A 71342-nucleotide genomic window follows, 5' to 3' on the forward strand; every position below is an offset into this window, starting at 1 on the left:
CAAACACGAGTTGTACTGAGAAGTATTGATGGTTATCAACAGGTCTCAACCAAATCAATAATGCATCATGTAAAATGACATGTCCTTATGTAGAAAATTGGCAATTTCATTTTCATCAGCAGAACGCGGGTAATTAATTTCATCCGCTTAATAAATGCTTCTGCTAAACCATTTTGAGTATGGACATGAGGAACTTCTGGTCCTTATTTAATAGTTTGTAGACTAAGTCTCTTATGGCTTTTATTGCAATTAAGTTGAGGCACTTTGGCTCTTCAAACTTAAGGTACTCATTAAGGAACTTCATGTCCTGATCTTGAGGATCAAGTGACTTTATGCCCGATCTTTTTGTTTGATGGAACTTCAGGTTCAATCATTTTTATTTGATGATGATCAAGAAACTGTAGGTTCTGATCTGATTAAGAAACTTCGGGTCCAGTATGTACTAATCGTAACAAAAAAAATACAATAAATTAAAGCAATAGGCGGTAATTCCAGCCATAATGAATAAATTGCATTTAAGTAAATAAAGCTTGTGACAAGGGCTTTAATTCAGCACAATTCATATAAATCAAAACTTAAAGCAGTCGGCGGTAAAACTGTCCATGATAAATAAATTGCTTTAAAGGAAATAAAACTTGTGAAAGGGTTTTAAACCAACACCAATTCACATAAATAACAAGAAGTATCATACCTCTTTTTATTTATTATTTTTCTTTCTTTTGTCAGCACTTATTCAAACCTTATTATTGTTACTTTTCTTATTTCTGCAATATGGTGCCATGCACCAACAGAAACCTATTTATATTATTTTGACTAAATGGTGTCATGCACCATTCAAATCCTTTATATATATATATATATATATATTTTTTTTTTTTTTCTTAGGTTGCAGTCAACATCTCTTTTTTCTTTTCTTCTTCACATGTGCCTTGCCATTCCATCAATCCCCCTTTTCTATTATTATTATTTTTTCTCTATCTCTGCCAGTCTCGAAACACAAGGCCAGCTGGGTAGTTATGGAGGTTGCCCAAATTCAATTCAAAGACTGGGGTTGTTCTTGCATGATCCAGGGAACATGACATCGTTAAGCAAGAACCTCCCTACAGAGACATAAATGATAGTGGGGTTGACGAAGACACAAGAGAGGAAGGCCTGTGTGGATTCATTCTTGCCATCACCATCTCAAACAACCAAGTATTCATGGGACTCAAGATCCGTCGAAAACAACGTGATCTGGGTTTCCAAGTCTGATGAGATTCTTTTGGATCTCTGGAAACCAGTTGTCAAGTACGAGTTTTCTCATCTCGTGACGACTTCAGGTCGTAAATTTCAATTCTCATCGGAATTCGGTGGGGCGCTTCTGGCGCAGTAGGAGAGACGAAAAATGGACATACCTTTTATTCTGTGAGATTTTAGATGACAGCGGTGAGAAGTGGATAGTGCTTCATCGGATTTATGGCGTTGTGCTTTCCACTGACATGAGAGCTTTTCGTGCTGATAACGTGTTGTAAAATCGACGGTGTGTGTGCAGTGGAATAAAATAAGACACAAAATTTACGATGTTCCTCTACAGTCAGTGTGACTGCAGTACGTCCTCGGGCAGCAGTGATGCTTTCATTATAATTTGGAATAATAGGAGTACAAAGATAACTCTATGTATTCTCTCCTCTCCTCTTCCTCTCTTTCTTTTTCTTTGTAACTTAAAAACATGCGGAGTGCTCTATTTATAGAGCAACTCCAAACTGATGCAGTTAATGCATCTTGAAATTTATGAAACTTCGTCTGACTATACAATCTCTTTCACTTTGCATGGGCATTGAAAACTTTGACCATGTAGAAGACTTTCACAAATGAAACTGTGGGCATTCATTGCCCATGAGACTCATCTTGAAATTTATGAAACTTCGTCTGACTATACAATCTCTTTCGCATGGGCATTGAAAACTTTGCCCATGTAGAAGACTTTCACAAATGAAACTGTGGGCATTCATTGCCCATGAGACTTTTCAACACCTTCATTATTGGTAATCAAAGGGTTTGTGAAATCTGGCGTAACTGGAGGGGCAACCGAAACATGGTCCGGGTGGTTACTCGGTCAACTGACTCAACTCCCTCCGGGCCTCCACCAATCATCTCCATCCTAACAAGTCATTGCCCAACCCAACCGGCAAGCAGAGCTCACGCTCCAAGCCCAGTCGACCAATGAATTTTTCAAGTAATGATATTACATAAAGTTACGAATTATTTAGATTATAAACATATATCTTATTATTAATATTATATTTACAGTGGTATTATTGTTCTTTCAAAAGTTTTATCCTGCACTGTTCGTTCATAAGTACAAACTTTGTAGAAATATTAAAAAAATTTAAAGTGCACGACAATATTTTTGAAACGCAAATAATAACACCTTTTTTTTATTATTATTATAAACACCATTAATATTTTAAGTTAGGAAAAATTAGGTTCTCATCCTTATTTTTTCTACTCAATTGATTAAAACCTTATTTTTTTTCAAATTTTGATCAAAGTTCTTCGATTTTAATAAACGCCATTAATTATTCCAAAACAAAATATTTACATGTCAAGATAATTATGTTTTATTTTTAAATATATTCATTTAGTGTTAGGAACGTTACATTTAATATATTATATTTATGGCTAAACTTTTTATCATATATTTCTATTTCTAGTTTGTATCCATTTTTAATTTGCAATCATTTTTTAAATTGTACTATTTTTCTTTGAAATTTTAATTTGTACACATATATTAATTTCTTTTTGTCCCTTATTTTTAAACTTTTATTTGCACACATAATTTTTTTAACCTTTTATTCGTACCCATAATTTATTTATAATGTACCCATTTTTTTTTTACAAATGTACCACTTTGTTATATGTATAATGTATCCCTATTTTTTTTTTTTGTAAGTACCATTTTTTATGTAAAATGTACCCATTTTTTAATGTAAAATCTATTTATTTTTTAATCTAAAATGTACCATTGTTTTTTTAATATAAAATGTACCCATCCTAGTCTTGACTCCGCCGTAGCACAATATTGTTCGCTTTGGGCTTACCATTCCCTCACGATTTCGTTTCTGGGAACTCACATGAGAATTTTCTAGTGGATTACCCATCTTGTGATTGCTCTCACCCGAACTCACTTAACTTCGGAGTTCTGATGAAACTCGAACCTAGTGAGTTCCCAAAATACCTCATGCTATATGGAGATGGGCATGTACATATAAGGCACATCATCCCCTCTCCGTTGATCGATGTGGGATGTTACATAACAATTAGAGACTAGATACCACAAATAAACTATCTGTTTAAGCTATACTAAAGGGGGAAAAATGCCAAGCTTTGATACACAGCATGTTGAAGAAAAACCTCAAAACTCATTATATTAAAGTAAAAAAATGGCATTTTCACCAACCCCCGACTTGCATTGACGTTAAGTTTCAAATTCATATATATTTTGCCACTTAATATTTTTATCTAGTGGTATTTCTCTTTATTGATATTCCTTTTCATTTGCAAGTATAACTTAGCCAAAGTCTTCATCCCCTTCACTTAAAATATATCATTATACTAAAAAAATGAAATTCATATATATTTTTTTTCCGGCAATATCTTTTAAATACATAAATTAATATTCAATATCAACTAGTGGTATTTAGTATTTACCGTCGTATTAAGGTAAAAAGGAATCTCCATTGACCGGACAACGTCAGCACGTAAGACACGACTGGCCCCCACAACCCCAGCCGTATCTAGTCCAATCAGGGTCAAATTTGTCATAGAAAAATAAATTTAGACCCAAATGGAAAATAGAAGCGGGAGGCGAGTATCAGCAGTGGCAGCAGGAGTGCGCGTCCATTCTGTCACCGAGACTGACGTGGCGCGCCGGGCCCCACGCGGTAACGACAAGGGCGCGAAGGGTGGAAATTTTCTTTTAAGCCCCCAACAGACCGTTGATCACGGACGAACAGAAGTCCTCAGATTCTCTACCATCGGATCAAACGAGACGAGTCAAACCAACGGCCTCAACCGTCCCCGTCCCACTGGTAACAGTCTAAATAAATATTAAAATAACCATCCACCAGGGTAAAAGCCCACCACGACGTCGTTTGTCAGTTGATATATATTTAATTTAATAAAAAAATTGAAGGGGTATATAAAAAACAGACATGCTCTGCAGAGCTCTGTGTGTGTTTTGCTCCTCTTCTCTTCTTCTTGCTCTGCAATTCGTTGGCTTTTTCTCGGGTTCTGGTTTTTCATGCTGCTTTGTTGGCGTGCTCTGTAAAAGCTCCCGAACTTACCCCCAGAACGACCTCGTTTCGTCTCTTCTTTCCCTCTTTTATTTTCCTTCTCGGAGACTTCGATAAAATTGGAAGGCAATTTATTCCTTCTGCCTGAAGATTTTAATCATCCCAGATTTTTGGTTGCCCGAATTTTAATCATCCGAGATTTTTTGGGGGAGGACGGCGGCGATTATGAATTCAACTCGGACCGAAATGCAGGAGCCGAGCATCGACACCGATAAGCTGAGCTACGAGATATTTTCGATACTGGAGAGCAAGTTCCTGTTTGGCTACGACGATCAGAAGCTCTGGGTTCCCAAACAGGTATCTCCGTCCCCCACGCCGGTCTCCGACTCCAAACCCGACCCGGTCCAGCTGGTGGGCGTTCAGCCCCAATCTGAAAACGGCGTCGGGGCGATCAAAAACCAGAGGGGCAAAATCTGCATTCTCAGCATCGACGGCGGCGGAGGAATGAGAGGGATTCTTTCCGGAAAGGCCCTGGCGTATCTCGAGCAAGCGTTGAAGCAGAAATCGGGGAATCCGGACGCCAGAATCGCCGATTACTTCGACGTCGCCACCGGAGCCGGCGTCGGAGGTATATTCGCGGCCATGCTCTTCGCCACCAGAGACCACGCCCGCCCGATTTTCAAGGCCGAAGACACGTGGCGCTTCCTCTCCGATCACGGCAAGAGCTTGTTCAACAACAACCGGTCCTCCTCCTCCGCCTCCTCCCCCGGTTTTCTGCGTCGCCTCTTTCGAAGTTCAGGTTCGGGCTCGGGTTCAACTGGGTCCGCCACGGCCGGTTTGGAAAAAGTAATGAAAGAGGCGTTCGCCGACGTTGATAGGATGCTGACGTTGAAAGACACGCTCAAGCCGGTTTTAATTCCGTGCTACGACCTTTCCAGTAGGGCGCCGTTTCTGTTTTCCAGGGCCGACGCGCTCGAGACCGACAGTTACGACTTCCGCCTCTGGGAGGTCTGCCGCGCCACGTCAGCCGAGCCGGTAATCTTCCAACCCGTCCAAATGCAGTCCGTCAACAACCAGACAAAGTGCCTGGCCGTGGACGGCGGGTTGGCCATGAGCAACCCGACGGCGGCGGCGATCACGCACGTGCTGCACAACAAGCAGGAGTTCCCGTTCGTGCGAGGGGTCGAGGACATAATGGTCCTTTCAATAGGGAGCGGTCAGTTTCTGGAAGAAGTGAGGTACGAGTACGAGCAAGTGAAGAAGTGGCGAGCCAAGGAATGGGCTCGGCCCATGTCCCGAATCGCCGGCGACGGGTCAGCCGATCTGGTGGATCAGTCCGTCGCCATGGCGTTTGGTCAGTCCGGGAGCAGTAACTACGTGCGCATTCAGGTACGAAACCGCCACACCTTTGCTAACGTGCGCACTGCGCGCATTTGATTCCAATTTTAATTCTTTTTTTTTTTTTTTGTCTCGGAATTAAATTTTCGGGGGGTGGGTGGGTTGTTTCTTTTGCCGTTTCTGTTGCCACTGACTACGAGACGACACTGTTAGCCAGGCTGGGTAATGTTAACTTGCGTGTAGAGAGTGCTAACTTGCGCCCGGGGTATGTGTTTCGCTTTCATGCAAATAAATGCGGGGTGTTTTGTAACGTAAAACCTTTGGCCTCGCGTGGGGGCGCTGCAATTCCAATGTTTTGCTATGCTGCAAGTGCACAGTTTGGAGAAAAATTAGAGGACCTTATGTTTTTGTTTCCTTGGTTGAATGTTTTGCACGTGATTTTTCTTTGGGTTGGGTTGGGTAAGGGCGGATTCTAACATGTAACCCGGTGTTTACCACCGAAAAATGATTCCTGCACACTTATTTTTTGCGCTTTATTAACCTTTGGTAGTGTGTGGAAATCAAGTATTTTTCTCACTTATTAGTTTCTGATGTCACGTGATAGGCGGTATACTAATGGGGATATGTCCTTGCGAGCTTGAGAGAGGTATGGTTTTGTTTTTTCAATCAAATTTTAGGACCGGGAGGGAAGGGATTTTGGTTGTTCCGGCGTCGGTTAGCTGACTAGGATTTTCTGTCTTGGTAGACCAACTACAACTAGGCTTGAAGCCTAGAGTTGACGGGTTGTCCTAGAAATCGTTGTCTCAGTAAATGAAATTGGCTTGGTTCTTAAAACGTTTTGCTTTTTTCAACTTTGGTCCCACTGCAATCGCATCCTATTGAATTTCCTGTGAAAATTAAAGATATAAATTTTATTACCTTTGAAGCTTGCCTCTTAGGGCAGTCTCCATAATGTTTTTACTTTATTTTTCCTTTTCTTTTACCTTAATTATCAGCCTTTGTTTTGCCCTGCTGTGGACGGTTGGAAAATCTTGACCTGGGTTACTGTGTGGAAAGTTGTAATTATCTCTAAACCATATATACTCAGACTATTTAAGTTGCACTACATATTAATCTTATTACTGTAGAAAGAGATATGTGGGGCTTCCCTTCCGGTAACTTCCCTCCATTTAGAAAATGAAATGGACTTAATCGTAATATATTTTTTTTTTTAAAGTCAATATAAGTGGTCAGTAAATTGTCTGTCGTCAATCATTTTAGTTATCCCTTGAATAATCTCCGTTTAATTGAGGACATTTTTTTGTCAATTCAACCCCTCTACTTGAACAAGTGATTTCTTCAATTTAACGAAGATTTTTAACAAAAAAAAAAACCAAAATGATTGATAGTGGACAATCTAAGAGACTATTTCTATCCATTTTAAATTTACAGGACCAAATTGAGAAGTTATGACAATTTTTTCCCATATTCTGTTTTTCCATCATGGCATATTTTATCTATGAGGTGGTCCTATATTAGAATTTGGAGCTGCCACCCAAATCCAAATTGTTTTCAACTGTTCGGTACATTTTGTATTAGCAATACATCCCATCAATTTGGATCTTTCCAAAGTTGTGCATTGCTTGGTTTTTAATATTACATGCGACAATGCATGTTTTTACAAATTCTTGTTTATTTCGTTTGGAATTAGTTTCTTAAATTTCTAAGTCTGGATCAATCTAGAAATTAGTTTCTTAAAACATGGCTAATAATTGGATGTTTAAATTGTAATATGTTAGGCAAATGGGGCAAGCTTGGGACGTTGCGGGCCAAATGTAGATACAGACGCAAGTCCTAACAACGTTAAGAAGCTGGTAGGAGTGGCAGAGGAAATGCTGAAACAGAAGAATGTTGAATCGGTGCTCTTTGGCGGTAAGAGGATCGGCGAGCAGAGCAATTTCGAGAAGCTCGATTGGTTTGCCGGAGAACTGGTGCTCGAGCATCAGAGGAGGAGTTGCAGAATAGCTCCCACTGTTGCCTTCAAGCAAGCTGCTGCCAAAACAACTTAGAACTCAAAAGGTATGTGCTTTTTGTTCTGTTTACGAATTTTCATTAATCTTTATGTTGTGCTCAGACCTCATTAATCTGAAGAAAACAATTAGGAACTTATCTCATGATAAACGAAAACTCTATGGTGCTCAAGAGTATTTTATTCTCGGGTCAATGATCTAACGGTTAAAATGTATACTAATTTTACGTTTTGGATTGAGTAGGACTCATGTTCTGCATTTGCGTTTGACGCATGCTGACTAAACAACTAGTGCATTTTATGTCATTTTTGAAGCTTGTAAAATCATCAAATTAGGTAGATCTGCTATATATATGATTAGTTGTCAGAATATTATTAGAACAAGTACCTTCTGTAGTTGTGACACTGTTGGAGTGGGAGAAAGTCTTAGGCACTAATTGCTTGTGTTATCTTATCATGCTAGGCGTGCATAGTATGAACAAATTTAAAAAAAAAAAATGTTGGTGGGATTCATATTATAATTATTATTAGTAAACTTAATTAATAAAAAGATTATGGGTTCCACTAATAATGTTTACATACATGCGATCTTATCATTTGTTTGGTACATGTTAGGTTCCATGAAACTTTGTCACGAGTATGCATTGAAAATTCTCAAACTTCTAGATTTTTTACCATGTTCGGTATACAGGGTGGTACATCACGTGTCACTATATAAGTGGTGAGATACTTGTGTTAAAAAATTAACAACTGAAAAAATAAAAATTCCCACATCTTATATAATAACACGTGTTGTACCACCTATGTTTCGGACACAATGAAAAATTTCTCCTGTTTTTCGGTGGCCTGGACTTGTCATGGTCTTCCTCCTTTACGACCATCGGTTTGTTGTTGTGATATATGTTTATGTATAGACAAAGGTAAAAAAAAAAATGAATGCTTAGAGCCCCATTTGCTGTCGGCCTACCGACACTTGAGTTGTTGACTAAAATTTTAAGGGACATTTTGGATAATTTCATCCACAAATTGGGAAAGGCATGGGAGGGGAGGGTGCTGTGGTCATTTGATAGGGAATCAAATCTTTGTGGTCCTAATTTCTAAAGGCAATTTCCGTAGTCCGGAAAAAAGGGTTGGTTCTTTTCCCTCCCCCTTGTGAGTCATGCTGCCATGCAAATGTTTAGTGTGAATGTTTTGGTTGCTGTGTTGCAAATGTCGTTGCCCTACCCAATCACACCATGCCTATTTGGGTGAAGACCTCATCCTACTAGCCAATTTAGAACTCAAACATTCAACTTCTTGAAATTACTTAAATGCCGCACACTAAATTAGCAAATATTTTCCATGAAATAGTTACCGAGTCTGGTTTTTTGTTTCACTGATGCATCAATGTCTGTAGATTGTGTACACGTAGTGCTTTGCGGTCCATGACCTTTTATAATGCTCGATGAGAAGCGTATTCTAACATTGACAGATGGAAATGTTTATTTCGTGTGCAAATCACTGGGGCCGTATGCTTGAGGCATTGTTTAATCAATCATGAGAAATGCCAAGAAAACTCTCTCAAAGTGAGATCCTGTATGGACGCTTTGTTATTTCACATTGTAACGTTAGTTTCTGTGTCAATATTATATAACATTGTACTAAAAACATGAGCTTACAGAAAGAGAGTCTGAATTTTGAGAGTCTTGGAATTTTTCATCAATCATTTTTAAGACCAATATGTTAGGTAGAGCCTAGAGGATTAGGACCGGCAATTGTCTAGAATGCTTTAACGGTCGTAACTTGTTGTGTCCCAGTAGTCTTATATAATTAGTTGTATGGAAAATCACATGGACTAATTACATTTAGTAAACCTGTGGGGTATCAAGTGTTAGGGTTGGTACACTTCCCAACTAACTTTTAACAGACTTGTGGAAAAAAAAAAAGAAAAGAAGCCAAATCGGTCAAATTTCTAAAGTTTTACACTGTTGCTTTCATCAATCATCTTTTTTGTTCAAACTGTTGTATCTGTTTCCTTTACTTTTCCAAGTCGTACTTGGAAGTTTGTATGAGTACGTAGAAGAAATGTCATACATAAGAAAGTTAAGAAATCTTGTAATGGCTTATAAGGTGTTGAGTCATTCCTACTATTACCAATTGGTTTGAGCACGGAACCTCAACTTCATTTAGTTTGAACAGTATACTTTCGATATTAACCCGACTTTGAAAAATTGAAGCCCCTTGGCAAATGCAAATCATATATCTTTATGCAATTCAAATGTATGTTTTTACCTGTAGAAGTGAATCATGACAATAAATATTTTGTCCCATATATTGCAGGAGAATAGAGAGACTTCATCAAAGGAAGGAAGAAAAAACAAGAGGAGAAAAGTAAATTGCCAGAAACAGCTTTTACTTTTTTGTAAGGTGAATAGGACAAGTAGCCAGTTTGAAAAAAGGGGTGGGGGGAGGGGAGAGATCTGAGTGGGATTTCTTTGCCTGCCAGAGGACATGCATTTGTGGCTTCCCACTCTCAACCTTTCTCAATGTCTAGGGACCAAAGTGAGAGAGCTTCAAAAGCTTTTGAGAGAGGTTACACAGACAAAAAAGAATCAGGTATCATATATTCAGTTTCAAAAATTGAGTACTCATCATGGGTGGGAAAATCTGCTTCCATGTTTGTTATTTCGTCCCATACCCTTTTCTTTCTTATATTTTTCACTTTTCCCCCCAGATGTTTTTCCATTTCCTGTCTTTTCATCCTTATCTCAAGAAACTTGAGGGGTGGTGGTTGGTGGTGGCCGGTGGTGGTACCCAGAATTGAAAAAATAGTCAAAGCTATTTGTCTGCCTTTGGCTTTTTGTTTTTATTTTCTCATTGAATATATATATATATATATATATAGTAGTGGGGTGGGAAAAGTAGTTTTTCAGGTGTGGTGTGGGTTATAATTTTGAAGCAACTGACCATATCTTTCTCTCCTGGGTGGGGTGGGGGGCTTTCTAGTTGTTGGAGCTTTCTGGGGTTGGGGGAGAAAAGTAGTATTCTTTGGTTTTTCCTGCATGTTCAAGTGTATAATATTTGAAGTCGCAGAATTGTTTAAAGAAAGCAATTTCCACTTTTGTTCTTCTTCTCTTAGCTGTGTACATTTTTGTAATTTAAAGAAGTGTTTGGTTTGGTTGTTTTGTTCTGGTGGCTGTGGAGTTCTTCACTTTTTCTTGAGTTAGCTTTCATGCTTTTGACTTTCTGTTTTTTTTGAGAAAGACGTATATGGAATGAATACGCTATTTGATTGACATGGGATGCTATATTGACGGTATACCCGCACCATATAAGGTTTTGTGGCATTATTGACTTTAAAGAATAGATGGAGAGGGTTGGCGGGTTTGAAACGTTTTTAGTCATGATGTATCTGCGCATGAGTTACTTTTGTGTATGCTTCATGGAGAAGGGTCAGCGCGGCTGCTATGAACACATTCTTTCACTACTTTTAATAGAATGAAAGTGAAGATTCTATTCAGACCCAAATATTCACTCACAATTACCATCCACATCAGAATCCACTACCTTTAACATATATATATGTGTTTCATATTTTTGGTTCATACATCGAGTTCTCTTTTTCTAAGTTTGGAGACTTTAAAGTTCTAAAAAATATATAAGAAGTAGGACTAGGAAGTTGTAATTTAGTTTGTTGTAACTGTTTATAGGATCAAATGCAATACATACAAATATACATGGGTTGTTTAAGTTGCTGAGGTCATAGACAACCAATGACCCCATGTTGACTCTGCTACGACTTACAAGTGGAACCTTTCAAGGTATCATTTGAAAGTTCCCTCAAGCGTATTTCATCCTTTCATTCCTAAGTATATATATTTGTCTAATAATTTGTGAATGATGGAAACTATAAAGCTTATAAATAGTTTTCAAAACTGTTTATATTATATGCAATATTCATCTTATCTTAACGAAGAAGTTTTTTGTTGTCTCACCGAGTACATATGCCACATATTTTCGATCCCTATCCTTAGTGTTCAGACCAACTATTAAGTTTGAGGAGGAACCAGTTTGATCGATCAAAAGGCCAAAAGCAAACATTGAGAAAAAGTGTATATGTAGCAAAATGTAACTTGTTTTTCATCCATGCCACTTTATCTCATGACCAAGGAATCCAAAAAGTGTTACTCTAAATCTTTCAAGATCAAAGAAAGATGTCCAATAAAATTCCCCAAAAAAAAAAAAAAAAAGAAAAAAAAAGAAAAGAAGGAAAAAGTGCAAACTTTTGGGACCTCATGCAAACCATGACTACTTGTTTGTAATTAGTTACTTGTGGTAATCAATCTTTTGTAGGTAGCTTCTGCCCTCTTTGAAATTGCCTCTTTAGTGTGGGCATCTTATCACTGTGGCCATAATTATTTTGCAACTTTTGCTTCCCAAACTTCCCCACTTGATTACTACTACATACATGGCAAGCAATTTGCCAAGGACTTATGATCAAGCAAGCATCCAGTTTACCCAACTTTAAACACAATTAGTACAAGAAGTTGAAGCCAAAAGGGTTGATTAGACCGATATTACTCCGCATAAATTGGCTTTAGTGAAATTTTAACCAATCATTGACCCACCCAATCGAATCGGTGCCTCGTTGGGGTATACCTCCTTGTCTACCTATTTGCGATTGACACATTCTTGTTGTCTTCATGTCATAACCAGAATCGTTCAATAATTACCTTTTAAGATTATCTTTAAAAAAAAATTGAACTGACATTTGAATAGCAATCCATATGCATTAAATAAAAAAACGATTCACCATGAGTATCTTAATTGTTATCCAAAGCATTGATTTGCTTGATTATATAAGTCACTGAACGATCTCTAATTCAATTGATTTCTTTAAAAAGATGATTGTTAAATGATGATCAAATATATGAACAGTTTCAATTATGATACGCGTATGACTAGAGTTTGTTAGTCATACACAAGAAATTGCACTCAAGGATGCACCTAAATCTTGTTCAACCAAATTGAGTTTCACCTGAACCAAATTACTGTTCAACCAAAAGTATATTGCGAGGTTGGCAGTGCCTGCCCTTTTGCATTTTAAGTAAATATTCAAAGTCCAATCCCTAGCTATTACCCTATGCTTAACAACTTTTCCGGCCTATTTATGAAAAGAAAAGAAAAGTGAATCCGCCCTTTTAACCCTTCCCCATAACCTTTTATTTTTTATTTTTTTATTTTTTGAGATTCATTACTTGGGCAAAGATGTCAAACATAATACGGAGAGCCTACAACAAGGTAAGCAGACAACAAAGCGAAAGAAATACATCGAGCAGTGGAGGGAATTACAATGAAGACGCATTAACCAAGCTAACGCGTCGCCCTCTCCACTGCTTTCACAACATTAAGGAGGACAAGGTAAACCATCATTGTGAACCACATGAACTAACGAAGATGGGGGTTTGTTGACTCAGGTAACATCACACATCTCCGGACTTCTCTGCAACGCCAACGAGTCTGCCATCATGTTAGCTGATCTTGGAGTCCAAGACCAGTGACAACCCTAGAAAGACTCCCTAGCCTTTTAACTTTCACTAAGGTAGGGTAGGCCTCCCATTAGCCATTTTCCAGCGAATCCGAAAGAGAGGAAATGAATTCGTAGGAATCAAATTCAACAATAACCATTCAAAGCCCCAAAGCCATACCAAATTCACATCCTTTGAGAAGGGCTAAGGCTTCAGCTGCATCAACGCATGCGACAAAGTAATGATCAATCATCAAACCCTAATCTCCATTGTAATTTGGCTTTGTCACTCTTTTCACGCGTAGCTTGATGTATATAATATGTAAACCACTTTGTTAAAGTTATATAATTTTTCGAGTGAGCGTATGATCTTAGCGTCATTCATTCAGTAATTATATTTATATAGATCATGAAGTAAAAGAGGAGCCTAAACTACAAACTCGAAGAAATTCCCCTATTTGGTGATGACGTAGCAGCATGGAGCATGCATTATTTGTTACGATAGAGTGGGAAAATGGCACGTCATTGTATGAAAGTCGTTTCATAATTTGGTGCTAAGTCCTTATTCAAGACAAAAGAAAGGGTACAGAATATGTTTCCATTTTGTCACCTTCTTCTCATCTTTTTATATTTGTATTGTTTTGGCTTTTATTTTTGGGGTTGGATGGTAACCCATCTCTAGCTCCATCTAGAGCATTGCATGGTGCTCGGCTCTTCCCTTTTTTGCCAAATAGTGTTTATAAACGTTATGTCGTCTCTATCCTACATGACATGACACAGACCTCTCTCTCTCTCTCTCTCTCTCTCTCTGGTATAATATAAACGTTAGTGGACGAAGAAGATCATATATAAGCTTTCTAATTGACATCAATTATTTTTGACAAAAAAGAAAAAAAATTGACATCAATTATTAGACTATGATCTTATCATCTCCAATCCACACATTACCATATATAATTAGTTTAAACAAGAGGGTTTGTTAGCTACACAAATCATATATAATTCAACATGACATCGTGATGTGATGTGGTCTAGGATTATCGATGATTAAGAACTCCTGCTTTATGTTGAGATGAATCACACATTGATGAGATAAGAGATTTTACATGAGTTTGTAATTAAGTAAGTTGTGTTACTTCTCATATTGCCATTTGGATTTACATTGGAATCTCAACTTCCTTCATGGTATTAGAGCAAGTTGTCTCATGTGTGAAGCTCAATGGTCAGACGTGCTCCCCATCACCTCGGTTGTGTTGTCCGTGTGTCTGGCTTGAAAATTTACCGCACGTGAGGGTGCATGTTGAGACAAATCCCACATTGATAAGAGAAAAGACCTTGCATAAACTTATAAGTAAGTTGAGTTACTCTGTATATTACCAATTAATTTTATGATAAAACCTCAACTTCCTTCACTTTATATATAATTATCATCCTTAATTAATACCTTAGCAGACCTAAATCCTTATTTTACTTCTGTTTAGTGAAAAACAACAAATCAATTAATTAAAAATAAAAAAGCATAATATCGTGGGACATTTACACGCACACATAATACACATTATAATATATGTATATGTGTGTGTGTAAGGGAAAATATTCTCATTTTTTTATAAAAATAGAGATTAGTTGTGGGGTCCACAGCATATCGAACTTTAATGATCCGAACCGTTTATTTTTTAAGTTGTACCTCATAGATCATTCTTACAAAATATTAGCCAAATCAGAAATATTTAGGACATCTAATTGGATTCAAAGAAATGAACGAATACTTTGTTATGTAAGAAACAATGAAATTTGATTTTAATAATTAAATAGGCAAATGACTTTGAATTGGATTGAATTGAAGAGGTGCGTGCGTGTGTGTGTATCTGTATGTATATGTTCCTCCTAATTAGGTATCGTAGTTGCTAAATAATGGTTATTAAGTCATCGAGAGTATTACAAGTTTAAGTAATCGATCGAGTTGGTTACTGCATGCGTCTACGTTTCGATCGAGTTGGTTATACGTTCCTCCTAATTAGGTATACGTCTCATGCAACGATCAATAAGGGTCAGGATAGATCAATCAAGAAGGATGTAGAACCCCCAATACATCCAAATTAATATAAGTATATTTATGTACAGTGTAGCTATCGGTGCATGCATATGTCAGGGTCGCTAATTAAAAATAATTATCTGTTAAGCGTATACGTCAGTTCACTGATAATTAAGGGACTAATATCGATCGGATTAATTATGAAAAGGAAGCTTATAATAGACTTGACCTTGTGCATTATAGGTGATAAGATAATTAAGTAAATGAAGATAACACGATAGATACCACAATTATTTCTAAAAATATACATGCATGCTTTCACATATATAAAGCATTTTTCTCATTCCAAGTATATACACACGAAGGATGGTGCTATTCACACATTATTTTGTATCTTCTATGTACACTCTTTTAATTTTACTCATCGAAACGAACGAATTGAAGATAATCAAACAACAGAAATTAACAAATGTTGTATCAAAGGTAAAAAAAGTGTGTGATAGCACCATCCTACACGAAATTCTACAATCTTTTCACAATTAATTTATTTCATACTATTCTTTGGGTGTTCTAACTAACAATGAAATACTAAAATTAAATTAAGTTTGCAGTTTAAATAGTTAATATGAGTTTTCATCTTTGCATATAAGAAAAATCGAGTACCTTTGTTAGGAGACTTTTAGGTCGAGGTAGACTTGGGCTTTGAGAACGTCATCTTGTCTCCCTTGGTGCGGGTTCGCAACAAGTCCCGGGATATCTCGAAAGAGATAGCTTGTCTTAAGAAATACCATGGTCACATCAATGGCTCAAAGATGGCGTGAAAGATCAATATTTTGACTTGCTCAAGTGAAGCGTGGTGTGGAAGCTAGAAGATTATCAATTTACATGAGAGAGAAGGTTTGCATGGTTGCATGGCATTCTTAGCTACATGATTAACTTTCCTATGGTGATAGTAAGGCTTTTAATGGTTGCGATGTTTGATGGAAGGCTGTAGGAATTACTAAGGTTACATGGAAGGTGATGCTTGAGGCTTGGAGTATACTTCTGGACTAAATGGAACTCTATGGGCTTCTTCCAGGGTGGTTCCCTCTCACCACGTTTTCTCTATCTCTCCCTCTGTGTTTTTCTGAATCCCCCTCTCTTATAGCTTATCCCCCTCCTTATGTAGGTGAAGGGTTATTCTATAGATTTCAAGGGAATATCCCTTTGTGGCTTGGTTTTCCCTTCCTTTTCCCAAGCTATCATGTTATTCCCCTTTTGGTGTAAACTAGATACACTATTGAGACCTGTATATTGCTTCTTCTCGAGACACGACTTTCCCGGGCGACCTTCAGCAGTCGCTAAATCTGGTAGCATGCTTCACTGCTTTTGCACGTTGGCCATCTGTGCAAGCTGGGAAGGGAAAGTCAACATTAAATGCCTGACTTGCTGGGCTTATCATGCATTTAATGCAAGAATCTAATTTAATCTTAGCTAAGGGAGTTGGCCTGCTAGGGAAATGGATAAACTAAGCTAATTCTTTCTCAATGATGCCTCTATGAAATACAAAGGGTATGGGCTTGGATCTTTGGGCTTCCAAGTAGCCTAAAAGTCATATATGACCCCGATTTCACATAGGCCCAATAACCTTCCGTAACCATCCACACCACAATCCACTTGGTAAGCCCTAAATATGTGACTTGGGCTTAGCATGAATTGTGGCTAAGGAAGGATGGCGTGGTGAATAGGCTCGAGCATGGCGTGAATATTCAGCTTAATTACCGTGGCATGGCATGTTTGTAAATATATTCCTCGTCGATCTTGTGTCTTGGCATATGTTTGGGCTTGAATGTAGACTTTGCATGTCAATTGGGCCTTGAGACTTGGTTGGATTAGTGTGTGACATTTTTGGGCCCCAACATTAGCCCCTTGATTATTTGGGCTATGAGATACTTTGAGTGGGCTAAATAATTAACCCCACCCATGCCCAAGGGATTCCCTTTTTGAACGTGGGCTTCCTGATGAGACTTTTCCTCTTCCCGCGTGGTAGGTGATCACTCCCTGTCGTTGTGCTCCCTTGCTTCCCGTGCACTTCCAATCATACAAAAAAACTCTAGGTATTCCCCTACCTCCACTTGGTAACCGTTACATATTGCTCTTCTCCCTAGGAAAAGTAGTTAATTTGTCCTTGCACTCTTTCTCTTCCTTTAATTCTCCTTCTGTCTTCAAATTTTCATAACTACTCTTTTTTTTTTCTCCAAATTCTTCTCTGCTTTCTGCGCTGGGTTGTGTCCTCTCATTCATATTCCCTTGAGTTTTGCGACAAGGCTTTATCCAGTTAAGGAAATTCTTCCCTTGACCCCCTTTTAGATTTTTCTTCTCCTTTTTGTTTTATGCATTTGCCATGTGATGAAATTAGGCATGCATCTTTCCTTATTTGATTGTGTGTTTCAAAGATTTTGGGGTTTCACCATGGACGCCCAAGGGGTGTGGATCTTTCCTCCAGGAAATCAAACTCCACTTCTTGGGTAGCCTTGCTGCTTCAAAATTATATGTGTTTGCCCTCTGCGATTTCTCTCTTGCTTTCCATGTATGTTGTGAAATTGTCATTTAGCCTTGCCTTTTTGCATGTTGGTAGGCGCTTGAGTGGGATTGACTGATCAATTGCATTGATACGTTTAGCATGATTAGCTTGACTGCATGTATAACCTGTATTTTGCTTGGGTGCACGTATGGCACACTTTCCCTTACTACATCTTTTAGGACTTTGATAGCATGACATGTGTAGGGAAAGATGCATTTGCTTTGTGTGATAGCATGTAGGGAAAATAGTCTCATATTAAAGTCCTAGACTTTTGCATGAAGGGATTTGAATTTATGCACGTACCCTTTTGTTTTCCCGGGGTGCATTTGTTTGCTTTCCCGGGGTAGATTCTTTATTGTGTTTCACCTTGTATACTTGCACATTTCTTCTTGCATGTTGCACTGGCTTGTGATATCTATTGTTTGACGCTTTCTTTCCATAGGTGCATTATGGATGCGGAGTCACCAAAGTGCCTAACTGCAGTTGATGAGTCATTCACTACTGATGGCTAACTTCAACGAGGCAAGCCGCCACCTCCTCTTGGTTCTCAAAGCAAGGCTTTCAAGGGGGAAGAGGCTTGCTTAAATTTAGTCATTCCTATTTATCCCATACATATTTCTCGGTGCTGCATCGAGAGTGGGTTGTTTCCCATTGTGCTAATCCACTTCGAGTTCTCCTGTGGTGAGGCCACTGGTTGGGCAAATTGGGTGGATACCAAGGTTAACTTTGCGAACCAGTGTGACCTTGACAAGGACTAAAGAGTGCAAACACCCATACTTTTGTTTGTGCCTAGGGAGAACTTACCCCCACTCTAGAAAATGTTGCCAATATTATGCATCTTCCAATTGCGGGTAACGTGGATCCCTTCCGCTACGTCATTCCTTTTGTAGACACCGACATTTTTTATGTGTTGAAGAAGGGTGTTCTTACCTCTCCGAGCAAGGCTTTTTCGCTTCAACGAATAAATCAAACACTTTTGAAAAAACAAACAAGAGCCAAAACCAAGTTGTAGGTTCGAGGCCATTTTATGTTTATGGCTAGGCCGCTTCAGTTGTCAAGTGACTCCTTGAGCCATGGCAATCGCATGCGGCCAAGTGGTTCCGCTAGCTTCATTATTTCTCGAGCTCTTCTACCATGAATTGGACTAGCTTCACATTCTGGAGGAGCAAGTCACCGGTAATGGCTCGTTGAAAAGTTTTCTTTGTGCTAACTTTCTACAAATTTTCTTGTGGGAGCGCATCAAAGATTTGAAGATAACTCCTTACCCCTCTGGTGTGGTGAAGAGCTATTATGTTATTGATCTTCATCTTATCTGCCTGAGAAACTCCCTCTGGCTTGTTGCTGGTTTGGGAAGATTCCAACAAAGAAGCAGGACTTCCTGGAGATTCTAGATAACGTGAATATCTTTGTTTTTCCGGGATATTCTTTACCGATGTTTCTTGTGATGATGATCTAAGTGTGATGTGAATTCCTCTCTTCGAGAATCTAGATTTCCCTTCGCTTACTGAAAAATCATTGACTATATGGGCTATTTCTATCCCTTTCCAGGGGGAAGACAATGAGGAAAGAAGTGCAGCTTACTCTCCTTTTTGGATGCGATGGCAATTGGGCTTTGACCAAGGTGTACCAATGTTTTTCCCTGCTGAAGTTGATACCTCTTTCAACAATTCAATTTGGACTTTTGTGTACGCGTCTCTAGAATGTTTTCGCATTTTCCAGCGTTGTCAGCCATCTCCAACTAGTGTTAGAGCTTATTACTGCTGTTTCCGGTTTGAAGTGCCAATGCCCTACTACAACAGAGGAAAGAAATGCTTCGAGTGACTCTTCTCGGAGCACTAAAAAGAGTAGGTCGTTAGGTATTGGCGAAGGAAAGTATAAGGTAAAAGGAAGAAAGCAGCTTCAGGTATATTTCTTGGCTTGGCTTTTCTTGCTAATCTTGCTATTGCATGTTTTTCCTAAATGTTTTATATGTTGTGCCTCAGATGATGCGGTGAAACACTTCAAGCTTCGCGTGGTAAATGACAACCCTTTCAGCAGTAAGCCTGATGCTTCTCCTACTTCAAAGAAATTGAAGAGTGAAAGTTCCTTAGGGAAGCCAAAGCTTGGTAATGAGTCATATTCCTTTGTTTCTTGCTTCCATTGCTTTGTGATTGTGTGCTGATTATAAATTTTGTTATAGTTAAAGCTCCTACCAAAGGAATAGCCCTCGCTGGACCTGCACCTAGGACTAGGAGTAATCGAGCGTCTGCCTCTTCCGGCACTCTCAAGCCTTCTGAGTTCCTTGATATTATTGAGGCAAATGAGGAAGAGTGGAGCGCTGGGGAAACTGAAGGCAATGAGGCAACTAAAGAGGGTTTAGCCACCAAAGAAAATAGCAATACAAGTACCGAGTCCGACCTTGGGAATGGGGAACATCCATAGGCTTCCTTAGGGAAGGATGAAAACAGCAGCATAGAACCAAGTAGCAAGGATGACAGCAAGGCAGCAGAGGATGTTGATCTCGATGAAGTGGATGGGTTTTTAAATGATGATGTTTTGGTGGAAGTGGAAGATACAAATGTATGATTCCCTATTCTTCGTTGATGCTTGCCCTTGCATGAATTTTCTATTGTCATATTTCCTTTTAAGCCTTTGAAAATTTTGCTTAAGCTTACATGTGCGTGTAGGAAGTAACTAAACTTCTTCTAGCATGTTTGCTTCATATTTTTGCATGTGCTTGTATAAGTATATTGATATGTTGGAATTCTGCCTTGGATACTTCTTATGAGCTATGTTATTTTGCGTCTCTACTTGTTGATATGTTTCTTTACTTGTGCATGTTTTCTTTGCTTTCCCTGTAAGTGAAAAATGGTGTTGCATAGGCTACATAAGATGTTCAAGCCCCCAGTTGTTTTCTTCCTGAGCCTATAGTTTTTCCTGAATAGGTTCTTTCCCCTGAGGAACGGGCTTCAATTGAAGAATGGGCATCGTGGCATTAAGCCCTTGAGGAGTTCAAGCATAGTATTGCTAATAAAGCCAGGGTGTTAAGTTTAATTGAGGAACTAATTTCTTCCAGCGAGGCCTTCTTTTCCCAAGTTGACTTTAGAGGAGTGACGGTTCGTTCCAGACTAGCTAAGGTGTTAGGTAAGTTCTTTGAGTGTGTTGGCGACATAAATGTGAGCTTGGTAGGCTTATCTCTCTTCATGTGTGGGTTGATTTTCAAAGAACTTAAGCTCCTGCTTAATGGTATGGAGCACATTTCCCCATTAGAATTCACCAAGCACAGATTGCTATGTTGGAGAGATATAATCAGCAATGTAGCTGCTTTGGGTGTGTCGGTAGGTTCTCTAGTTAAGAGGCTGGGAGTGTTGCGTGATATCATGTTTGGACTTCAACTTGAAAAGGAGAAGGGTGTCTTAGATCAATTCATCAAAGTCAACAAGTTGATGTGTGCTCTCGAATTCCAGCATAAGAAACTAAAGGTTGAGAAGCTCAAGTTGAAAAAGTTGGTTCGCGGAAGCTCCAAGGAAATAACGGCATGCCTTCAACTTGTAGCGGATCAATTGCATGCTAGCACCTCTAGCAGTTCTTCCGAGAAGTGGTGTTTTGAGCTTAACTCTTTGCCTTTCCTCAGCTGTGCACTTTGCATGATTGTTTGCACTTTTCTAACCATCTACTTCTTTTTCTTGGCAGAGCGTGAACCTTAAGATTGAAATAGCGAACCATGAAGAAGATTGCTTTCCTCACTCCACCTTTACTTTTATTTGTAATTTCCATTTGGACAGCTAGTTTATTGTTTTTCTAACAATGGCCATGGGGCCGCTTTGCTTTGTATTTTGCTTATTTGCCTTTGGCTTTGGATGCTGATATTGAACTTAGCATAATGTTTGTGATGTCTTTAATCTTGCAATGATATTGGCTTTTTCTTAGTTCGAGTGCATGAGAATTTGCTGGATGAAATTCTATTTAGGTTTTGAGACATAGGCTTGAGTTTCTGCATGCTTTCCTGGGGGAAATAGCTGATCTTATCGCATGGCACTTTGCCAGTGAGTTTTCTTGAGGAAAGATGGAAAAGATGTCGCAGCTTCCGTAGGGAAGCAGAGCATGTCAGGAAAGCTTGACTTGCTAAGCATTGATTTGCATTGGTAGGCTTAGGCTTAGCACTGATTTGCATTGATAGGTTTAACACTAATTTGCATCGATAGGCTTGGAATCGATTTACATTAATGGCCGAGTATAGCTTTTAGAAAAGCTTTAGTTGCTTAACTCAATGGTTTTGCATAGCGTGTTGGCTTGGCATATTGTATAAGCATTGAACCATTGAGCATCTTGCTTTGCAGTAATAGGCTTTGGCATATTTCATAAGTATAACTTTTGAAAAAGCTTTAGTTGCTTGACTCAATGGTTTTGCATGACGTGTTGCTTGAGCATTAAACCATTGAGTAGCTTGCATGGCATTGATAAGGTTGGCATGTTGCATAAGTATAGCTTTAGGAAAAGCTTAAGTTGTTTGACTCAATGGTTTTACATGGCATGTTGGCTTGGCATGTTGCATAAGCATTGAGCCATTAAGCAGCTTGCATGGCATTGATAGGCTTCGCGTGGGCTTTTATTATAGCCTTGGCATGGTTACTGTTATAGCTTGTTTAGAAGAATCTTTCTAGTTACCCTTGCCAATGTAAAGAAATGAATGTACCAAAGATTTTGACAAAATGCTCATTAATTTCATTAAAATTTGGGGTACATCAATCATTGCATGGCTTTACAAAGGCCTTATAGAGTAAGCAAAATGATCATTGCATAGAAGGAGCTTATTCTTCTAAACTAAGCATAAACGTTTTAGCAATAATACAACTTTAGCCATTTTACATTGACAGGCTCCGTTAACGTACCTTTCTTAACTAAGGTCAAGTAGTAGTAGCCACTCTGATAGGCTTCCTTGATCACAAAAGGTTTTTCCGAGTGTGGGGCAAACTTTGAAGGTCCAGAAATCTGCCTTTTTATGTGCTCGGCTGTCTTAAGGATGAAACCTCCTTCCTTGAAGTTGCGTGGCTTGATTGTGCAGTTGTAGGCTTTGGTAAGTTGTTGGTGATATAGGGTTGTTTTCCCAGCTGCTTCTGCCTTCTTTTCCTTGAGTAGCTTAAGGTCTTTCCACTTCCAGCTTTCCTATGTTGCAGCATTCCATTCCACATCGTTGAATGCTGAAACTCTTGTTGTGGGCATCATCATTTCCACAGGGGAAATAGCTTCAGACCTATATACTAATGAGTAGGGAGAGAAACCCGTAGCGTTCCTTGGAGATATGCAATAGGCCCATGAGACGTCTGGAAAATAAGTGTTCCAGCCCCCAGCATAATTGTTTACCATCTTGCTTAGGATTTGTAGTAGTGTCTTGTTTATGGCTTCAGCTTGACCGTTTCCCTGAGGATAGTACGGTGTGGAATGGCAGTGCTTGATCCTATAAGCATCAAATGTGGCACTTACTTGTTTGTTCACAAAATGTGTGCCATTGTCACTCACTATCTTGTAAGGTATCCCAAATCGGCAAGCGATGCATTCCTTGATGAAATTGGATACTGCTACTCCCGTTGCTTTCCTGAGAGGGATTGCTTTTACCCACTTCGTGAAGTACTCAATGGCTACTGGGATCCATATGTGGCATTCGAAAGCTAGATTGATTGTTCCTATCAAATCAAGCCCCCAAGTATGGAATGAACATGGAGTGCGCATGTCTTGCAATAGCATTGGAGGCTTGTGGATTAAGTTTCCATGAACTTGGCATGCATGGCATCGCTTGACTATGTTGTGCATGTATTCCCTCATGGTTGGCCAATAGTATCATAGGCTCAGTAACTATTTGTGTAGTTTTTTTCTTTCTTGGTGCTTGTCGCATTCTCTAGCATGTATTTCTTGTATGACTTATGAGGACTCAGATGGCCTAAGGCATCTCAATGGTTCGCCATTGAATCATTTCCAGTATAGAGTTGCCATATCCACGAAGTACCTTTTGGATGTCCCTTTCGACTTGTGTGGGTTCCTGACATTGATTGGCTATGTTCAATCGATAAAGAAGGTTAGGTATGGAAACCTCCAATCATCAGTGATGAAAACTGCAAATGCCTCTTCTGAGGAAAGTGTTTTGCTGCATTTAAGATAATCAACTTGGATGCATATGGCTTGTTGCTTTATCTCTGGCCAGAAGTACCCATTTCTTTGTAGTCAGCGGTAAAGGCTCACAACTTGGTTGAATCCGCATGTAATCACATGGATCTCGTGCAGCCGTTCTTGTGCTTCTTTTGGTCTGAGGCATTGAGTTAGCACTCATCCGGATAGGCACTTGTAGAATGTCCCAGTAACATTGATGTACTCTTTAAGGCATTTGACATTGAGTTCTTTGTTTGGCTTGGAAAACTCTATTCTGACAGTTTCCCTCCAGTCGTCACCTTCTGGAGCTTCTTCTAAGAATGGTGCGTCAATGGTTGGGGGCTTTCTTCTAATTACAGCAATGTTGAGTTTTTCTTTGACGAAGGTTAGCTTGGAGCCAAATGTGGCTAGGGCATCTGCATACATATTGGTTATGCTAGGAATATGTTCCAACACCACCTACTTGAAGCTTGTCATGAGTTTCTTGACCATAGTGCGGTATGGTGCCAAGGTTATCACCGCGAAGCTTCCCTAGACCTAGCTCAAAACCAAATTTGAGTCCCCTACAACTCGTATCTTCCTTGTGCCCATTTCCTTGGTTATGGAATGGCCTATAATTAAAGCCTCATACTCAACTACATTGTTTGTGCATGGAAAACTTAGCTTGAAGGCTAGGGTGATAGCTTGGTCTTCTGGATTGACGAGTACAATGCCAGCTCCACCTCATGTGGTTGTAAAAGAACCACTGAAATGCACGACCCATGGCTTATCTTCCACAACGGCGACAGTTATCTCTGGCAGTGCACCAAGGACTTCCTTGGAGATAGTGGCCTCTTTTTCTTTGGGGAATAATACTAGCATATCTATCACAGCTTGGCCTTTGATAGCCTTATGCGTTACACATATAATATCAAATTCGGAAAGTTTGAGCAACCAATGAGCCAAACGGCCAGATAATATAGGTCTAGTGAGCAAATACCTTACCGAATTAGACTTTACCATAAGGTGCAGCTTGTGGGCTAGGAAATAGTGGTGCAGCCGCTGTGATGCGTAGACAAGAGCTAGGCAAAGGCGTTTCGTCTTCTCATAGCGGGTTTCGACGCCTTTTAGCTATCGGCTGACATAGTAAATTAGTGATTTTCCCCAGCTGGATTGTCCTGGCTAAGCAGGGCTTCTGCAACAGTGCTTGGTGACTAACTGATGGACCTATTGATAGGCTTCACCGCATTCCTTACTCCGTATAAATTCTTTCATTTTCTTAAGCAGTGGGGCGAAGCTCCTATTATTGCTACTAATCCTGGGATGAAGCGTCAAATGTATGACAGCTTCCTCATCAAGCTTTTCAGCTCCTTTGCATTTGTTGGGGGCATGAGATTTCAAATGGTGCTCACCCTTTCTGGATCTACATTGAAGTCACGCTGATGCACCAGAAAGCCCATGAACTTGCCTGAGGAAAAATCGAATGCGCATTTCTTGGGGTTCATCTTCAACCCATATGTTCAGTATCTTCCCAATACTTTCCTTAGCACTTCCTAATGCTTTTCCGTGTTCTTAGATTTAACGACGAGATCGTCTACATAGTTTTCCACTTCCTCCCCCATCATGTCATGAAAGACCGTCATTGCTCGTTGATAGGTGGCACTAGCGTTTTTTAGTCCAAATGGCATAATGGTGTATTAAAAGTTTCCAAATGACGTGTAGAAATCTATCTTCTCAGCATCTTTGGTAAACATCTTGATTTAATTGTACCCGCTGAAGCCATCCATGAACGACCTCAGGCATTGCCCTGAGGTTAAATCCATTATAATGTCCATGTTAGGCAATAGGAACTCGTCTGTTGGGCATGCTGCATTGAGATCTCGGTAGTCGATGTATATCCAAATTTGGACAGTGTTCTTCTTCTTTACTGGAACGATGTTGGCTAGCCAAATGTGGTGCTTGATAGGCTTGATAAATCTAGCAAGGTTTTCTACTTCAACTTTGATTTTAGCTTCTATTTTCAGGAAGAAATTCCTCATTTGTTGCACGATGGGCTTGATCCTAGGCTGTGTATTTAACATGTGGCACACTAACTTCAGGTCAAGGCCTGACATCTCTTCATAGCTCCAGGTAAAGACATCTTTGAACTCCTTTAACAGGCTGACTAGTTCTTTCTTTTCCTTAACTGTTAAGTAAACACTAATAGAAATCAATTTTTGCACAGAGGGATCATCACTTAAGTTTACCTCTTCAAGTTTTTCCACCACTGTAGTGGATCTATCCTACATGTTTTTTGGCATAGGCATGATTTTATGTAGGGATTCATCCTCAACAACAGGTACATGTGTGTCTTCAGTTTCCTGGGGAATTTTGCTTGCTTGGTGTGCAACGCCTCCGTACTCAGGGTTTTTCCACACAATGTGGTTAGATCCCCCCAACCTGTCATAAGCGGTAGACGAAGCAGCTGTCGGAAAGCATGACTTTGAGCATTGAGGTGGAGTGTAGGCAAGAATATTGGCCTTTGGTTGCATGCGTTTCCCTTTTACTAAGAATTCTTGGTCACTGAGATTTCAGACTTTTTCCCAAGAGGGTAAAGATATCCCTCAGGCCTGTGATATCCCACTTCCGGTACTTGAGAAATCATTGTAGAACTCAGTAGCGGAATAGTGAACTTCGTCTAGGTTGAATAACATCTGGTTTCCTGGGACACGAATAAGCCTCAAACCAGTCATTCCCTTAACGCACTGGTGGTAGGTGGAGACTACGAGTCTGTGCTTGTTTATCGATGACTATTTGAGTAGAGTGTGGTAAGCTGCGTTGATGTCTATCATATAAAACTTAATAAAGAACCTGATAGGGCTAATTTTCAAGTCGATCTTGATATATCCAATAGTTTCCTCGCTGCTATTCCCAAACTCATTAATAGAGATTTGAGACCTTGCCATCTTTGACGTTGGGATGCCTGCTGTAGTGAGCACTGCTAAAGGCAGAATGTTGACGGAGGAACCAGTGTCAACCAAAGTTCGCCCGATGAAGACATCATTGATCTGTCCTCCCAAGTACAGTGGCATTCGGTGGTCAGGGAAAGCCATTTCTATGTCTTCATCAGTGAAGATGATGTCGTTGTTGTTCTCAAGGAAGGCCCTCTGCGGTTGGACAACATAGCATTGAGGGCCATAGTCCTCGAAAACATGCATGAGAGCTTCATCAGTATTAGTCCTTACTTCCGAGCTGTATTCAAGCTGGTCGAAGTGGGATTTGAACTTCATGTTTTCCTGTATGACCTACGCTACAGTAGGCCCTTACCTTTGGGAAAGGTAACGCTCAATCGCGTTAGCTTCCATGTCGGGATGGTTGTACAAAGTTACAACCGTCATTTCCTGGCTGAACGGTTGCCCTTCCAAGGCTTCCTCGTTGTGTTCTTCTAGCATATTAATGGTGAAAACTTCATCACTTAGGGTTGGGGAAAATCCATGAGATTTGCATCCTCATCTCCACATCTTCCAGCTTGAGGCCACGAAGTATTATAGCTCTGTGGCTTGGAGTATTTGCACCAGTAAGCCTTCTCCATGTTCCCCTAAAGGTTCCTAAATGGCTTCCGGTGGCTTGGGGTCGTTAATCTACAGATGGTAGTCATCATCATCTCCGGAGCATGTGATGATAGCTGTCATCTATTTTCCTCAGCGCTTCGGCAAAGGATCAATGTCTATAGCTTGTGTCCTGTATGGCATCTCTAGTGTTCCTTCACAGATTTTTGCATGGAGAATTTTTCACAGAGTGTGACACACAATAAAGGGATGTCCCACATATTGATGGTAGGGATAGTACCGAGGCAGCTTGATGGCCTCATTTGCGAGCATGGTATCGATGATGGCTTGGAATTCCTCATAGTTGCATGCTAGTGGAGGATAGGCTTCCTTATCGCTCCCTATTTCTTTCCTTTTTCATGGGTTGTAGTCAGATCTGTCATCCACGGCTAGGGCATGGTAAGCTTCATTTTTGTCAGTTTTCCAGGATCCCCGCTTGAAAGGCTTGATTAGCAAGCTGGTATTCCTTACTACTTCCAGGAGCCTCGAGAACTAGCTGATATCGATGTTCTCCAAATACACCCTATAGTCAACTACAATGTTGCTGATGCAGATCTTCATAAGACCTGCAGATTGCTTCTTCCCAAGATGCAGCTTTCCCAAGGCAGCCTTCCTTAGACGCTAAATCTGGTAGCACGCTTCACGACTTTTGCGCGTTGGCTGTCTGTCTAGGCTGGGAAGGGAAAGTCAGCATTAAATGCCTGACTTGCTGGGCTTATCATGCATTTAGTGCAAGAATCTAGTTTAATCCTAACTAAGAGAGTTGGCCTACCAGGGAAAGGGATAAACTAAACTAATTCTTTCTCAATGATGCCTATATAAAATACAAAGGGTATGGGCTTGGATCTTTGGGCTCCCAAGCAGTCCAAAGTCTTCCATGACCCCGATTTCACATAGGCCTGATAACCTTCTGTAACCATCGACACCATAATCCACTTGGCAAGCCCCGAATATGTGACTTGGGCTTAGCACAAATTGTGGCTAAGGAAGCATGGCGTGATGAATAGGCTCAAGCATGGCGTGAATATCTAGCTTAATTACCATGGCATGGCATGTTTGTAAATATATTCCTCATCAATCACGTGCCTTGGCATGTGTTTGGGCTTGAATGTAGACTTTGCATGACAATTAGACCTTGAGACCTGGTTGGATTGGTATGCGACATTGTTGGACTCCAACAACCTTTTAAAACCATTTGTGTAGAATTTGAAATGCAACGCATGATGCCTTTGTAGTATTTGAAGGAATTAGAGGGGTAATCGTCCAAACCAAACGCCACCAAACACATTTAACTTTATTAGTTATTTGATATATATGAATAGATACGTGCATGTGCAGCAAAATGAAATAAATAACATCGTGGTTGGATTTCATATCTTTTTCCTATAATATTAAGGATACTGCTTGTATCTCTTCATGGGAGACCTACTTGTCCATCACTTACGATTAATAGAGCATTTATCATCCAAATATCATAATCATAATAGTTTATTCTCTTTATCATCATTTAAAAATCATATACACAAAAAATCATTTAATTTGGAGTTCGTTTAGTCATCTATATGTGTTAAAACAATCAATGATTTTGATAACAAGTAGTATTCTCATGACAAACTGCCCATTTATTTGATGCATATGACTAACTAATAGATCTCCAAGTTGAATAATTGTTTGCATATATTATTTTTAGATGATAATAAAGAGTATCAACAATTCCAATTATGATGTTCATACAATAAAAGTTCGTTAATCGTAAGTAAAGGTGGTCACAAGCATTATCCTAATATTAATCTCAAACATATGTGGTTGTGTTTGGTATGTGGAAATGAGACTTGGGGATGAGAAATTATTTCCTTTCCCATGCTTGGTAAATCCAGATTTTGAGTATGTGTTGTGGGAAAAAAATGTAATGAATCTTGAGAAAAAATAAAGGGAAAACCAAACTTATGGAGGATGGAGGGTTTGCTTTTTCCCCTCTTTTCCCAACATTTAGTGCACAGTCACAAACAAGCAACATTTTTGTTGCGTCAAATCTTGCCCTTTAAAAAAAAAAAGGAAAAAATTATTGCTTATGAATTCGTTTCCGTATACCAAACACATCATGTAAGTGAATAAACTGCAAAAGTGCCAACAAGATAATGGCAAACTAAATGAATCTTTTGTTATTTAATTCCAAACGATCTCATACTCAATGGAAACCAAACTGCACTAAACTGAAAAGAGTATTGTGCCCTTCAATCCCCTTCCCATAATTAACCTAATATTTATGTGAAATTACCAATTTACGCTTTGCACTTAGAGTTTTCTTTGAACAAACGATATTATCTACACTAAAATGAGAGGTGGGTTTAGCTTCACAATAGACTAGTAATAATATAGTTCAAATTCACCTTTAACGAAATTCGAACCTAAGACATTTTCCGTACAAATAAAGAAAAATACCATATTAGACCATCTCCAATGGTTGGGCTAAAAACTAAATTTTTTAGCCCCGAAAATTTAGCTTTTAGCCCAGAAACAGTTTTTTTGCTCCAATCGTTCTAGCCTAAAATTTTAGCCCGGGATTATTAAAAAATGAACTTAGGCTATTTTTTTTTTAAATTAAATTTAAAAAAAAAATAGATATGTAGACTATCGTAAATTAATTTTATGAACATTTTAATCTAAAAAAATTTAAATTCCGATAAATATTGGTTGGAGTCCACTCTGATTTATGGGCTAAATTTTGGGGAGAATTTGGCATTGGTTTAGCATTTAGCATTTAGCCCAAAATTTCCCCTTGGATTGGAGTGGGTTTGAGAGGAAATTTTAGGGGGTAATTTGACTTTTAGCCCACCATTGGAGTTGATCTTATAGTATTAAGTGGCACTTAAAATTAAAAATCCTGTAATTTAAGTGATATATTTTATCCTGCACTCGAAATCCTATTTTCGAATGAGACTATTAAAAAATGGAGCACTAGTCACTCCATAAAACCCTAACCACACATTATGCTTGGTTGAAAGGGATACTACCACATGTAGAGGTCAAGAGAGCTAAAGCAGCTCAATCTCTTTTTACCAAAATGATCTACATATTTGATATCACCTGAAGTATCTGTCGGTGGTCATGTCAAATAAAATACAGGTTACTATTTTTTCATAGGAATAAGGAATCTCCTTTTCCAAAATGATCTGCATATCTGATATCACCTGAAGTATTTGTCGGTGGTCATCAATTATACATACGTGTGTGTGTGTGTGTGTGTGTGTAATAAGAGAAGGAAAATGCTCTCTGTATGTATAGATGCAAGTTAGAATGGGTTTCCGAATTTTCGACAGTAATATTTTTGAATCTGAACTCAATATTCTAATATTTTTTGAAAATTTGGAAAGAAAATCAGAATGTATTTAGCAATTCCGATAATTATGAATTTCCAATCCGAATTTTCCAAAGTGTTCCAAACTTGTTTCAAAAAAAAAAAATTCCAAAAAATTCTGATTTCTTATAGTTATTTACTCATATTATATATATATTTTTATTAACTTTTATATTTAATATCGTTTGTTAAAAAAAAAAATGATAACCATACTACTAAAACATATGAAATTTCAAATTATGTTCTACAATTTCAAAGATTCCTCTGATTCCAAAATTTTCAAAAATTCCAAAGATAAAAATTGTGTTATGATCTGATTCTGAAATTTTGGATCGAAAATTGAAAATGTGGTTTCCGATCCGATCCTTCCGAAAACACCCCTATATGTATTGTTTTGTCAAATGTGAAATATTACCTTGCCTAATGTCATTGTTTAGTCACTTCTCCTGTCATATACAATGTTTGGTCGCCTGTTTTATGTGTGACAAAACTAAAGTCTCTGTTCTTCAACAATTTTTGGATAGCCGAACTTTGTAAACGAATTTATTCTTGGCTTTCAGGCTTAGCTTTTGCATATCTCCTCACAAAATTTTTTAGCATGCTCCGATGTATGGCATGCATCGGAGGATGAAGAGTTCAGATTTTTCTTTTCTTTATTTGGTCAGAAGAGTCTAAAGAATCCAAAAGTCTAAATTTCTCGTGTATAGTATGAAAACTCTTTTTGGATTTAGACACCCAATAATTTTCTGTTTGTATGTGTTAGAAAAGTTTGAAAATAATAAGGTGATTTCCCTATTTTTAAGATGAACTTCTTGTTGTGCCAATCAAACAACGTCATGTATATGTCAATTATATATTATAATAAAATTGTATAATTTTTATGAAAATCCACAATAACGGTGTACACATGCCATAAAGTTGTCCTCTCGCGACCTACTCCCAGAAGAGTCAAACCTACGAGGATCCCTTCCTCTCCACCTTGGCCTTCACATTTTAGGTCTTTGGATGACTTGGGCTTCAGTACTTGGACTCACTGAACACTAATTTTCGATTAGGTCAAACCATTTCTCTTCGGCCCAAGTACGGAAAAATTATGGTCCAAAAAAGTTGATACAGTATTTCTTTAAAGAGTGAAGTGCTGATTTAGTCCCTGGATTATTACATTAGTAAGATTAAATTCCTAAATTATTTTTTCAATAAAATAAGTTTCTAAATTCATTAAAAATTTCTAATTTCATCCCTACTATTATATGCAAAGCTATTTTATCCAATATTTCGTCAAATTAAGTCACTTGACACATTTTAGAGTGTATACCGTCATTTTCTCGCCTATAAGAGCAAGTCCACCCCTAAAGGATGAGCTGGCCAAAAGTCCATTTTATTCACCCAAATGAATAGTGATTGACTCCAATGAACAGTAATTAGCTAAATGCGTCTTCACTCCTAAAAAATGAATTGGCCCAAAGTCTAGTCAATTCATATTAAAATATTATTAATTAATTTATAAAATAATAAAAAATAATTTTATTTTTAATTTCGGATAGGATTTTTAATCAATCTTTAATCATTTTTTTATTTTATTTTTTCTGTATTTTTAAACAATTTTTAATAATTTTTATTAAGTTAATTAATCTGTACTGTTGGATTTCAAAAAGATTAAAATCCAACAACCCAAAATTAGACACGTGGCCAACGGTAATAATTATGACATTTTCCTCTTTTTTTTTTTTTAAAGTTTTTTAGCCGAAAAATCTGGACCGTTGATCTAGGAATTGGACGGGCCAAATTTTGCCACATCACTAGCTGTTGGGTTTAAAATTCAATTTTTTTTTACAATTGGAAATCCAACAATTTAGAAAATTAGCCGTTGGAAATCCAACGGCCATAACCAAGCCACGTGGCCCATATCCCGCGCCCCTTTAGTGCGCTTGTAGCACGGGTCCGTGACCTATTGCCTTGTCGAGGATGCGAGCCCACACGGGCTTGTTTCCCACTCGCCTAATGCAAAAAAATATTTGTTGTTCGCTGACATCATGCTAGCGTCAACATGACACCAAATAGGCCGATTCTTACCTCAACCCATTTTGGGTTGGCCTATTTTTAGGGGTGGAGTGGATTTTTTTGGGTGCCAGCCTATTTTTTTAAAGTTTTGGGCCAGCCTAAAAGATAGGGCTGGAGTTGTTAGAAGCTCTTAACATTTCATATGGATTGCAAATTTAACGTCTAATTTACCTTCTAAAGTTAACTTCATACACTATTTCTTTGTGTAAAATTACCAATCTACCCTCCAATATGTATCACATGCAAGTAACGTGACTTAAACTAACGAAAAATTGAACATAGTAGCTTTGAATCTAATATTAGGGATGTAATGTCACGTAGTACTACGGTCTAGTGATATTCCTCTTTACTTGGAAGTGAGAGGTCTTAGGTTTGAATCTCATGGATGGCGAAATTGATACCAAATTAAGCTGCCTATTGTGTGATTTAGCAGAACTCCTGTGACATCCCACATCGCCCAGGGGAGTGATCCTTAAATGTATATTCTCATCCTTACCTAGCACGAGGCCTTTTGGGAGCTCATTGGCTTCGGGTTCCGTAGGAACTTCGCTCTTAAGCGAGAAGAGGGCTAGAGCAATCCCATGATGGGTGACCCACTGGGAAGTTGCTCGTGAGTTCCCAAAAACAAAATCGTGAGGGAATGGTAAGCCCAAAGCGGACAATATCGTGCTACGGTGGTGGAGCGGGCCCGGGAAGTGATCCGCCCCGGGCCGAGATGTGACAAATTGGTATCAGAGCCTAACCCTGGCCGCGTGTGTGCCGACGAGGACGTCGGGCCCCTAAGGGGGGTGGATTGTGACATCCCACATCGCCCAGGGGAGTGATCCTTAAATGTATATTCTCATCCTTACCTAGCACGAGGCCTTTTGGGAGCTCACTGGCTTCGGGTTTCGTAGGAACTTCGAAGTTAAGCGAGAAGAGGGCTAGAGCAATCCCATGATGGGTGACCCACTGGGAAGTTGCTCATGAGTTCTCAAAAACAAAACCGTGAGGGAATGGTAAGCCCAAAGCGGACAATATCGTGCTACGGTGGTGGAGCGGGCTCGGGAAGTGATCCGCCCCGGGCCGAGATGTGACAACTCCCCCTTCTCTTAGCGTAAAAATATTGATGTACTCCAAAAAAAAAATATTAGAGATGCAATTGGCAAATTTTTATAATTAAAGTCTAATTTTTCTGAAAAAAATAGTTTAGAGACCTAATTTTCACTCAAGTAATAATTCAAGGACTAAATTGACAATTTACCCTTCTTTATATACTCTTACAAATTTTCAATTGATATAGTTATATTTTCTGATCAATGAGAACGGAAGATTCGAGCTTGAATGCAAAAGAGAAGATTCGAGCTTGGATTCAATTGAATGAGATTTATTCAGTTTCAAAGTCTAAAACACATAATTCTGGGATTAACGGTACCTTAACCGGATAAAAAAAGACCTTGTTTCACATATTTAAGATAAATAACTGCAGTAATGAGTAAAGAATAATTTTATTGGCTCTGAATTACTTCTACAGATTGAATGATTGAGAAAGCTTATTTTTGAAAAAAATGGTCGACACACCTCACATATATTCCAGTCTGACAGCGTCTCACTAGTTCTAGCTTTGCCGTCCCACACCAAACATGCGTTTCATGACGGTGAATTTTCACTGTCCGATACAAGACATATATAATGCTACAGAAACTTTGTCAACCTTCAAATGTGCACACCAGCTGCCTCCGCTGCTTCAACCATTGGCGGCGGCACAGGGTCTTGTAGGTCAACCATTGGCTGTGGCACAGGGTCTTGTAGGTCGGGATTGATAGGAAACATGTGACACTGTGCAAAATCTGCCATTAGTTGGTCCACCAGCACAAGGGCTATTGCAGCTTCCACCATCGGCACAGCTGCACCAATCCACCAAGCAAAACATATGTAAGCAACCGCAAGGATCGTTTTACAGAAAACAAATGTACATAGAGAATGATGCATGAGAGTACATATCATTCACAGACGCACCTCGCGGAACAACACAGGGATCATGGCGACCACGGGCTATTAGTTCCATCTCTTTTTTATCTCTAGTCACTGTATTCTGCTTCTTCTGCACAAATGCCACAAAACCACCATGGCAGATTGGTCACTTGATTACAATTTTCTGTTTTGACAATCAATTACATATATATCAAAGAAATACCTAAGTTCGGTTCAAGATTCTCCTATTGATCACAAGTTTGAAATTCAAAAATATCCCTAAGACCAATATCCCATGTTTAGTCATAACTTCTCACTTTCTCTCAGAAAAAGTCTAAGCAATATAAGAGCCAGAGGCGTGAGTGTGCGTGCGTGCATGTGTGTGTGTGTGTGTGTGTGTGAGAGAGAGAGAGAGAGAGAGAGGTAGAGGTAGAGGTTCGACTTACTCCAATAGTAGCTGTTGGCTTGAAGGCTATTCTCATGTTTATAATTTCCCCATTGGATAGTCCTCCCTGATTGCCAGCATATACAATCTCAGTGTAAAACAGACGCTCCACAAACATTTTACCAACATACTCTACATGCAAAAGCAAGTAACTGAAATATAGAAAAAATACCTGTGTCCCACCAGAGCGGTTTGTTCTTGTCCTGATTTTTCCTTGATCATCTAAATAGAATTCATCATTATGTTCACTCCCAGTTAAGAAGGTACCTGCTATGCATACATGAACGGTAAGAACTTACGCAAAATACAGTTGGAAAAAAAAAAAAAAAAAAAAATCCTTCATAATAGAATTCTCACAACTGTTCTTCAATCATCAAGTCCAATTTAAGAACTTTGTAGAGAAACGCCACACAAAAGTACCACAAAAAGTTTGTAAATCTTAACCTGCAAATCCACTTCCAATTTCAAATCCCTTTGTTGCAGGTAATGACATTACAGCTTTAGCAAATTCAGCTTCAAGTTTATCAAAGACTGGTGAACCAAGCCCCTGAGATGCAATAAAATGATTGTCAATTCCATATATGACTTCATGAAGATTAAACAAATTACTGAAAGAGCAATATAACTAGGGGAGTGCTAGCAACCATCTCACTTCTACTCATGACACGTGTATTCCAATAACACTCTAAACTAAAAGTTTAATTACTTTTTGGTTTACAAACTAAAATTTTAACTATACTAACAAAGGAATAAAAAAAGTGGGATTTTAATATAGTTAAAATTTGAGTTTCGAGTGCCAGTGAAGTACACGTGGCATGAGGAGAAGTGAAAAGGTTGAAATGAAAAGGTTAAGTGAGAAGGTTGCTAGCATTTTTCATATAACTAACTTTGCAGTGGTTAAGGTAAAGAGTCTGCCCCCTTAATAAACAGTTGAAGACATGTAGAGAGAGTAGTAAACAGTTGAAGACATGTGGAGAGAGTGAGTTTACAGGTGGGCAATTTTTAACAATGCATGTGACAACACCACCAATAGATTGCCCTTTCACCCTAACAGCATCAATGGCAGCAATCATCTTCTCTGCATATTCAGGATCTGGGCACCTAACGATATTACTCTCTATCTGGCAGTATGTCACACAAGAATAAAAAAATAAAAGTTCAGTGATTAATAAAAGTTAAATGTGAGTCAATAAGTACCTCAAAAATGCACTAATTGAGAGAAAATGAATTAAATACAAAAAGAGCAAGCAACAGACTGATACTTGTTTTTCTTACTTTGAAATGTCACTAATTCATTTGGATATGAGATTTCTATGACTTGAAACCTAGAATAACACTGGATTCACTATTCAATTATTAAGTGAAAGGTATTCATAAAGAGAGTATCTCTTTCAATTTGTCGGCTACCGGTCAGAAACCAATTGGGAGACACTTCGTGAAGAGGGATATTTTCTTCCCAGATTTGGGAGTTGACACTTTTGTAGTTAATAACTTGGGATATAGAGCTAGATGTGACAACCACATAAAAAAAAAAAATCGTAAACGCTAGTAAGCATAAAAGCCTAAAACATCATGCTACAAATTGAGATACTCAAGTTTATAGAGGTGAGATATTGTTAAATAGAGTGCATGGACAAGCCTCCCGGTAATTACTTTGTAGACTACAATAACATTCATAGTTTGTCTGCACTTCACTTATAAAGGAATGAAACAGATTGGAATGTAATGTCTTTTCCTGGACATGCATTCTCAAATATGTATGGAAATCCAAGGAAGTTAGCTACTCCTGTCATATGACTCCCATTTTTTGTTGCTACTCTTGAATGGCTTTGCTACAAGAGATTTTAAATTAATATCCATTATCGCACCTGATCAAGTGTCAAATTGTGATGATCAACCAACTCCTCGGGAAGCACAACCTTCTGAACTTGTGAAACATAAGCAAAGACCTGAAATATGACAAACATTAAGGAAAAGTCTTAAAAACTATAACAAGAATTTCAATCAGTAAAAGAATGTGCAGATGATAATCTATGGACACATGATTAAAAAGAGAAGTTCAGAATTTTTTTTTTTTTTTTTTAAATCAACTCGCAGGACAATAATTATCAGAAGCTCCAAACTTCAGTTACTCGTTCTCAATCATTTGAGGACAGGGGCATGAGTGTCATCTATTGACATGGACATGGGTTGCCCGACAAGTCCACTTCCAAAAAAGTAGGCACTCAGACATGCCAATTCATGTGCATTTTGTAAATGATAAAAAAACATCATTTATTGTGCAAGTTTATCATAGAAAATATACAATAGTAACAACCATTTTGCCATTGTCAGATTTTCTAGAAAAAAAAAAAATCTCAAGGTTTTGATAAGTTTGCAATTTATCCATGCAAATGAAGATATCCAAAGTTTGAAAATTAAAAATAATTATAGCAGGACACATTTGCAACTCACAAGGTAATACCACAATAAAGAGAAAAAAAATGATTAAATGAACTGGAGTCTTGGGCATAACGATGCAACACATAGTTTACTACATGCACCTCAGTTCCTGAGAAAGCCTTGAGGATTTTCTTGGCAAGGGCTCCAGCAGCAACTCTTCCAATTGTTTCTCTAGCAGAAGATCTACCACCGCCCTTCAATTACAAATTAGCTCAAGATTTATGCATCTGCAATTCCAAAATACGCTTGTAAACCTTTAATGGTTAAGCTTAAAACCATTACCTGCACTGATCTGATTCCATACTTCTGGTCATAAGTTCGATCTGCATGTGAAGGCCTATATGCTACTGACATTTCATCATAATCCTGAAATTCCAGCGACATAGTTATTTCCATGCACAGTTATTTCCATGCACCATAAAGAATGTCAATTGATACAAGTGACTGAATTATATAGAGTATAAATGTGATTGTTAATCCATAGTATCCTATATATCACGATTCAGAGGAAATACTAGAAAAATAACAGTAAACTCTTTAACGAGTTCTATTACTCAAAATACAAACTATCTAATCAGTTCCATAGCCCTCATATTGTGTTCCACAGCCCTCATATCAGTTCCACAGCATGATTAAATAGATTGAAAACTACAAATTCCATACCCAGAATAAAGGAAAACTAATGAAAAGGGCTTGAAAATTTGAGTTTTAATCAAAAGGACAAAAAGGTGTTGTAAGTGAATAGTACCAAGAATGACTTTTTAGAGTAAAAATGTCTTTTTCGTTAAAAGTGAACAGTACCGGGAGTGTTTCGTTAAAACTCCCAAAAAATAAAGGTAAAACCACGAGCAAAGAAATATTAGTCTATAAAAGCTCCACCCATTTTCATTCAACTTCATATATATGTCCTCTAGCAATAAATACTTACACGTCCTCTCTGATCAGTATTGGGTACAAGCACAAGAATTGGTGTCCCAGTTGTCACTCCTGTAGTCAATTATAACATCAATTAGAGTATATGCCACTGAAGAGAACTACAAAGGAACCCCTTTAAATAAACATATATACACACACATACAAATTCCACAAAGATCAAACCTTCATGAACTCCCGAAAGTATTCGGCATGTGTCAGTTTCCTTCCTAGGAGTAGTAATTCGACTCTGACCTGGCCTCCTGACAACCCATAACAAGTTTGCATTCAAAACAAACAAGAATTCAACAATTTTAGAGGAAGCTTACCATGATTATTGCATGGAATGATCTACACTAATGTCACAATATAAACACCTATTATATCCAAGGATACTAATTGTGCCAGCATGCAATGATCCCAGACCAAATACCTCACAAACTCTACGATGAAATTGAACATGTAAAAGACATACTAGTAAAATATCCTTAAATTGAACATGAAATAGGCATCAACTCGTTTCAAATGCCATAACACGAGTTAGGTGCATCGTTTAGCTACCCAAGAACTTTACAATGAACGTGACAAGGGTGAGCCCCGTATCAAATACCTTCTGTCAAGGTCCCCTTGCAAATCTTCTGCAGAGAGGGGCATACGAGGAGGGCATCCATCAATTACACAACCAACACCACCACCATGAGATTCTCCAAAAGTTGTAACACGAAAATGATTTCCGGTAGTGTTCCCAGCTGCCTGCACCTCTGAAATCCAACACCAAACTTTTCAGAATTGATCCGAAAGTTGTAACTTACTACAATCTCTAACATATCAAAATTCCATTTACTTCAAAGTTTATGTTACAACAAACCAAAGACCGAATGTTAACATGGGTACTTAGACTTTAGAACTTGGGTAATGATGGGAGAGGCTAATTAAAGTAAAGATGTAGTCTTTAAATTGTAAGATTCATGATTTGTGCACAAAACAAATTCAGTAGCTGCATTCAGTAACTGCATTTCAGATAACAAAATTCTCGCACATTGCCAATCAGAAAGTGGAAATTAACTCGAAAAATCTTAAAGCTTTCTATGTAAAACAACGGTAAGCAATCAAATGAACATCCAACAATCAGAGGGAGAGAGAAAGAGAGAGAAACTAACGGAGTTTGTTGGGGGTTCTCGGGCGGATCACAAATTGAACGGAGGAGGACGAGAGGGTTCGGAGATCAGAGGAGGAGGAGCAAAACCCAGAAAAGCCATCGGTCCTTGAAGCTCCTCCGAGGAATGGCTTGGATGCAAGAGAGGAAGCCATTGCAGTTGAACCCACCGAAACTCTCAGTCCACCAACCACCAAAAACAACGACGAGAAGAAAAAGGAGGGAGGAGAAGAAGGCTGAGAAACTAACGGGGGTGATTGTTTTTTATCAAAAATAGGCGTGCTGCTACTCGCACACGCAAATCAATCCACCAACTGGCTTCCACCTACCACCAAATCCTACAACCCGTCATTCTTAAATCGGAACGTTGGTCCGGTGAATCACGGTTGTAATAAAAATGAAGAAAAATTTCGATAAAAATAAAATTTAATTATAATTATATTATGATATTTGATGTACTGAAAATATTAAAAAAAAAAAAAAAAAAAATCTCTCATTCTTTCGTTTTAATAAAAACATTAAATTATTTTAAATTGAGAAGTATTATTGGCACTTCAAAAATCTTATTCTACACTTCTCATAAGTGTATTTTTCTTTCCTAATATAAAAAGTTTAGAGTGTATAAATAAATTTTTGAAGTGCTAATAACAATTTCCTTTAAATTTACTATTTTCTTTGTATTTTGGTCAGTTCATTTGCCTTGTTTGGTGGGTTGGTACTTTGTAGCGTACCCTACGAGTTGGGTGGGAGTAGGAGACTGAAGCTGTCATGGTATGCTTGATTTTCTGTATAGTACATAAAATGAATTCTCTGTCAACCGTGATGTTTCTATTTAATAGCACGATGTTATACGGTAAAACTTATACGTGTTATTATTTTATTAGATGGGGACGTTATGTTGATGTTAAATCTATTTTCGTGTAAATTCTTTTCTTACACGGAGATTTTACCATGTAACTTGTTGTATGTTTTTTTCCTACCTATTAATCACCTATAATCAGATCATTTACAACTGGTTATACACAAAATTTTGTTGTACAAAAGACATAAAATGTATGTTACAGTTACTTGCTCCATTTTTTCTTCAATAGATTAAACTACTTAGTAATACAAAAAAAAAACTGACAGAAATAAAAAAAAAAAAAAAAAAAAACTTTACTTACTTTCTAATTAATTAATACAATTTCGGACTCTTAAACATGACCTTATTTTCTTGTGTTTACTTGTTTGGTATATTGATACCTTTGGGGTCGGATTGGGTAGGTGGAGTCAACTGTAAAGGCTAAATTGGCTAAGCAGACATTCCTCCTTCTTCCAGATGTCTGACTTTGCCACATTTAATCCTCTCTCAACTAAAATTCATAGAAACAAAATGAAATTAATCATTTGGAATAAGAAGGATGATTAATTCATAAAATCGGAATAAGATTTGTAACAAACAATAGAATATTCTAAACTAAATTCTTCTAAACTATGAGAAGAGGCAAGAGAGTCTTAACCACCAGAACAATCTACCGCTTACAAATCGAATAAAATTTTAATTAAGGAACATCCTTTTTATTGTTTTGGCAAAATGAACAATGAAATCAATAGTGACACGAAGCTATATTGCCTGTATCTTCTTTGACACTACGGAAACATTCACCACAAGGAAAAATGTGGAAAATAAAATACAATCCCTACAAGAATTCCGTTACAGCTTTTGCCGGGGCGCGCGTTTTCAGCATCATTTCGTCATACTCGTCTTCAGGATTTGATAACGCAACAATGGCTCCTCCCGCGCCTATTGAAGCTTCACCCTCGTGTACAACAACAGTTCTGATAACTATGTTGAGATCGAATGTCTGGTTATATGAGAAAAAACCAATGGACCCTGAGTAGATTCCTCGCGGACTAGTTTCGATCGAGTCAAGAAGTTCCATTGATCTTAATTTTGGTGCACCTGTCATTGAACCGCCTGGAAATGCTGCTCTCACACAGTCAACTGCACTTACATCTGACCGCTTTTTCCCGCGAATTGTGCTCACCATAGTATGGACAGTAGCATATGATTCTACATCCATAAGATGGGGCACATGAACAGAACCAGGCTCACACACACGGCCAAGGTCATTTCTTAGAAGGTCAACAATCATCAGATTTTCAGCTTGATCCTTTTCACTATAGAGAGAGAGAGAGAGAGAGAGAGATTAGTTCATAGAAAGGGAGAGAAAACCACCTCATTTCTTTCTTGCTGAGTAACTACATACACAGTAGCTGTATATCGAACCCTGGATCTTATATCGCCCACCCTCATTCTTTAAAAGGGCGGATGTATCATGAGAAATTGCATTAGTCCGAGCATGGAAAGTGAGAATAAATCTAGCTAATACTAGAAAACTAAGATCCTGATAACAGCTCTTTCCACCGAACCAAATTGTCATCTATTGTACAATAATTATACGCAACAACAATTTTAATCCTGTTGGAAAAAAAGAGAAATATCTTACCTGTATTGCAGTTGTAGTTTGCGTTGTTCATCTTCCTCTAGTGTTGCACCACGAGCTATAGTACCCTTAATGGGCTTTGCTTCTAGTACACCATTTCTATCCAACCGTAGAAACCGCTCTGGGGAAGAACAGCAGACACAAAGCTTTTCCTTTGAAAAATTAAGCCAGGCAGCATATGGTGCCGGATTTTTTTCCCTAAGGTGAAGGTAAAGTCCTAATGAGTCCATTTCCCCAATTCTTTTTCTCATCTGAGTTGTGAGACATAACTCATAGCTTTCACCATCTTTAATGTATTCCAGACACCTGTCGACATCTTTTATATACTGCTCTCTTGATTTATCAACAACAAAACTTCCTTGATACTGAGAAGATCGAAAAGCCTGTAAGGTTGGCTCCTCTCCCTCATTTGTAGCAGAAGCTTTTAACCTGAGAAGCTTTTGTTCTGTATTGTCCAACCATGGTGTCGTGCTTGTGCATTCTTTGTTAATAGACAGTATATAAACATCGTCGGAGCAGTGATCGATAACTACAAGATTATCAGCAAAGAAAAAGCAAGCATCTGGAGTCCTGGATTTGTGGCAGTTAGATGATGCACCACATTCAACTTTAAGGCTATACCTGCATTACACAAAATCAATGAATAACAACCAGCTAATTAAGAGCCACATAAGAGCCATGACAATTAATATTTTCGGCTAGTCAGAAATTCAATCCAAACATAAATATCCAAAAACCAGAAACCAAAAGGGAGAGACGATGACTGCTTATAACTGAACAGCAACCACAATTTGGGATAGCGAAAAGTTAAAGAGATGTCTTCTTTTCAATCAATTTCCCTTTTTGGACTTAACCATAAAAGCAGTTAAAGCATAGGAAAGATGATAAAAACATTGTTCGAGTTTGAACGAGACCAAGTTCTGAGAAAACTTTTCACCACAACATAAGACAAAAAAAAAAAGTGAATTCACGCACCGAGGAGTAGTGGATAAGAAGGAAAGGATGGTCCAAGAACATTACATTCAAAATTTCAAATAAACTTAACTGCATACCCCATGTAACCAATATATCCACCATGAAATTCAAATGGAAGGCCTTCATAATCCTTTTCATCGTACCGAAATGACATGAGCTCCTGAAATACATACCAAGCAATAAATATCACTTCACACTGGGAGACTGAGCAAGGTTACAAAATAAAAAGCAAACTTAATTCCAAATGAACAGAAGAAAGTATATTCTGACATAAGTTTATGATCATTGAGATGATACAGATTCTAAGAATAACACAGAAAAAATACAGAAAACTCAATATTTCAAGAAAACACAAATTAAACCAGAAGCTGTAATTTCACTAATACCTTTTTCAAAAAATCAAGAAACCCTTCTTCCAAAAATGTGTTTCTGTTAGAGCCTTGAGCGTCCTCAACTGATAGAAAACCACTGCCCTTCAAAGTCGTATCACTGAAAAATGCAGTATAGATTACTATAACATGAAAATATTCACATGAGCTTTATTCTATTCTAAAAAACAATTAAGAAAATTCCACAAGAAATCATTATAAACACCAAGGTAGTTAGCTGATGATGTTAAAACTTGAAGCCACATCAGTTAAACAAAAATCCATACGAAAACTAAAAATTTGAATTCCCAAAATCAATACTGAGTCAAACCTTCTATCTGATAATTTATAGGTCAACTGCTTCCAAAGAGTTCCACCTTTTCCTCCCATAAATGAAAACCGTGCTCTTCTCTGAATATTCAAGAAAACAGAGACAATATGTAAGAAATAATGGTTTTACGAGAACTACTCAAAATAAAAGTAAGGTATTATGATAATGTCAAATGCTTCAACTAAACCTTCACAGAGCATCACGAGAGAATTAAAAATCATGCTCATATGAGATGTACTAACATCATCAATCTTAAGATAGGCATAGACATGTCAATCGAAAAATAAACGAACCTTTTCTATCGATGAACTGTCCAACCAAAAGGTATTTTCAGCTTTATGATGTCCAAACAGTGCACAGAATATATTTTTTGCTCCACCAACTTGACCAGCCAAATGCTTAAATCTCTTCCATCTCAACTTTAGATATTTAACACCAATGCCTGGATGCAAAAGGTTTACCATATTGACCGCACCAGAAGAACTTGTGTTACTTTCACTGTTCTTCCTTCTAGAAATCTTGTTATATAGCTGACCATCTGAATTACTTACTAGTTGCCTATGTCTAGGAACTTCTGTGCGGAGTCGACTAGCATTGGGCATCTGCATGCACGCTAAAAGAAGTTTACTGGTCAGTTGAAACCAAAGGGAGTTTTTTCTAGGAAAATAATAATAATAATAATAATAATCATAAAGCATATAGAACTACAGCCAGACGACATCTCTGGGATTCATACAATGGACACAATATTCAGGTTTGTCAAAAAAAAAAAAAATTAATTGATCAAAAATAGCATTCTTAACAACACTCATGAAAGTTTCCAAAATCATCCTTAAAGAATTGGCATGCATAAGAAGGAACGTAATGTCTGCATGTAACTTAGCATGGCACATGCATGTATGCGTGCGAACAAGTGAGACTATATCAGAGGGAGAATATTGATAAATGACGTTCATAAGAAAGATGAACAGATTTTCCAGAAAAAAAACTCTAGCTTACCTGTATAATCAAAATTCCGCTTCTTGATGAATGATGCCCTCGAATTCAGCCAATAGTCCTCTGTGATCTCTCTAAAATTCTTGAATATCTGCCTCCCATGAAAGGTCGCAATACTCTCTGGATGGAACTGTGAGGGTCAATAGCTAAAGTCAGAGAGTATTGCACGTAAAAGCAGATTTGAAATTATCACAAATACAATGAACATGCAACCCACCTGCAAACCATAATGAGGCCGGGTAGAATGCACAATGCCCATGAGAACCTTTTCGCTCCGCACTTTGCCAGAACAACTGAAAGGCGAAAAACTTCCATTTTTTGGTTTTGTTGGAAAAGATCCCACAGCAAATTCTGAGGGAACATCAGACTTCTGGGTTTCAATAAAAGAAAGTGCATCCCTGGAGTAAGTCCATGCTATAGGAATGAGTTCATCTGGGAGGGATTCAGCATCTACAACAAGTGAATGGTACCGAACCACCTGCAATTAGGTATATTTGTATGGCACATAGTTAAGAATAAGTTCCACCATTATCCTAAAAGTTCATGGTAGCTAAAGTATGCACTTTCTGAAAAGCCACATTAAAACATTACAATTTCAAGAAACAATCTTTGACCTTCTGCAGTTTTAAGTTTTTGGTTTTTCCTGGTGATTGCAGACCTACTATTTTAAATTTCAGAAATGACTAACTTTGGTTCTGCAAAAAAATATGAGATTTTGCAAGTTTGTCACTTTAGTTAAATATTAATCATTACTCAAATAAATGATTGCAAAATGTCTCGAGTTCTCATGAAAACGTCATCTAAATAAACTTTAAAAGTTAATGTATATGGACAAGCTAATTACCAATCAAATATTCTTCCCACAAAATGGTTTTAAACATCATACTATACAGAACAGAATCATCTACTTGAAACATTAGAATTCTCGACAACTGCCTACTGTTTAGATGCAAACTGAAAGTGGGACAAGAAACTTGAAATATTTTATTATTTTTCTTAAGAGTATTAACTTTTCGCAAGATATAAAAATTCAAAACAATAGACCAGTGTTATTGACTTTCCTTGAAATATATGACATCTTTTAAGGATACCCCTACAATGCTACAGCAAACTGAATTACAAGGCTGAAGTAAACCAATGATCTTTCAGTAGACAAGTTTCTTGCTATTTATTTGGGAACTATTAATTTCAACTTCAAAGTTTAATAAAAGACTGACCTTAAATCCTGAGTTGTGGCCGGAAGGGATATCATTGAAAAGTTTGCACCTGTTGTGCTCAATTTCACTGTATTGAGGAAAAAGAAAGAGTAGAAAGTTAATAGAAGGGAACCTACGGGGAAAGAATAAAATCACTATACCAAAGCTTGAATACGAATTTTCAATTATAAAGCATATTTCAGATTAGTAATAACAAGATATAATAGAAAAAATGAAAAAATAAGCACCAATGACAACCAAAATCTGGTAATAATATATAACCATACCTCAACCGTCCATGGACTGGTTCAGATGCGTGGACAACTTTAGCACCATGCACATAACCCAAAGCCTGTTTAATCAAAGCCATTCAGGAGAAAGGTGAGAACTAAACCACATTAACAGACCTATCATTCTTGAGGTGATTGGCTATGCATTCCAATATCATCATCTTATTGAGAAAACCAAGAATCATATGTTGTTGTGTGAAATACACTGCATACCGCATAGATTCTTCTATACAAATAAATATATAAATACGATTATCCACAATTGCTGCACCTGAACAACCAAATAAATGTATGTATATGTTTCTATTATGGGTTTAGAAACATATACAATGTATCAACATCGCAACTCCAAAAATATTCACGACTTACAGTATCTTATCAATGGCTTCTCTTGCATAGCGGGCATGAGCGGTTTTGTCACCGAATTGTTGGGTTTTTTTTTTTTTTTTTTTTTTAATACTTACTAGTCAAAAATTCTATTGGTGGCCTTCAAACTCACTTACTCAATTGATTTATTGTAATCCTCCCTAAAAATCTCATTATGCATGCAACTAAGGAATTTTAACTTAAGCATCTAGTGTCCACTAGAAGAAAAACAAAGTACAAAACCAAAATACCTGATGTCCAAGGCAAACGCCCAAAATAGGGATATCCCAGCATTCAAGCAGCACCTGAAGACATATTCCTGACAGATTCAAATAGTTTCTCGATGAAATAATCATAAAAAGCTATAGAGTTTAAGCCAGAGGGAAAAACGGCTGCAGACAGAACTCCAAGATAAAGAAAAACCAGGTGCGGTGCATATAGATAATCTAAAACATGTTGAAAACTATTGAGAGTGTGAATCCTGTTAGATCTGCAGCATAAAGACTTCGTGTATCTATTTTTGGCCAATATAAAATTCAGAAGTAAAAAACAACACAAAAAGAATATGGTTTCTGAACTATGCATAACTGTGCTTCTAGTCAATACTCAGCCATACATCGTGGCAACAAGAACACAAGTAGCATGGAAAAGATAAATTTACTTTTCAGAAACTCACCTATGTCTGCTGGACATGCTGGCGAACCAGGTCCAGGTGATATAACAACATTGTCAAAAGCATTTTCTTCATACAAGTAATAGCGAATGTCTTTCCATGTCAATTCATCATTCCGCATGACCATAGGAGGCACTGGCACAATTAGAAGCTAAAATATCAGAGACAACCTTTAGTAGGCTAACATCACATATAATTTTTATTTCCTTCACCAGGTTATAGATGATCCAAACATTTAGCCCTTGGAGATAATGAGTAGACACATGTACGACATACATAATTTAACACAAGAGAGAGAGAAGAGGAGGTTAGAGAAAAACTTACCCCCATTAATGACAGACAGCTCCTGGTATATATTGTATGTGTAGCTGTCATAGTTGTCAATCAGCAATGTCCTCACAAATTCCAGTTTTCGACCAGGTTCCTTGAGATGTTTCCTTCCCATATTGGATCCTTTTAAGCGCTGAGGCATCAAATTGCTAGACATCAACAGCTTTCTAGCATTGTGATTAGATGCTCGAGTACTATCCTTCTTATTGAACTTATCAACCTTCACAAAAGGCTCAGAGTCCACCATATTCTTGTTTGTACATGGCAACCCCTCAACAAAAGTATATCTGAGCTCCGAAGATGATGAACACAAAGTGAAATTCATTTTTGTTACAATGAAGAACGCCAAAATTGTATAACGGTCCAAAACAGAGCTTCTGCAACACAGAAATGCACACAGTTAGATATTCCATTTATAGTGGTTTGGTCTTCATGTCTCTGTCTATACGCCTATATGAATTTACTACTCTGCTCCAAGATTATTCTTTTTCCAGCATCCCCAACTAAATGGGTTGATAACAATTTGCTCACCCTCGTAATTACTCCACTGAATGCACAACAGTTGTAGTTAATACACCTTCATATGTTTACAACACTTTACTACAATATAACACCTGACATGCCATTTCTGCTCAGCGGCCTTAAGTGGCGATAATCGTTACCACCACATTAACTGTCCTTGGATGAATGTGATTTTTAAATCATCCACTACACAAATCTCGAAATTTAAACTCATCCAACGAAAAATGATGCGGTGGCAATGCTAAAAAAGATGCTCTCTTTAGTAGTGACTGCTAAACCAATGAATCAAATGGGCAAATGGGTTCACTTATACATGGATACTGACACCCAACCGCTAATTATCTGTTAGAATAATGAAAGATGTAACAAACTAAGTAGCTGACATCTGAAATTAATCATAAAAAGCTAAAGAAGTTATGTTAAATCAATAATCCAATACATAAAAAAAACCATTCATTCTGCCTACCAAGAAAATCCCAAAAAGAAAAACATAAACTTGCAGACACAGGAAGAACAAAAGAAGAAAAAGACGATGAGAAGCTAACCTCAGATAGTTACAGAGGGACCTGCAGAGACTTGTGAAGCTTGTTGGGTTGTTTATAACTTATGAGAGAGAGAGAGAGAGAGAGAGAGAGAGAGAGAGGGAATACGCTGGGGTTGGTGATGAAATGGGCCACGGTTGGTGGGGGCGGAGGCTAGAGGAGAGAGAGAGAAGACGGCTGCCTGTCAGTGGAAAGTTGGAAACGGAAAGGAGGGATGTAGGACCCACGACCACAAACCCGATACAGAAAGACAAAACGGAGTCGAGCCCAGCATGATCAAGATTCATATTGTGGAGGGGGAATCCTGGGCCGCATGCTGCGGGTTGCTCGGTTGGTCCTCTCCTTCCTTCCTGCCTTCCTTCCTTCCAGTTGAAGAGTTCCAAAGCCAAAGGGTGGGGTGGGGGCGCAGAACACCGTTTTACTATTTTGTTTGATTTATCAGAAGTTTTATGTTTTTTTTATTATTTTTTCATGATGGGGAATGGACCGTCACTTGTTATTATATTTCTGCACAAGATTTAACATCTAAGATTCTCTTTAAATTTCAACGATGACGTCGGCTGTCCCACTTATTCTAATTTTAATTATATAAGTTGGATTCATGGTTGATTAATTTCATAATTTATCAAACAAAAATGGACAAATATTAATTAAACTCGAGAGAGGAGGAAAATCATGATGATTTTTTTTACTTAAAATAGTTTCTGAGATTGGTATAGCGTTGTTCTCTGAGATTTGAAATCGATAAAAGTGGTTTCTGAGTTTGTTCTCATAAATTATCTTGAAAAATCTTCATTAAATATAAATAAAATAACCAAATATCTTCAATTTTTGTAAATCATTTTGGTCCACTTTTTCTTAAATTAAAGGTATTTTTGTAATTTTTCTTATTTAATAGAATTTTACACAAGGACAAAAATGGTTGATGGTGGACAAATTCAGGAACCACTTCTATCAATTTCAAATCATATGCACTAAACCTAGAAGTTATGTCAATCTTAATGATCATTTTGGCTAAAAGCCAATCATGAGTAAAACTTTCGATGCTTTTGCACTCAATCTTTTTCTTTTTTAAAAGATAAGAAATTTCATTAATTTGGAATCAAATTGTTAACATTAGTTTATGAGGGTGCATTTTTGCTCACCTACATTAACTTTGGTGTATGCTTACCATACAACTTATTAGCTGCCATGTGTCCCTTCTTCTAACCCTAGTTACTTGTTAATTAAATATATCATTTTCAATTTTTAAAACTAATTTTAAACATTAAACTTAAAAATAAATAAATAACTCAAACCCTGCCCAAGCCCAGCAGTGTTTCGTTCTCCACCCACGCCAACCATTCAATTGATTCTTCAAAGTTCCACCCACCCACCCAGCCAATCTTCTTCTTCGAGTGCATGGCAAATTTGCCATGACTTTGTCCTCCGCCCTCCCTCCTTTTTCTTCCACTGTAACAACAGCTGGAGACCACCACGAAGGCTGCGCCTTTGCAGCCATGAAATTCGATAGCAACCTCACCTAAAGAATCAACCTGCACGTAAGATTTGATTTTCCAATTTGGGATTATTTTCTTGGCGAGGACATTTGTTGGGTTTCTTTATAAACTAAAATAAAATTAGAGTTACATTGTAAGAAGGAGAACGGAGATATGGTGATTCACCATGGCACGAAGAAGATTGGCTGGGTGGGGGTAGACTTTGAAGAATCAAAGGGGTGGCGTGGGTGGGTAGTTATTTATGGTGTTTGGCTGGGTGGGGAACTTGAAGGGTTTGGGTTTTTATTTTTAATTTTTAATTTTAATGTTTAAAATTAGTTTTAAAAATTGAAAATGATATATTTAATTAGCAAATAACTAAGGTTAGAAGGATGGACACATGACACCTAATAAGGTGTATGGAGAGCATACCCTAAAGTTAATGTGGGTAAGCAAAAATGCACCCATACAACTAGTACAGATGATAGTTGTTACCAACAATGCCTTAGCACTTGTCAATTGCTACCTCAGGTATGCGTTACACTATGCTTGGGGAAATGCCCTGGTCATCTTCAAAATCTTAATGTGAATGATCATGCAATTCACTACTGCAAACTTGGTTGCTCAGTTGAGCAATGTTCCAAATATGCCAACGGTAATATTGTTTGTGTTAGCTTTAATTTACCAGTTAGTGATTAAATTAATGGAGTGCTAACTGTACCAAGTATTTTATCACCTTAGATAAAGAAAAACTTCAAAGGTGTGTGGAACACTGCTCGAACAATCACTGCGCCATACCTCTTCCATGATGCTCCAACAAATGCTTCTCAAACATCAAAGCTCCTATCCCCCTAAAGGGGGCCCCGTATCAATGTGGTTCCTCTATTAGCCTATGATTAAATAAAAGTGGGGGTTTGTATAAAAAAACGACATGAATAATATAAAAGTGGGGGTTTTCGTGTTAAATATATACTAGCCCTTTGGCAACTGAACATTTTAATGTTAAGTTATATGCTTATTTTTAGCAATGTCGTATGGAATTCCATTTTTATCTCATTTTGCCCATCCTTCACACCTTCTGTAATTTAAAAGTCATCATTTTATTTCTTGAAACTCAAAATTCGTTCTATTTTTCCTTGTGGACTATCTCTTTTCCTTAAAACTTATAAGTCATCTCCTAAAACATATGTGGGGCCCAACAACAATAAGACTACGCCACATGTGCAACAAATTTGATTATAAATATCCATTATGTGTCAAAATTCAACAATAAAAAAACTATTAAGTTTAAAAGAAATTGAAAAGATGAAAAAAAATAAAATGATTAGCCTGGCTCACTCAAATCAAACCCATATAAGAAATTAGGAGATCTAAGGCAATGCAGAGCAAATTTGAAGTTTTATAGAGATGACTTTCAAGTTTTAGTAGGCAAACTAGGATCAAAATCGAGTCCAATGGGGTAAAATGAGCAAATTTTGATTTTTATGGAGTAAAATGACGATTTTTGAGTTACAGAGAGCAAAGAGAGATTAAAATCGAGTTCCATGAAGTGTAGCGAAAAATAAGCCTAAGTTATATATTTTATTTTAAAATAAAAGTATTAAACTAAGCAAATGAAAGTAACCACACACAAAGACCATTTATAATGGTGAGGTTTATTTATTTATTTATTTTTTTGAGCAAATGATATTATCTATATTAAGAGTTGGGGATAAGCTTAACCTCACAATGGGCTAGCATAATGTAGTTCAAACCTCTCACTTACAAATGATGAGAAATATCATTAGATCATAGTACTAAGTGACAATGGTGAGGTTAAAACCCAAATTTTAGATTTTAAAGACCCCTCCCAAAATTTCCTTCAACAATTGTGGCTAAAATTTGGGTTTGGGATATAACCTAAAATTGGGCTAGATTATGGCCAAAAAATAAACCAAGAATAAGTGGGAGCCCCACGAATGCGCATGAACATGCTCGAAAAAATCCCAAGGGTTGCGTTTTGACCCGCGCCACGCCCTTCACGTGAGGACCCCCGACAAGACAGTCAGTGTTGGGACCTAGCGGGCTAACGCCTCTCAGACGGCTGCAACTAATGGATCATTGGTTGATCCAACAGTCTAGATTTAAAATTTTAAAATATAACTTATAAATACAAGAAATCCAGTGGCTGAGATCGAATATGAAAAAAGCTAATGGTAAAAAAAAAAAAATTTAATGATCCAAAATTAAATCCAACACTAAAACAATTTAAAAAAAAATTATTTAAATCAAATTTCACACAAACTCACTTATTTTATTTTATTTTTATTTTTAACAAAGAAAAATCAATACAGTAGCACACTTCATCTTAAGTTGTAAATAGTGAGTTTTTCCTATATATGACTAGTTAGTATAACTTTGCCCCTATACAATTAACTTACATGGATTGTCTACCAAAATTAATTCCATTGTGTATATTTAAAGGTGTAGATAGTGAGTTTTTCCTATATATAATTGGTTTGGATTTAGTTTCAATCATGTCTAGTACCAATTTTCCTTGCTTCAGGAGGAATATCGACTTCAGTTTAAGTCTGTTCTAAAGTAAATTATTATCAAATTCCTTTTTCTGACCTTAGGACATTCCAACAAACACTAGTTCCCAAATTTCCTTTCAATGTTGTACTCGTCATTTCGATGAGTATAGGCATAAGAGTATGAGTTGTTATACCTTTGAGTAGCAGAAATCCCAAAAGCAGTAATCAATTTCTCCTAGGATCAATGAAACCACCTCACATGACCATTTCCTTACCAATCATCTGAAACCATCTACCCAAGCGGGCTCTAACCTCTAATCAGTATACGGTGGCACTACTAATTAACAATACTATCCGATATCTAGGAACTGTCAACCAGTATTCAAGTGGTATGCTAGTATCTGGGAGTGATACCTTTATGCCGGAACGACAGTTCAAAGTTTTAGGGTAGCGAACAATATAAAAATATCATATGTGCGTTATTTAGCGGCACGATTGATAGATTGATTAACAGTCACTATCTGAGCCGAAGAAATTAAAATGTGGAAACTTAAGGGCAAGCCTTGTAGGAAAATAGTACACTCGTAGTTGTTTTAACCACATTACCCATTTAGGTAACCCAAACGTTCTTGACCAGTCATCCCTGAGGTCACCTTCACAGACAAACATTAGAATTGGGGCACGAGTTAATTTCCACTGTAAGAGCGAATTGAGTAGTTTGAAAGTTGTGAAGACCTATTAGTACATGTCGTAGAGAAAGGAAGTAGTATTGTACGTTCCCGTGACGTATACCTTTGGCATCATTTCTCAAAATTTTACAAGGGATATCACCAAATGGTGAAGTAAAGTACACCATCAATCATCTTTCTCGTACTACACCAGTTTTTCTTGTGCCTTTTCAAACAATTCCTACATCATTGAGAGAACTTAGTTACAAAAACTTACCGATTAGGAATTTACCCAACCAAACACTTTATCTTAGGGAACCTTAAACCTAGTCATGCAGACGATAGACTGAACCTTAGGATCATATCTAGATTTTAGCAACTCCATCGGGTGACAATTAAAACTATTAACCCCAACTTTGAATTGATGGTCTACCCGACCAACCTTTAGAGTTCGAGTTTTCTTCCATAGCCTGACAAATTTATAGTAGTCTTACAAATGGCTTTCTGACATACTTCAGCAATGAGATAAAATTTTCTAAACACCTACAGTGAGCTTTATACCAAGTTCCCCAAATGTTAGCTTTGTTAGATTAGGTATCTTTTTTGGGAGACGTGATCTTAGCAGACGACATTCTTGTCAAATTCCAAAAAGGTTGCAAATGTAGAAAATTTCATATTCCCACAAATTGTTGTGAAATATGCAATATCCTTGGCCTTGTTGATTTTATCGGCAATTTGTTAGTGACTTTTCAGCAGTGGTGTTTTCCTTCCATGTCGGCTGAGGAAAATTAGTTTAGTTGAGACATGGAATATAATTAATGTTGTGACAACTGAGATGACGTCTATTTCCTACCATTGTTCGTACGCTTTCCGATGACATCAATTATTTCAAAATCCAAGATGACGTTTCTCTAGATTTTTTGGCTGTGTAGATGTAGCATGACAGCGTATCACTTATGTTTCCCCAGGGTTTAGATCCGTACAAAATGAACCACATTCCTCATAACCTAAAGTCAACAATTATCATCTTTATTTGAAATATCGGATGACACTTCTCGGGAAGCATGTCTAGAACCTTTACCAACCTTAGACTTCTCAAATACATCCTCATTTAAAACAAGCTAAATTTATGACAGCGATGATGAAAGAACCAAATCAACGTCTACGATTGCACTATCGTGTATCACCCCGATTGTGCAAAATACATATTTACCTTTGAACACTTTCAGCCTGTCCTACCTCATTTCAATTGGAATTCATGTGTATTCATATTGAGGTATCTTGCACATGTGGAAATTATGGTGATGTTTTGGTGATTATCGATTGACTTGACAAGCTAACTCATTTTAGACCACTTGTTGAAATTTCTCATTTGTGAATTTATTGGATTTTATGGCATTTTGATCGACATCTACTTTAACCATGATTCCATAGTCACTTCCTTGAGCCTGAAGGCATTCCAGTCAACCTTGAGTACATGTATACCCTATTAGACATCGTATTGTTTCTGAAGTAGACAAATCGTTTAGGAAAATTGCTCTGACATCTAATTTTTAGTTGTGGCTATTCATTCTTCAATCACCCAACAAATACTCTACTGAACGAATATTTACCATCGGTGATTGAATATTCTGAAAGTTACCATTGCAGCGAGATGTTATGCATTCGATCAAGTTATCTTATACTCTAGATTTGATGGACTTGTTTTGACCCTCAAATTCTTGAGTGTTCTTTTAGCCTTCTTGACATAGTTTTTCACTAAATCCAAGTGAAATTCAATATGAATATGCTCGCTAAGGCATTGTGAACTACATTGTTCGATTACATGGTATGCATGTCACTGATGTACCTCATCATGATGCGCATTTCACTTCCAAGTTTTGGGAATGTAAACACGAATATTCTATAGGGAAGCCTTCTTGAAGGCTATGAGTACAAAGTTGTTATCCGATACCACACTTCATCCTAAGAGAGAAAAATCCCATAAAATGCATGAGAGCTTACCCAACATAATTGCTCTATGGAACTTAAATGGGGTTATGCATCAATATCACCTAAAGAGAGATGGAGTAAAATGGTAAAGTAATATTTCTCAATTAGATTGTTGTGTGTTATCCATACTATATATTATGATAATATAATACAATTTTGGCTACTAACAATTTGATTAGTGTTGCAAATATAATACGATTTTAGCTACTAACTGTCTAATTAGTGTTGCAGATGTTATAGAGCATGTGATTATTGATATTCTTGTTACATGGAATATACATAAGCATTCTTGTAAAGTAAGAAAGAGAGTTGAGTTGTGTATAAGTGTTTGACTTATGAGGATATTCAAGGGCTGAAGTTTACCTTGAATATAAAATAAAGAACCTTGTATATATCAGGCGTCGGGGGAAGGGCTTGAATATACAATTAGGCGTCAGGGGAAATGTCTATATTAATAAAGTGGAAGTGGAGAAATAAATTTTGAAAATTGGGCTTAAGGGATGAACGAGAGTTAATTCATATTCTAAGGTATTCGGAGCCAAGTAGTATAAGCATAGTATGGAACGCACATGCTTGGATACCTTAGGTATGTGTTAGTGGGATTAGAAGGGAGTGAGTACATTCATGCATCTCATTTGCATATATTTAATACATTTGAAAGAATTGTTACAATTTAATTATTATTTAATTGGTAGTTTTATTGTGAATTAATTGGTGCACTATTGTTTTTCTGCTGCGTATTTGATAAATTTTATGCAAGATTTTGTTATATGATGTATGGTATTTAATTTTATTTTCCACCATATCTTGGTTGTAGAAATTATTTCTATAACTAAGATATAGCTCACACCCTAACTCGTGAATAGTTCTTGTTCGTGGGTTGGGGCGTGACATACATGGAGTAGCCTTCAGGATTTCAAAGCTCCAAATATCCATCCAATTATGTTTGTAGACTTCAAAAGTTACTTTATGGGCTTAACAAGCTCCAAGAGCATGGAATGAAAGGTTCACTAGCTTTTTACTAGGTTTGGATTTGATCCATCCTTGTTTATTCAACACTCTTCACAAGGCATCGTAGTGTTGCTTCTCTATGTTGATGATGCGATTTTAACTAGTAGTTCATCTCAGTTGATATCCCAGGTAATTAAAGAACTCACTACAGAGTTTGAAATGAAGGATTTAGGTACCCTGCATTATTTTTTAGGCCTGCAAATTAACTACACATCAAAAGGCTTATTTGTGTTATAGTCAAAATATATGAATGAGTTAGTTGACATAGTTGATTTGCAGGATTGTAAACCATGTGCTACTCCATGTCTTCCATATTGCAAATTGTTTAAAAATGATGGCAAACCATATCATAGCCTTGATCAATATCGAAGTGTAGTTGGAGCCCTACAATATCTCACCTTCACAAGGCTTGACTTAGCCTTCTCTGTAAATCACGCCTGTCAATTTATGCATAACCCCATGAAGTCACATGTTATTGTAATAAAGAGGATCATTTGATATCTCAAGGGTACATCAACTTATGGCATTCAATTCAAATTAACCAGGGCCAATACAACTGCAAACTTATAGTGATGCAGATTGGGCTGGTGAGCCAAATGATAGAAGATCAACTTTAGGGTTTGTGGTTTTCTAGGATCCAATCCTATTTCATGGGCATCAAAGAAGCATCATATTATGTCTAGATCATCCACAAAGAATGAGTATAGAGCTCTTGCAATCACAGCAGCAGAACTTGCTTGGATAAGACAATTGTTTTGTGACTTGTTTATCCCTCTCTTTTAACCACCATTGATTCACTATGATAATATCTCAGCCATAGCCCTTTCTACTAATCCTGTGTTTCATGCAAAGTCTAAACACATTAAGATTAACTATCATTTTTTAAGAGATAAATTAAGTAACAATGGGGTATCTCCAAGTGCAGCATGTCTCATCTGCAGATCAATCAGCTGACATACTTACAAAGGGCTTATATACACTTTTGTTTCATCAATATTGTGGCAATCTGGTGCTTAGTTCACTCGAGCATGAGATTGAGGTGGTATGTAATAGTATAAACAAGCATAAAGATGAGGATCGAAGTAGAGTGAACAAACACAAGGATAAGGATCCAAGTGAAGGAGAATCAAGGTCTAAATGTTGATAGATGTCACAAGTTGCAAAGGGAGTTATAAGGGTTGTTAAAACTGTTAGAATCTGTTGTTAGTTAGTCAAGATATTATCTATATCTTAACTTATATTACAAGCTATGTAATAATATCAAAACATATAGATAAAGTGTAATACATTACTTCTCACTCAAGAAATACAAAAGAATCATCTTCCAAAACTCTCAATTTCTCTCTCTTCTGCAACTCATAGTTTCTTTGACTACTTCAACAGGGGCTTCGTCTTCAATCTTCACACAAACCCGCCCCATTCATTTACACTTGTCCATAACTATCTAATTAGAATCAGATATCTACAGGGAACCAAACTCGGTCGTGGGACTTTTTCTGATCCTATTAACCGTTATCAACTTATCAAAGATGTCAATGAGGGTATGTTAAGTTGGTAAAGATCATTCGCTTCACTAGAGTAAGGCTTAGAAATATGTATATTTATGTTGCATGCATTAATGGCACATGTATATACGTACATAATAGAAATATGTATATTTATGACTGTATACAAAGTAATAAGCACTTTTGTTTCCCAATTATACAGTGGCTGGTATTGAAAGGAAGAATAATATTTGTATTTTCCTTTAATTTGGGGATGAGCTCGTCCCTTTATATGCAAATAATGTATCTTCACCATGTAAATTTCATAATAAAATGCTAGGAAAACGAAAATTTTAGACTATATTTTGTAAACCAAATGACTTGGCAGTTGGTGGTTGGATTCCATTTTCAATGATTTAAAGAAGGATTCTAACAATCAACTGCCACATTATGTGATATACAAAATATAGTCTCTCTAACATCACCCAATTTCATTAATGAAACCCTTCAATTTCTTAATCTTCACTTGAAGATAATCCCTACACAATTCGCCCAGTTGTAAATGGCTTATATTCACCATAAAAATTTCGTAATCGGTATTTTTAGTTTCTTAATCTTCATTTGAAGATCATCCCTACAAAAAATTATTCGAATAAAATATTATTTACTCATTCAAATGTATCAAATAAATTAACAGTGTAAATGCCCAGTAACTTTTTAATAGAAAAATCAAAGTCAGCAATATACTATTGGAGAAAGAATTTTCATCCAAGAATTTCAGATTTTGGGTTGTTAAAACTACTTCCATAAAACATTTCTTACATTATTAGTACACGAGTGGCTGGAAAATAATCAATACAGCAAATAAGCATTTAGCAAGGAACAAGTTCTCTGTAAATGCGTAGATTTAGTCGCTAAATGGTTTCACTGAAGAACACTAGGCATTGCGGGTTTCTCGCTATATCTTTGCCAGTGAATGTCCCCAACGAGAAATACCATTTCCTCACTGTAGCTAAACCCTTTAGTGAGGTAATGTTTAAGTCTAAGAGCTGAAATGCTAGCTAGCTATAACCGGTTTCAATACAAATTGCATACATGATTTGGTTTCTATTAACAGTACTAATGGTGTAAATTTGTTGTTGATGACGAAGATGTCAATTATCTGGCTCCGCAGTATGTAATCACCGGACATCTAACGCTATACTCATACGTATACTGTTTTAGGGTGTTGATTTTTGAAATAGTCAGTGACGATGGATGGTTGAGATTGATATGGGACTTGGAGAACACAATCTTGTCAGAAAAGGTATGATCTTATATACGAATTCTACAAACACTAGTGCTAGTCGTATGCATGACTTTTTCTATTTGGAAATTAATTTTGCACTTTTAAAATCTCTAAATATTATCCAGGATTTATCATAAAACTTTGTATTGATGATGGATTGAGTAGACCATGAATAGTTTTCTGAAGAAAATTAAATCCTCACCCACTTCATGAAATAATTGATAGACCTTTCTTAAGCTCTTCTTCGCAACAGTATCCCAATGATCCAACGCTTATTTAAAATGATTATGCATATACAAGCTTTTCAAAACTCTTAATCTAGAATCGAAACTTGATCTATATATTATGCAGAAGTAATTTTTTTTTAACCATTTGAGTTACAAGAGCTTATTATATAACAAATCGATCGTATGATTAACTCTAGTTTTCCGACAAGAAAGTGATACATACACATATATGCATACATGCATGTATTCTCAAGAAAGTGACAAATTGGTATGGTAGGCACATTTCAAATCACAATTACGCACACGTATACCCAGAAAAGAGAAACAAATCACAAAGAACTGGCATTAAATTTGGATCCTAATTTAACTATATGTAGTATTAACCACACTTGAATTAGTGTAATTGCAATCAATTTGGCAAATCAATCAATTAATTTGGTAATTAATCAATTAACTTGTCAATTAATTCCAATTTGAAAAGAATAATTGGGAGTTACCTTATGGGGAGGATTTGATGAGGATTGTTGAGAGGGTTTTGAATAAATACCATTTCGATCACCTTTGACCTTGATTGAGCTGTTATTGTCCGTTGCATGTGCGTGGGAATCCGGATGTGCCTCAAGGGTAATTTTGTCTTTTTACCCAAAAGTCCTATGTGTTGCCTCCATAATTTTCTTAATTATTTTTTGCTCCACAAATGCCCCTACACCAATTGGGCTACTCACAAGAAAAGGTAGCAGGTGTAGAGATTTTCCCTTGCTTTAGGAAACATAGTATTGTTTCCTATTTTGACGTAGATTCCCTCGTTAATAGGAAATTAGATCTTTCTAGGAAAGGGAAATAAATTACTTCTAAAGTCTATTTAAGTCTACCTTAAGTAGATTATTAAATCAACTTTAGAAAGCTAAGTAGATTATTAAATCAACTTTAGAAAGCAATTTATTCAACCCTACAAGAGAGAGAAAGCTAGAGGATATTTGTTCCCCTCCCCTAGCAATCTTCTACACTTGCCCGTGCAAATGACCGTCTTTCATTGCTTTCTTCGTCTTCACGCCACACCAAGGTAAGAAAGAATTAATTTTCCTTATCTTCTTAATTTTTGGGAGCCTCGGGGCTTGAAATTTGGCTCGACAGGGGTCGAGGATGTGTGAAAAGTTGGTTGGAGAAGGCCATGGCATGGCTGCAGTGGAGTTGTTTGGCGCGGTAATGGCTGGCTAGGCCAACAACAACTCAGCTCGGATCAAGCTGATGAGAGCACAGGGGCATTGAGCTAGGCCTGGCGCTGGCCAGGCTGGTAAAGTAGGTCTGGGCCTCGGCCCATGTAAGAAAAGAAAAGAGAAGGGACGTGGGGTGCCAGCCTTTTTCTATTTGATTTGGGTTGTGAGGCCTGCAGGCCGAGACGGTATCAGGCCAGGCCGTGGGGCCTGGTTCGGTTGCTGGGCTCCTACGACTTGGGCCGTGAGTTTTCTCTTTTTATTTTATTTTGCTGGCTCGGGCCCATGCATTTAGAAGAAAGAAAGAGAAATGCCTTGGGCCTTTGGTCTTGGCCTGTTTGTGCCGACTGCTTCCTTTTTTTTTTTTTTCCTTTTTTTTTTTTTTTTTTTTTTTGTGGGCAGCTGTTTAATGAATTTTCCTTGCGTCTTTGTAGAATTTCTTCTCGCATGTCTTCCTCGAGCAACAAGAGTGATGATGGTGTTTCGCCATTGTATCGTCAAGGCGGGTCCTTGAGCAAGGTAGGTTACTTTAAGGTTGCTTACTTCAAAATTAGCTTCGATGATTCGTTTAGAGACTTCCTTAAGGCTTATAGGCATGCCATTCCGTCGGGGGTGCGTGTGAAATGTGTTAAGGAAAGTAGCAGCTGTGAACCATGCGGTGTGGGCTTAGAGAGCCATCAAGTTTCATCCTTATTACTTCGTATTGGGATTTACTTTTCCCATGCCGCGTCACTTCGAAGATGTACTTTGCTCCATGAAGTGTGTCATTGCTCAATGTTTTCCCAATGCGGTCCATGGAATGGTGGGGTTCTTCAATCTAAGCCAATTCTTTGACTTGGATTTGACCGTTAACGAGTTTTGGTACTTCTTCGACATAGGCTACATTGAAGGAGTTGGGCAGTTGCATTCTCGTCATAGGCTCTTTGACCACTCGAGCAAGGGAAATCATGACTGGGCCAAGGAGACTTTGGAGATAAATGGAGAATGGGAGTATGATTCTTCCCCCGAGCTGTGTGTTCCAACAATTTTCATCCCCGGTAAGTAGACTACTCAGTCCCTCGGCTGCTTTGTACTTTCGCTAAGCTGCCTTCTGATTTACTGATTGTCTTCCTCTGCTCTTGTAGATTTGGAATTCAGCTCGACTCCTAAGACTTCTCTCGATATGAAGAAGGTGCATGTTGCACTAGGTATCCCTTCTAAGTACCGTGAATGGCGTTGGTTGCTTAGTACTCTTCGTCAGGAGAAATGTGGGCTGTCCCCAAGAGACGAGGTAAAGCAGATCAAGGCGAAGGTACTAGTTCATCCAATCGTCGTTGTGAAGCCTGCTGCAAATGAAGGTGGGAAAAAGAGATATTCTTCGTCTGCTCAAGAGATGCGGTTGAGAAAAAGCCAAAGACTTATTCTGCTGCGGGCGAGGGTTCGCTGGTTGTCCCTAGGCTTGTGATTGACTTGACTTCTTCCAAGGGCGAGAAAGATTAGGCTGCTAGATCTGTGTTAGTGACGTTTGCCATTCCAAAGGTGGCTAGTTCGATTGCTGATAAAATTGCTCAGCATAGAAATTCCGTCGTGCCCTCAATGCCGAAGTTTGTACCAAAATGTTTATCTGAGGCTAAGTTTGGTTCAGCTTTGGAAAGACTCGTTATTATGAAGAGTAACAAGGTGCCCTCGCCTACTAAAGTGGCGCCAAAACTCATTCCCCTTACTGCTGAGACTGATTCATCTGCTGAGAGTAAGGAGACTGCTCGTGTGGGCAGCTGTGAGAAATAAACCAAGCCTACTTCTGGGGAAGCTGCTGAGGTTTGTGTGCTCTTGAAACCAGATCAGCTTAAAGACATGGATGTGTGTGCCAAGTTTGTTGATGGCGTTAAAGGGGTTGTTTGCCCAAGTTCCTTTGCGAAGCATACGATTGAGTATAAGAAGACTGCTCTGCTTGCCATAATGTAAAAGACTGTGATTCTAGCAACAGAGTCTATGCTCATTGATCAAAAGGATACCAAGGCTGCCAAGGAGGTGGTAAAGATTATGGCAGCCAAAGCTTACTCCTCGACCGAGAAGATGAAAGGGGTGGAATCTGAGCTTGCTACTTTGAAGGGGCCTAATATCTATGCCCCCACTTCTCTGCAGCTTGAGACCATTCGCCAAGAGATCTTGAATTTGAAGACTAGGCTTGACGTTATCCAAGTTAAGTATGAAAGTACATAGAAGGAGATCATATGTTATATACCTCATATTTAAGACCTTGAGTGTGCTATGAGCTTCACTCCGCTACTTATGCAAAGGAGGAAAATCTGATTGTTGCTTATAAACAAGTGATCCACTTCAAAAAGGTCGTTGACAAGCTTGAAACCTAAGTGTTGGAACTCTAAGGTGCTTTGAGGATCAACGAAATTCTGAATAAGGAAGTGAAGGAACTGCAACGCGTTCGTGTTGATCTGCTCGAGGAGAATGAGCAGTTGAAGGGTAAGAAGGCTGGATTCGAGGCTTTGCTTACTTAGAGTCAAGCCGATTTCTACAAGCTGGGTTATGTAGACCATCTCTTTCGTAGGCCATCTAACTTTGAGTTTGTTGAGAAAGACTTTGAGGCCTCTCTATTTCTCCAGAAAACTTGCTTGACCTTTACTTTTGAGGCTTCTATTGGTGAAGTAGTCGGAGAGGTTGATGCCCAAGCTGGAGCAGCCAGGGGTGCAACGTCGGATGATGCCGCTGTTAAGAACGTCGCGACTGCTGAAGGTGTGGCGACCAAGCAGTCATGGGATGTCCAAGCTACTAAAGAGTAGTCTTCTAGGTATTCTTTAGGATTTTCTTTGTTTCCCTTGTTTCTTTTTGCTTTGCTTGAACTATTTCGGCCTTTTGCTTATTGTTTTTCAATTTTGCTAGAAAATTTAATAAACTTGTCTCCTTCGCTTTTCTTCATCTTCGCTTCTTTTGTTCATGCCCAACCTTTAACTTCCAAACTAGCGGCATGCATGCTACTTTTTAATAAGAAGATAGGCCTGTGTAGCTTATGTAGAGGGTGTTGGTGTAGAACTTTGCAAAGTTGTTAGCCATAGGGTCGGCAACTGGATGCCTTACTTACAGAAGTAGACAAATCCACATGACCACTAGGCTGTTAACCTTGGCTTTCTTCAATCCCTTGAGTTGTGTGGCCTCATCACAACGTACTAAAGATTTTTGGGTTATGAAATTCACAAACCTTTCGTATCAAAAGTATACGGTTGTATGGAATTTCATAAGTAAGGGTTCGAGAAAACTCCTTGATTTTATGTAACCAATTTCGTAGGTTGTGTAGCAAGTATCACAACACTTTAGGAATTAGTGTAGATCCAAATTATCATTCCGCGCTTGGCAGAGGTGAAGCTTATTGACTGAGTAACATGTCAGCGGTGGATAAAGCTTTGTATATGCATGCTAACTTGTTTAACTTTTCACAAAAATGTGCGGTTGTGTAAGTTTAATGCGGCTTACTGCTTGAAGGGTAAGTCATAGGTAGTCTTTTAGAAACCGTAGGCTACCTTAGTGCATTTGGTAGCAACTTTAGGGTTCCAGGACAGCTGTCCATTAGGCGTACTGCGTAATGTGCCCCATCCGTCTCTAGGGCCCGGTTCCCTGCAGATTAGGCCAAGAGACCTAATATCCTTCAGTTAGCTAAGCATTCAAAAAAAAAAACCATTGTGGCTACTTCTAAGAATCTCGACGCAAGCCATCGTGCATCTAGTTATATTAAGGTAGCCTGACTCATCCACGTCTGGATATTCAAAATATAGAGTTTATCCTCTCGCATTGGAGAGCGGACCCATGTGGGTGTCAGGGAATTGGTTTACCCTCTCACACTGGAGAGCATGGTTGGTCTATCGGGGGGGGTGCAATTCCTATAATGAGTCCTTAAGAAGGACGCGGTATTCTTTTGAAGTGCATAAGTGATCAGTTGTAAGCATGCAGTCAAGCCAAGTTGTATATTACTTATAAATTCCTCATTGAAAAACGAGTAAACGAACGAAAACTTAGCTGTAAAGTAGAAAGTGCATAAAACTGGATAGTCCTCGGCTTGAGAGGTGGCGCCCGTTAAGCTGCTTGAGTCTTCGGGCTTTGGTGTAGCGGGAGGTCATGCATGGTACTTCATCAGATTGTAAGCGTTATATAGCTTTTCGATCTCTTTGTCGTTCATGGTGGCGAGGTGTAGCTACCCTTGCAGTCTACTCTGTTGATCTTGTACGGACCTTACCAGATGAGATCCATCTTTTTAGAACCTTCTCTTCGGGCAATGATAAAGGTTTTCCTCAAGACTAGGTCTTTGAGTTGGAATTAGGGGTGGGTTCAAAAAATCGAAAACCGAAAAAAATCGAAAACCAAACCGAACCGAGGCCAAAAAAAACCGAACAGAAAAAAAACCGAACCGAAACTACCAAACCGAATTTGGCTGGTTCGGTTTCGATTTTTGAGGTTTGGAAACCGAACCGAAAAAAAAATCATATATAAATACTAAAAAATACATGTTGCCGTCAGGGTTTGAACCATTTCCCTGCAGGTTGGGGTTGGTTTTTACAAGCCAACTTGACTGTAGGCTTTGTGTTGTTATAATTGTACCAGTAATTTATTTATAGGTTTCTTATGTTTAATGCTTTATAAAATTTCTTAACTCTACAAACCCTAGCCGTCTCACTCCCATTTCATTTCAGATCTCAAACATCTCTCTGTTCCGTCCGTTGCTTCCTCTTTGCCTTTGCTTCCTCTCTCTCTCTCTCTCCCTCCCTCTCCCTCTCCTTCCTCTCTTCCTCCAACTCTTCAGTCCTCTCCTGTCCTCCTCGTGGATTCCTTCTTCCAAACCATGATTTTCCCTCGCCCTTTTCGAGATTCGACGAAAAGAGGAATTGAAAGAGCTTGCAACGATCATGGCGATATCGCTGCAACAAAGGTTGTGGTTTTATTTATTCGTCAGTTCATAGGTTTTTAATTGTATGGTTACCCATTTGAAATTTATGTAATTTAAGGTGAAAAAGTTTGTATTTTTCTCTGAATATGTTTTGGAATTTTCTAGATCTATTATGGACTTGACTATGAATTTGAATGTGGGCACTGGGCATGTGTTATTGAAGTCCGATTATGGTATTTAGAAGAACCCAATCGCTTTTTTTTTTTTTTTTGATTTGCATCGATCAGTTAATTTGTTGAGTTATTTCATGATTTTGTAAATTTTAAAGTTTTTGAATTTTGAATCCTGGATATATACATTTCCTTGAAGAATATATGTTTATGTATTTGCTTAACTTTTGAAAATTTGAATTCGTTCTGCTTGATCACAAGTAGTTGAATTACTTGAATATATTCAGGATTTTGAGGCTCTCAATTCTCTGATATATGAGAACTGGGAGGTTGATAGGTAGGTTCCTTCCATTTACATCATTTAAAAATAAAAATAAAAAACCGAAAAAAACCAAAACCGAACCGGAAAAAACTGAAATAGAAAAAAACCGAACCAAAAAAAAATCGAAAAAAAATGAACCGAACCAAGCCCTAGTTGGAATTATCGGATTTTAGCCTTTTTGTTGTAGCTAAAGAGTAGCTGCTGCTAGTAAGTTATGATACGAGTGATGACCTTCTCACGTTTCTCCTCTGCCAGATCTAGATTTATGGCCATCTCCTTTCCATTTTGCTCGATGCTTGGCAGTAGAGTGTTGATAACATTGAGATAAATGATTGCTTCTTAACCAAATGCCAAAAACAAAGGAGTCTCACTGGTTGTTTGTCATTTGGTGGTGAGATACGCCCATATACATCCGGGGAGTTTGTCTGGCCATTTTCCCTTCTTGTCGGAGAGGGACTTATTGAGGCAGTCGAGAATCATCTTGTTGGATGCTTCGGTCTGCCCATTGCCTTAAGGATACCTTGGCGTGGACATGCACTGCTTGATGCCATATTTTTGGAAAAACTTCACCAAATTTTTGCCTACGAATTGCAGGTCATTCTCTGTGACGATGGATTGAAGGATACTAAATCAGCAAATGATGTCCCTCAATATGAAGCGCTCTATGTCCGTCTGAGTTGTGGTTGTCATGGGCTTTACTTCTACCCATTTGGTGAAGTAATCGGTTGCCATGATCATCATGCATCTGCCCCCAGTAGCGGGCGGCATTGGCCCTAGCAAGTCGATTCCCTACTGCATAAACGGCCAAGGACTCGTATGTGGATGTAGTTCATTAGCAGGTAGTTTTGGTACCGGCTTGTAGCGTTGGCAGCGGTCACACTTTTGTACTAACTCTTTATCATCTTGATGCATAGTAGGCTAATAGTAGCCTACGTTAAGAGCCTTCTATGCTAAGGATCAACCTCTAGAGTGATTTCCATAAACGTCTTCGTGGATTGAGCTTAAAACCTTTAGGTCGTCAGGAGGCGCCAGGCAGCAGAGATGTGAACCAGTGTAGGATCTTCAGACGAGAATGCCATTCCACATGTAGAAGTGTGTTGCCTTTATTTGGAGCTTTCTAGACTCCAACCTTTCTATGGGGAGTGTGCCATTGACCAGGTAGTCTATAATGGAACTTTGCCAGTTTGGAGTTGTACTAACCTGTAACACTTCGGCTACTGGCTCCGCCTATATGCTTGGCTTGTCTAGATACTCCACCGAAATAAAGCGTTTGAGTTGGTGGTCAAGGGCAGAGCTTAGGCCAGCTAGCGCGTCCATGTGAGCGTTGTCTGCCCGCTGTACTTGAGTGAGAGTATAAGTCTGAAATTCCTCAAGCTGCTTTCGTACCTTCTCTAGGTATTGCGCCATCCTTGGATGTTTTGTCTTGTATTCCCCAATAGTCTGGCTGGTGATTAGCTAGGAATCGAAATGAATTACGAGCTTTTTCACCGCTAAGTCTTTTGCCATTCGGAGGTTTGCTAATATTGCCAAGTCTTTTGCGAGCTTTTTCACCACCAAGTCTTTTGCCCCTCATACTCTGCTTCGTTGTTTGATACTTTGAAGCCTATAATGATCGCCTACTCAAGCATTGAACCATTTGGGGTGCCAAGGACCATGCCTGCTCCCAAGCCTTTGTAGTTGAATAAGCCATCGACATGCAAATGCCAAAAGTCACATTAAGGTGGAGTAGGTGCATATAGGACGTGCTCGGTTACCTCCGGGACATGGTTGAGTTGTTATGTTGTGTCCCCTAAGCTAGCGTGAATTCTGCTATGAAGTTTGCCAAGGCTTGGGCCTTTATCGCCGTGCGGGGTCGGAAAACTAAACAGTATTGGCCAAGTTCCAACGCTCATTTCATCATTCGTTGAGAAGCATCTGAGCCATATAAGATTGATCATAAACGATACTGAGTCGTGACGATGACTATGTGAGCTTGAAAATATGGTATGAGTTTTTGAGTTGTAACAACTAGCGCCAAAATTAATTTCTCAATCTTTGGATATCTAGTTTCTGTATTGAGAAAAGTTTTAGAAATGTAGAATACCAATAATTGGGCCCCCAGCTTTTCTCGTATGAAGGGAGAGCTCACTGCTACTTCTGAGACTGCCAAGTAGATGTATAAGTCATCCGCTGCTTCTGGCTTGGATAGTAAGGGAGGTGATGTGAAATACTTCTTCAGGTCTTAGAAAGCTCTTTCGTACTCATCATCCCATTTGTCTCGTTGTGCCCTTTTGATGGCCTTGAAAAAAGGTTTGCATCGATCAGTGGAGAAAAAGTGGTTAAGGACGGTTGCTCATCTAGTCAAGCCTTAGATCTTCTTCAAGGTAGTTGGAGATTTCATCTTTAGAATTGCTCGGATTTGCTTAGGATGTGCTTCGATTCCTTATTGGGTTTCTAGGTACCCAAAGAATCTTCCTGAAGATACTCCAAATGTGCATTTGGCAAGATTGAGCTTCATCTTGTATCTTCTAAGGATGTTGAAAGTTTTTGCCAAGTTATCAATATGGTCTGATCGCTGCTTGCCCTTCACCATGATATCATCGACATAGACTTCCTTGGTTACTCCAGTTTGCTTCTTGAACATCATGTTTACTAACCTTTGGTACGTGGCTCCCGTGTTCTTTAGGCCAAAAGGCATGACCTTGTAGCAGTGGGTGCCTCGCTCAATCACAAACGCAATTTCTTGTCAGACTCATACATAGCTATTTGGTTATAGCCGGAGTATGCGTCCAAGAAACTGAGCAGCTGGTTCCCAGAAGTTGAATCTATTAGTAGATCCATTCGGGGAAGTGGATAAAGATCATTTGGGCATGCTTTGTTGAAGTCGATCTAGTCTACGTAAACCCTCCATTTGCCACTCTTTCTTCTTTACTAGCACGACGTTGGCAAGCCATGCTGAATGTGCTACATCTTCTACGATCGCCACCCTCTAATAGCTTGTCAATTTTCATTTCGATGATCGTCACTCACTCGAGTGCAAAATGTCTTATCTTTTGGATTACCAATTTAGTAAACGTGCAGCTTGTGGCAAGCTATCTCGAGGTCGATGTCGGGCATGTCAGAAGGTGACCACACGAAGATGTCATGATTTTCCTTTAGAAAAATCGTAAATTCTTCATTTTCCTTCGGGCTCAAGCATGAGCCTATTCTAGCAGTCTTCTCCGCCTATTGAGGATCAAGAATGATGTGTTCGACATCCTTTTACTGTTTTCATCCTGTCTCGTTTGTTGGCGCGTTGGTTTGGACACTATCTTTTTGACCCGCTTGCTGTAATTACTATTTGGTAGCTTCATCGTCCATTTGGACCTCAGTAGCCTCTACGAGGGTAAAGGTTTTCTTTCTTGACTCTTTCAGTACTTGCACAATGCATCGTCGAGATGCAGCCTAATCAGGCTTGATTTCTCCGACTCCTCATCTCGGGATGCAGAATCAGATGTTTTAGTACTTGACGGAAGTGATGACGTCCAACTTTATCAGCCAAGGTTAACCTAGAATCCCATTGTGGAGAGATGGGTCGCTTACTATCGTGAACGTCTACTTTGAGACAACCGACGGTGTTTTCACGTCAAGTGAGATATGGCCGATGGCAATCGAGGTATGTCCATTGAATCCGGTGAATACCTCTGCTCGGTGTATGATTGTGTTTTCCAAGCCAATTTTCTAAATTACTGAGAGCTCAAGTAGGTTGACTGCACTTCTGTTATCAACCATCATTATGTCGGTTATGGCATGAGTCAATTGGACAGATACTATTAGCGCATCGTAGTTTGGGAAAACAACGTCTTCGGTATCTTGCTTGGTAAAGCTAACGATGGGTCTAGGTTGGGTATCTACTGCCTGGACCTGTAAGACTAGTAAAGCCTACTGGATCTTCCTCTTCTTTAAATTATTGGTGGCCCCCTATTGCTTAGATTTGGCGAAGATGTTGTTAATCTGAATCGTCTTGTTGGGCAATTCTTTATCGTCATCCGCATTCCTTCTAAGTTGCGCTACTGGCTTGTCCAAGTATCTGTCGACTTTGCCTTCGTTCATAAGCTTCTTTAGGTAGTTCTTCCAATGCAGTAGTCGTCAGTTGTGTGACCGGGACTTCGGTGGAATGCGCAGTACTTGGTGTGGTCCAACTTGGAAGTATCTTCATTTGATTGCTTCGGCAACTTAAACCATGGTTCATTCTTGATATTGCGGAATATTTGGTGAATCGGGATTGAGAACTTAGAGTAGTTCTTGGATGCTAAGCCTTCTTTAGCCGTGGGTCAATCCCTACGCTTAGCCTCCTGCTTGCTTTTGTTGTACTGCTTTATGTACTCCTTATTTTGAGCCATTGCCAACTCTTTTCAAGGCTGCTCAGGCGTCTTGTTTGCTGGTCAAGCCTCGTCCTAAAGTGCATTCTTTTCTGCCAGAGCAAAAGAGTCTGCCAGAGTTAAATCTTCTTTCATGATTAATTCTCCTAACAATGGGTGGTCTGCTAGAAGTCCTTTTTGGAAAGCTACACTCGCTATCGAGTCGTTTCATCCGATTATCTTTGCTTTCTCTGCTTTGAACCTTTTCACGTAGTCGCGGAACGACTCATTTGGGTTCTTCTTCACGTTGAACAAGCGGTCAGATTTTTTCTTGATCGAGCGGTAGGACGAATATTCTTTGGTGAAAAGCAAAGAAAGATCATCGAAACTCTAGATGGACCGTGGCGGCAAGGTGTGGAACCAATCTTGCGTTTCGCCTTGCAAAGTGGTGGCGAATATCTTGCACATAAGGGCATCGTTGTTCCGATAAATGACCATCGTGCTTCAAGTGTCTCTTCGGATCTTCATCTCCTTTGAAATATGTGAAATGTGGCATGCTGAACTTGCGTGGAGGCTCTACCTCCTTGATCTTATCCGTGAAGGCTAACTTGCTCATGTTGGTCATGTCCCGTCATAACGCCTCATCGATGATCTCGTTGCGTTGGAAATCACGCAATCGCTCGGTCAAGAGCCTTTTTACTTCTTCTTGAATTTGCCTTTGTTGGGGGTAGCAGAGCTCTCGGTTATCCCTGGTCTTGACCTGTCGATCTAGGCTGCTCTTCTATATGTTCGGCTCATCTTTGCTACGATTGCGGTGCATGTGGTATGTTCCTAGCAGGTGAGCGATTTCCTCGTAAGATGCCAGTTGAACTTGAGCCGAATTAAGTGACTACTTCTTTCCGTCCTTTATATTGCCTATTCAAATATGAGGTGGATGACGCTCTTTACGGGTCTAGCCGCGAATAGACATT

General features: G+C 38.3%; 4 protein-coding genes and 1 pseudogene across 6 annotated transcripts; 2 read left to right on the forward strand and 3 right to left on the reverse strand.

The window, feature by feature from the left end:
• The first annotated feature begins 4173 nt into the window (after positions 1–4173).
• On the forward strand, positions 4174–10239 carry PLP6 (PATATIN-like protein 6). Its single transcript, XM_068473317.2, has 3 exons — positions 4174–5663; positions 7391–7670; positions 9940–10239. The coding sequence occupies exons 1-2, from the start codon at positions 4500–4502 to the stop codon at positions 7658–7660; spliced, it is 1434 nt and encodes a 477-aa protein (XP_068329418.2). The 5' UTR covers positions 4174–4499; the 3' UTR covers positions 7661–7670; positions 9940–10239.
• A 9043-nt stretch (positions 10240–19282) lies between these two features.
• Positions 19283–21410, forward strand: LOC148695907 (uncharacterized; annotated as a pseudogene).
• Positions 21411–25586: 4176 nt separating this feature from the next.
• On the reverse strand, positions 25587–27095 carry LOC148695908 (uncharacterized). The gene is made up of 3 exons (XM_088697427.1): positions 26677–27095; positions 26459–26595; positions 25587–26011 (listed from the first exon to the last, which is right to left on the reverse strand). Exons 1-3 carry the CDS (start codon positions 27093–27095, stop codon positions 25587–25589), a joined length of 981 nt encoding a protein of 326 aa, XP_088553553.1.
• Positions 27096–34302: 7207 nt separating this feature from the next.
• Positions 34303–40185, reverse strand: LOC137733703 (chorismate synthase, chloroplastic). 2 transcript variants are annotated; one of them, XM_068472860.2, is made up of 13 exons: positions 39745–40185; positions 39195–39345; positions 38771–38847; positions 38601–38659; positions 37955–38038; positions 37774–37866; positions 37099–37179; positions 36220–36351; positions 35675–35777; positions 35403–35497; positions 35232–35297; positions 34831–34915; positions 34303–34718 (listed from the first exon to the last, which is right to left on the reverse strand). In XM_068472860.2, the coding sequence occupies exons 1-13, from the start codon at positions 39893–39895 to the stop codon at positions 34528–34530; spliced, it is 1368 nt and encodes a 455-aa protein (XP_068328961.2). In that variant the 5' UTR covers positions 39896–40185; the 3' UTR covers positions 34303–34527. The 2 variants fall into 2 exon arrangements, with proteins under 2 accessions (XP_068328961.2, XP_068328962.2); XM_068472861.2 differs by lacking the exons at positions 34303–34718; positions 34831–34915 and adding an exon at positions 35014–35064 and having other exon boundaries at positions 39745–40106.
• Positions 40186–41258: 1073 nt separating this feature from the next.
• On the reverse strand, positions 41259–49306 carry LOC137735642 (aminodeoxychorismate synthase, chloroplastic). Of its 2 annotated transcripts, none has more exons than XR_015964046.1 (14): positions 48819–49247; positions 47746–48128; positions 47425–47556; positions 47000–47067; positions 46380–46444; positions 46114–46180; positions 45114–45374; positions 44900–45026; positions 44194–44513; positions 43901–43980; positions 43588–43690; positions 43272–43361; positions 42230–42847; positions 41259–41900 (listed from the first exon to the last, which is right to left on the reverse strand). XR_015964046.1 is itself a non-coding variant. In XM_068475085.2 (14 exons), exons 2-14 carry the CDS (start codon positions 48074–48076, stop codon positions 41420–41422), a joined length of 2736 nt encoding a protein of 911 aa, XP_068331186.2. In that variant the 5' UTR covers positions 48077–48128; positions 48819–49306; the 3' UTR covers positions 41259–41419. The 2 variants fall into 2 exon arrangements, 1 of the variants encoding a protein (XP_068331186.2); XM_068475085.2 differs by having other exon boundaries at positions 43279–43361; positions 48819–49306.
• Between the last annotated feature and the right edge of the window lie 22036 nt (positions 49307–71342).

The sequence above is a fragment of the Pyrus communis genome, chromosome 7 (genome assembly GCF_041283825.1).
Source record: "Pyrus communis isolate YQ-2024b chromosome 7, ASM4128382v1, whole genome shotgun sequence".
Classification (NCBI taxonomy): Eukaryota; Viridiplantae; Streptophyta; class Magnoliopsida; order Rosales; family Rosaceae; genus Pyrus; species Pyrus communis.

Bases quoted from the DNA above. Each gene is read 5' to 3' on its own strand.
- LOC137733703 (XM_068472860.2), bottom strand. From the start codon at position 39,895: ATGGCTTCCTCTCTTGCATCCAAGCCATTCCTCGGAGGAGCTTCAAGG. The intron at 38,848-39,194 runs GTATTTGATACG...ATGGGTTGTCAG, and splicing joins CAAGGGGACCTTGACAGAAG to GAGGCCAGGTCAGAGTCGAA. The intron at 35,778-36,219 runs GTAAACTCACTC...ATTGCATCTCAG, and splicing joins TTGTTAAAAATTGCCCACCT to GGGCTTGGTTCACCAGTCTT.
- LOC148695908 (XM_088697427.1), bottom strand. From the start codon at position 27,095: ATGAAGTTCAAATCCCACTTCGACCAGCTTGAATACAGCTCGGAAGTA. The intron at 26,596-26,676 runs GTTCTTTATTAA...AAACAAGCACAG, and splicing joins TTGAAAATTAGCCCTATCAG to ACTCGTAGTCTCCACCTACC. The intron at 26,012-26,458 runs GTACCGGAAGTG...TTTACTTAACAG, and splicing joins GTTCTACAATGATTTCTCAA to TTAAGGAAAAGAAAGAACTA.
- PLP6 (XM_068473317.2), top strand. From the start codon at position 4,500: ATGAATTCAACTCGGACCGAAATGCAGGAGCCGAGCATCGACACCGAT. The intron at 5,664-7,390 runs GTACGAAACCGC...GTAATATGTTAG, and splicing joins GTAACTACGTGCGCATTCAG to GCAAATGGGGCAAGCTTGGG.
- LOC137735642 (XM_068475085.2), bottom strand. From the start codon at position 48,076: ATGAATTTCACTTTGTGTTCATCATCTTCGGAGCTCAGATATACTTTT. The intron at 47,557-47,745 runs GTAAGTTTTTCT...TAATTGTGCCAG, and splicing joins GCTGTCTGTCATTAATGGGG to TGCCTCCTATGGTCATGCGG. The intron at 41,901-42,229 runs GTAAGATATTTC...CTCTCTCTATAG, and splicing joins AAACTACAACTGCAATACAG to TGAAAAGGATCAAGCTGAAA.